Source organism: Episyrphus balteatus, chromosome 3 (genome assembly GCF_945859705.1).
Source record: "Episyrphus balteatus chromosome 3, idEpiBalt1.1, whole genome shotgun sequence".
Classification (NCBI taxonomy): domain Eukaryota; kingdom Metazoa; phylum Arthropoda; class Insecta; order Diptera; family Syrphidae; genus Episyrphus; species Episyrphus balteatus.
Window position 1 is genome coordinate 33,115,289 of NC_079136.1, and position 61,811 is coordinate 33,177,099.

Here is a 61,811-nt window from a genome sequence, read left to right on the forward strand (position 1 = left end):
TTCATTTACTAAAAAAAATTATCAAAAAAATATATTTTTTTTTCGTTTTTAACAGTATTTTTCTACAATAGCAGGTACATTTTTATTTAAGAGTTACAGTTTCCTTTAAGAAAACGCTATATAGGTATGTTTATGTATGTATTCAAATTTCGAAACTCAAAATTTGTTTAACAACTTATTTGATTGGAAATCAAGAAATTATTTAAAATAAAACTAATAAAATCGAAAAACAAGTTAGTTACTCAAATTTATTTTAAGCAAACGTAAATTTTCAGAAAATTTATAAATATCCAACTTTTTTGTTAAAGATAAAAATTTATAAAAAAAAAATAACTTTTTAAATTTTTTACTTGCTCAATAGGGCAAGTATTGGTTTCGTGTAGAAAAAAAAATTTGAGGTTTTAATCAAAACCAACATTACGATGATGGAGGATTCCGAAAAAGGGAGTCTCGCAATTCCGTCCGTGCGTCTGTACGTCCATCTGTACACATTTCCACAGCCTAAACGCGTGGACTGATTTTCTTCAAATTTGGTACAGATGATTTTTATAGAATTTTGAATGTTGGTTTTTTTGTGTTTTTTTTATATCTCACTTAGAAAGTGTACCTCCCATACAAATTTTTCAAGTTACACCAAATAACTCAAAAACGGCTCTAACGATTTTGATAAAAAATTTTGCATTTAATTTTACAAACAAGACACAACTTTTAATTTAAAAAAAATATTTTTTTGGAAAGTTACTAACGGTACCTGCTATAGAACTGGTTTTTTGGTTTTAAAATATCTCTTACAAGACTAACCTGATTTTTATACAAAAGCGTTTAGTTAACCGTTATATTAAAATTTTTGAAAATTTTCAAAAAACACATTTTTGGATTTTTATAAAATATTTCAAAATTTTTTTTTGATAAATCAATTTTTTGAAAACGGATTTTTGAAATGTTTCGAAAATCTGTTTTTAAGCGTAAATTAATTATTTATTCAAAACCTTTAAAAACGGTGTTTTATTAATTAAAAAAACAGATTTTATGTACTTTCTTACACTATGGGAAATGGTTTAACTAAATTGAATTATAATTTTGCCTCATTTTCTTATAAAAAGCTTTAAGATAAGATCTACTTTTACCATAAGAGCAAGTACGTGCGACCCCAGTCGTGCATTTTATTTCAAATACTTTTGTGATCCAAATAAAAGCTGTCGATATTTTATGATCCCTTTTATTTTATTTGCCCTTTTCCTTATTATTCTTATTATTCGAAAATAAACAATATCTCTAATATCAATCATTCTTTTTTAACAGTGTACAAATAAACTTTGTATAATCATTTTCAATAAATTAAACCCACATAGAACACACTTCTCTCGATCTAATCGAATGAGATAACACAAAGTCGAGTTGATAAGTGAAGTACCCACCTAACCTACTCGTATTTTGTTAGTAAATTTTCATTAAATTAGAAATTTGATTCAATTTGTTATGCATTCACTGATTTGAGATTGCTGCCACCGCCGCCGCTGCTGCTCCATTCCGACTCTTATACTCCCTGCACCAACCTCTTCGTTCTAAGATTTTCTTTTCAGATGAAGATAATTTCTCATACGTGGGCTCGTTTATTTTGTTTGCGATGAATCGATAGATAGATCAGTTCACTTCAAACGTTCGAACAAGCAAGTCGATATAGTGCGTTTATTAGCGTATTATTACTAAGAAAAGAAAAACAAATTTGTGTTGTTAATATTTTTTAAAAGTCAAATTTTGTATCATTATAACTATTTATAATTTTTTATTTAAAATAATCTTCGTTGGGATAAAGTTTATAAAGTGGTAAATAAACTTAAGCATTATTATTATTCAATTTAATTTCATAAATTGTGAAATAAATTTAAATAAATTTTAAAATTGGTCTCGGGTTTCTCAAATTAAATTTGTATTGCAATGCATTTTTGTACACAATTAGGTTTGCTTGCGTCAGAAGAAAAGTGAAAGGAACTAGTGCAAACAGGTATTGCAAAAAAAGGCGGTGATTATAGCCAAAATGATAAGAAGACATGCAAGAATGGTGATTATGGCACTTTTTTTATTTCTTGAAGATACAAGTTTTCATCAGATATATAATTCTTCTAACGATCAGTTTTAATTATATTTTCTGGTTATCTATTATCTCATTCCCAAATTATATTAAAACTTTTAATGAAAGTTGATTTGTTTAAAAACAAATTTTTAAAGGGAAGAAGTACTGGTAGCACCAAATTATGTTTGCTATTATAATATCGGAAAAGCTTATTTTTCTTTAAACCAAGGATAGTAATGATTTTGGTCATCTTTGACAGTACATGTGTATGATTGTATTTTAAAAAGACTTAAAAACATTTTGGAAAATTGTCGCATAGGGGAGCGTTTTATAAATTTCTGTCACCAAAGTTATTTCCTTAGCCAATTTTTTTAAAATAACTATTGAACTACCAAAACACTGAAGTCCTTATTCAAAATTACTGGCAACTTTAATTAACAAAGTAAGGAAGTCAAATACCTAAGTGGCGATGGTTTCGAAATAAACCACAGTTTAAAAGTTATAATATGTATCTAAAAAACTTGCAACAAATTTCATAAATTTTTGTGAACGTCGAAATTTTCAGTCCTTCGAAGGAAAAGAATTTTTTCGTTTTTCTGGCGCAATGACCAAATGCATTTCAACACAAATTGAACACGTAAGATATAAAAAAAAAATTCAAAAATCATTTAGGTATTTAGAAAAAAAACTGCATAGATTCTGTTGTTTTCGGAACAGTTAAAACGGTTAACGGTTTGGAAAATCTGTATTCAAAAACGCAGAACTTTCCTTCATATCATATCATATGCGTTTACTGTACCAAAATACACCTCATTAATGATTTTTTAGGGTTGGTATTTTCTTAACTGGTTGCTATTTAACTTAGAGTACTGACTTTCTTATAACTGACATTATTATTTTTCGAAGGCATTTATCATTAAAAACTTTTTCTCAATATTTTTAAATTTATTGATTTATCAAAAAAAAATATGAACATTACAAAAAATTGACAAAGTAGGTACTGTAAGTAAGTAATCTCAAATAGGCTGAAAAAGGGTTTGGAAAATGGCAGAATTTTGACCCCAATCCTAGAAAGATTAATTCTTATAACTTAGTAAGACACATTTATCAAAGGATAAAAACTCTAACACAAAATCATCTGTCTAAGATAAGAGAGCAACTTTTCGTATTTACATTCCACATAACCAAGAGAAATATTATTATTTTATTTTAGAACTAATTATGCAAATTATAAAAAGAAATGGTTGGAAAATCTTAAAAATCAAGATCGTTTTTAATTTTTTTTTGCCTTGTTTTGTGATACAAAATTGTAAAACCAGAATTTTCAAAATAAATAAAATTGGGCCACATGGACTTGTATTGCTCTGTAATGTGATTTGTAAAATCAACTTTTCAAATCACAAACAATATTCGAAAAATTGACAATGTCATTTCATCATAAACTCGAAACTTCATAAATAGCTACAAACAAAATTAGAAATACTTTTACATTTTACTTTAAACATAAAGCAATTTCATTATTAAGGTCACTCTAATTTGTTATAATGAAAGTAATTCGTCACGGTAATTTGCAAAAATAAAGTAATCAAATTTCTCACCCCTAAAAGTATTATTAAAGACCACTTGAAAAAAAAACTCACATTATAGCATTGGTGTAAATAGTGTACCTACAATAATTTGGTAACCTCGAAAACGTGTTATTTTAAATTCATCCTGTTGACTAGAATTTCTTAACTAAAAAATAAGTAGATAATGTTCTGATTTAATATGTAATGATGCAACAGCATTGAAGCATTGCATTTCTTTATTGTTCAATATTCTTATGCGTTTGCATAATGCGCAATTTAAATGCACTATGTGTGCTGTATGTCTGATGTACCTATAACTAGTAATCTTTAAATTATATGACATTATAGTATATTTAATCAACAAACTGCATAATGGAATCATCTTTGGTATGTCTAACAAATAAGAATTGGGTCAAGGTTGCTAATTTGAAAAAAAAAAAATAATTTAAATTTTAACAGTTTCTTAACCAAATTTGAAAATGAAGATGTCAAATTCTAACACCTCCCTTGTTTTCCAACCTCCGGGACCTCCGCTAATCTTGTTTTGTTGAAGACATCAATCATCCATGTTTTTGTTTTTAAATAAGGTTAGATTAAGATTTAGATTATAATCTTATTGTGCATAACTAACTACTTATTCGAAAAAAACAAGGGAATTTTCCCATCCTTTAAATTTGTGTTTGTTTTGTTAGAAATATTTTTTTTCGTAAGAAAATTTTCATCTTATCATCCAATAGAAACTATCTTAAAAAGCACTTAAAAGCAGGGTTCTAAAAAATTATTTTATTATAAATCCATTTGCTCTATATTACAAATTTTTAAAAATATTTATTGCAAATAAAAAATATATTTATTGCAACTGAAAAATATTTGCATTAAAAAAAAAATGTTTAATTGCAACTGAAAAATATTTGCATTGAACACAAAATTTGTATTGCAAACAAAAATATTTTGTATTAAAAAAAAAAAACTTATTTCAAATAAAAAATTTTCACTTCCGCATTTTATATCCTTAGAATTTCCTTAAATCTTTCTTAAAGAAGAATGTCAGAAGTGCTTTAGAGTTTATAACTTTTTATTTATGTAATTCATTGCTTCTTGTGATATCACCTAGTTTTTTCTATATGTACCGCCTTTCGATTTAATCTGAGATAATTTTTTAAACCTCATAGCCCTTTGGAAATAGGCTCGGCAGAGAATTTTTTAAGCTCTACATTTTTGACAATGGTGACGTATTTTTGATATTTTTTTTAATTCATTCAATCTTCATTAGAATGAAAACAATACGTCAACAAAGTACGAAAATAAAAGTTAAATTCAGAATTATTACTGTGAAAGCAAAAACATTAATATAGATTGAGGTCAATGAAATTTTAAAGGAGACCAAATACATAAATATTATTTAAAATAAACCTAATTTTCTCCACTGATTATAATAATATGTTTGTATGTTTTCTGACGTGGAAAATTTACAAATTTTCGTTATGATGAGAGTGAAAATCAAAATAAAAACAAAAAAAAACAAACAACACTTTTCGCATGTCATCAAAACTGCGTCATGTAAACAAAAACAAAAATTTAATCGAGTTATAATAATAATCATAGCTAGTTTGCTGGTGGTCTGTCAATATTATATTTTGAATATTGATAAGTAGTATATTAATTATATTATGATCAGTAATTATTTATTGATAAGCTTAACAAAAAAGAATATATAATATGACCTAGCAACAAACAGTGTTATCAGCAATATATTTTCATTGACCCTTAAAATGTTGTTTTATCGTTTGATTAATGGGCAGAAAATACCTATTAAACGTCGGTCGGTCGGGCAATGAATTTGACTTTTTGGTCTGGGTTTAAATAGAAATTTTTGTTTATTTCTATCATTATGCAACAAAGTTATCACTTTTTAACGTCAAGCTTATGTAACCATTTTTTTTTTTTTTTTTATAATTCTGATTTTAAGTTTTTTTAATTCGAAATATAGTTCAATTTTTTGTTTGTTTCTTTAGCTCCATACTTGAAACTGTAGTTACAGAGTTCTGACAACTTGATATTATTTTTTAGTTGTTATAGTGCATTTGTTATACCTACATAAATAATATAGATGATAATATTGTGTAGCTAATTCGTTATATGCATATGAAATTTTCATCCTAAAAAACCGATTTCGAAAATGCGTTTTTTGTTTATTTCCTGTTTTATCGCTTGATATTTGTCCACAATATTAGCAAAATTTTTTTTTTAATCAAGCAGGAATTTCAACCAAAATGTATTACAATTTTCAAAACTCGACATTTTTTCACATTAAACATTACAGCTCATCTTTTTAAAAAATAAAAAATTTTATACAATTTTCTCCAGTACGAATTGCTTTGTATGGCATTTTTCACACTTTTTTTTACGTTTATGTTGTCAATGCTTAAATTATCTCCAGCAAATTTTACGATCAAATTGTTAAAATCAGCGGTCTTTTTTCACCCACTGGTTAGAGGTCACTGTGGTGTATGTGTAACATTTTGATGAACAATTTTTATCAGGTATTTTATAGCATATAAAATAAAGGTCGGGATCAAAAATCCTACCAGGATCAAAATATTGTTTTTCAAAATATTTGTGATGAACAAAAAACATTAAATAATGTCAAACTATTCCGTATACTAAAAGTTTAGTGGTACCCATTTGTTGAAGACTGTTTATTTTTCATTTTCAAAAATTAATACTCGTCTTTATTATACACTCTTGCTCAAATTTAACGCTCACTTTTTTCTTCTTTAGTTATACCTCTGTATTCCATTTGTGTTTGCTTAGGTATTGTTTAGCAAGTCGAATAAATGCTAAACTGCAACAGTATTATCAACCAAAAAAAAATTGGAGAGGTAGTTCAAAAATGTTCAGGTAGCACTACGTCATCATTCTAAAAAAAAAATCCACCACCTTTTAGAGTTTGAGCGTTTTTGCTTTAGCTTGGCAAAAATAGCTCTAAAAGAATTCCATTTGAAATTTGTTGGACTTTTTATTATTGGGAGCATTCGTATGAACCTACCCACCAAGTTTAAGCTTCTTAAACAATTTTTTTTTCGAAACCAGACATTAAAAACAAATTGCTCAAATTTCGAGCTCAAAAAGCAGATTTGAACTAAATTCCAGTTTTCGACTACTGATTTGGATAAAAAAAGCAAAATAATTCAGAAAATTATATATTTTAGACCAAATATCAAAAAGAATTGAATTCAAAACTAGTTTTTGAGACTCTATAGTGAAAAAAAAGATGAGTAGAGTTTAAAAACTAGACATGATGGAATAAATCTGTAAACAGTTTTGAACTCAGAACACTCAAGTTAATTAAAATCACCTAACAGAGTTCTTACTCCCCAATTTTTTTTTTTGTCGACCAGTGTTGATTAGGTAAATTAGGTAAAACAAAATATAGTTATCAGTGAAAAAATGTACAAGTACTGAAAAAGCTTAAACAAAATTTACGTTTTTAACTTTTTATTAAAAAACAGGAAAATGTATCAAAATTTGTAGTCAACTAATGATATGAACTCAAAATACGTTTAAATGTTTAATCTGAAATGAAGTAATGTAAGAAAAAACGTAGAGAACATTTACCTTTTTATCATTTTATTTTTAAAAAAATTGGTTCTCTTGACACAAACTAACTCTTATTTTTTTTCTCATTTTCAGTAAAAAAAAAAACTAATTCAAGATGCAGCAAAAACACCATGTTGTTGACATTCGTTCAGATACCATAAGTCAACCAACAGCTGAAATGCGTAAAGCCATGTTTGAAGCTATTGTTGGTGATGATGTTTATCATGAAGATCCAACAGTTAAAGAACTTGAAAATAAAGGAGCACAGCTATTTAAGAAAGAAGCTGGTCTATTTGTACCAAGTGGTACAATGGGGAATTTATTGGCAGGTAAGTTTTTAAATTGAAGAAATTATAACGGTCTAGTTTAATAGTGCATATTTACTCAGTCTATCAAACTCAAAATTTAGCCTAAAAATTACTATCATATATCTTTACTAAGACTATCCAAAAAGTTTACAGAATAATAATGAAGATCACCAAACATCACTATTTTTTATTTTATTGCATACTCTCCGGCAGTTAATAAAAGAGGAAAAAATCATTTTTTTATATTGCCTACTTCTAGGCAGTCATTCAAAATTATGTTCCATAAATATAATAACCACACACACACCTTTATAGCCTACTCAAAGACCCAGATTACGAATTTTTCATAGCAAACATTTCTGCCATAAGCCAAAAAAAAAAAAAATCTAAATCCTTTTGGCAATGCAATTATATACGTACACCTTTCTACATTCAATTTACAAAAATAAAAAATAAATAAAAAATAAAAAAAAACCTTCAAGCTAATGCTACTTTTGCCTGCTACCATACCCTCACACTCACATACTCGTCTATATGTACCTAGGCATTCAGTAAGGGAAAAATAAACAAAAAAAAAAAAAAAACACAACCACCCTCATCATCCCCCTGCAGGGTTGAAAAATCATCAAAGCAAGAAATGAACAATTTTAACATCAGCCAAAGCTCCGGTTTATTCCTGTAAATCGAACGCAATAAAACCACCTGAAATCCATTACAATTTATATGACTTACGATTCGGTATCTCGTCGGGCGATATAGAAGCACCTCCAATGTCAATACACAACACCACCTCGATAAAATCTGCCGCCGCCGCCGGCTGTTGGCTGGGTGGTGGTGGAGGGTTGTAATGGAAGAGGGGCTGCTGCTATATGTGGCACCCAGAAGGTCTCTACCTTATTGAAGGTAAAAGGCTGGAAAGGCGCGCACGCTGCGGTTCTCATATTAAATTCATAGTTACGAATATAAATTCCAATCGGATCTTGATGCCTGCCATTCAAATAAAGTATCGTCAGGGCTGTGCTGCGTATAAAGGGTGGGAATGGCAGTGATGGTTGTTGTAGATATTTCGAAGAAGGAAATTCGCGGAAAGGGTTTGCTAAGTAGATAAAAGGAATATACCTTGAATCTTTCTCTCTGACGTCTTCGTCATCATCATCTCAAGCTGTGATATCTCTTTCAATAGAATCCAGCCTGAAGGGCAATAAAAACGGTGAACATTATAGTAAATCTATCGGTTGCATATGTGCGGTCCTTTTACGCCCAGCTTCATGGTCGGCCTACATTTGAGCCTTTTTCCAAAATGCCAAACCATTGCTATTACACACACACACACACACACACACTGGATTAGGTACACCAAAACCAAAATAATACCACGTTGATTCGAATGAAGGCAGCCAGCATATCCAAAAAACCGTGCTTTCCATTTTATGACAGACTTTATGTTTACTATCACATAACACCGCAAAATTGCTTTACAAACATCATATTCGAGCGGTCGAAAGTTTGAACGTGCATCCCGCACAGCCTCAACCATTCCCGCACAATATCATGATATCTTTCAAAATCGCTCACTCCCACTCTCCCAGCTTTTCTGATATGTCGTCATTTTCATGCTGAAATATCCCATTGGGATTGCATGTTATTGAAGTAAAATTAAATGACGAAAACAAACAAACTTTATAACGGATGCAAAAGCTATCAAAGTATTGTACCGTAACACATTTAAACACACACACATTTTGCCATTTTGTGTGTTTAGATATATTTAGATTTGTCGTGGTAAAATGTTTAACTGCTGAAATGGAGCCTTCACTTTCAGGATATTATAATGCGAGAGTGGAGGGAATTCGGTGTATATAAGTGTGTTGGATGGAAAGTAAACCATATATAACAGATAAGGATGTTGTTAGGTTCTGAGCTGTGTGGGAGTTTTATTAAACTTAAAACCCCAAATGAATTGGATTTTGGGCAGAATATTGAAATTTAATGAAATATTTATTACCACACTGATGATTATGATGTATAAATTGATAAAAGCCGATTATATTATTGAAGATTATCAAGAATATCTTCTTAATGGTTTAAGAATACACATAAAATGTATGTAATGTATGTTTAATTTTTGGACACGTCATTAAAACGTTAAAGGGTTTTGGGAATATCAATACAACACAAACTATCTTTGATAATTTTAGTCTTGTAACTTAACGTCAACCTATAGCAGCTTATCCTCCTCGGATGCGTCTTAAAATCGAAATTTCGAAAAATTTTATCGCTATCAGAAAATTCGTAACTGGGTATAGGGGTCCGAAAATGTAAGTTTTGAAAAATTATTGCTGCAAATAAATTTTTCCAAAAATTTCGCTCAATTTCAATAACATTAATCGGTTGACCTTCTTTTTTGCACAATTTTGGGTAAACAATTCTTCAAAACTTAAATTTTCGGAATTAAAAATAATCTCCAAAAATTAATTTCCCATTGAATGAATTGGACCCTTAAAAGTTAACGATGTTGAATTAAATTTGGCTTACAATTTTATTTTATGCATAGAACAGTATCAAGTGGTGCCCTATACAATTTTCAACAATTTGAATTTAAAGACGCATTCTACCTAACAGGTTCACTATCATTAATGGGAAAATTGATATTATTTTAATTTCTGTCTGTACAGTTCACATCTTGTTATGCCAAACGATTTCATGTGGCAATTGGAAAACACACGCTCAGCATACAAGGTGATAGTATAAACATCAAGCAGCAGAGGAGTAGGGAAGTTAATTGGGAGCAACTTTACAACTTCTCCCCAATCTTTGGCATAAGGCATTTCATTGAAAATTTCCCTTCGTTATAGTGGGTAAATGTCGTTGCTTGAATACAAGGGATAGCAAGGGATACAAGGCCTTGTAAGGGACTTTGTATCTAATTGAACTTTTATCCAAGTAACCTAGTATCCAACTTACATTATATCCAATGACCATGGGACCTTGTCACCTTGATAACTTTTATCTAAGTGACCTTCTATCCAAGAGACCTTGTTTGAATCTAATGGAACTTCTTCTAGAAAGGTCTTTTGTACCCAAGGTACCTTTTATTCCTGTGACTTTGTATATTTAAAATACCTTTTATCCATGAGCTTAAATCCAAGGGAACATCTTTTCAAAAGGCTTTCTTGGGTATGGGGTCTTTAACGAAAAACATTTTGTATACAAGCAACCTTGTGTACAATGGACCTTATTTTCAAGGCATTGTTTTCACGGGAACATGTATCCAAGGGATTTTGTATCGAAAGAACCTTGAATCGAAGGGATCTTGTATGGTAACCTTATATCCAACAGACCTTGTATCCTACAGACTTTGTATGTAAGGGACCTTTAACCAATTGATCTTGTTTCGATGAGATGTAGCTTAAATCCAAGGAATTTGTTTTCAAAAAGTTTTGCGTGAGTGGGATCTTATACCTAAAGGGTTTTGAATTTTATAACTTGTATCCAAAAGACTTTGGGCCTTACTGATAAATCAAACGCTAATGTCGACTAGTAGTTAACCAGAAGGTTAAAACAAAATGCTGAGATTTTACAAAATGCTACCAATAAAAAATTTCACTAACTTAGGCTCCATTTTCCATATAACCTATTACAAAATTTACTACAAATGTGAAAAAAAAAATCAATAAACTGTCAGAATTTCCATCAAAGAATCTATTAAATTTCGATTTTTGTTTTACGAAAGAGAAAAAAATATTTAACAGTGGGTTATGTTTAGTGATGGGAACTATCGAATGATTTGAACTATCGATAGTTAGTAACTGAATGATTTGAACTATCGAATAGTTCATTCATTCATTTATTCGAATAAAAACTATCGAATAAAACTATCGAATAAAAACTATCGAATAAACTATCGAATAAAAACTATCGAATAAACTATCGAATAAAAACTATCAAATATTCAGTTATTTTTTACTCACAATTTTTTCATCCGATTTATATTTTCCAGTTTTTAGTAATATATTGACCTTGTAAAGGACATACTTTATTTCACTGTTTGCAGTTTTTTAACTAGAATTTAAATAATATTTCTCAACTGAGGTTTCATTAAATAATAAATAACAAGTACCTACTGAATCAGAAAGGAAGATGGTTGTTGCTAAATTTTTACTATGTTGAGAAAAGATAGCCCAATTTTTGCTAAAATATGATATGATTTAAATTAAAACGAAAACAGTGGAAAACCCACACTGAGGCAAAACATTTGCACACAAAAAGAAAAAAAATATTATTATGTCTCGTAAAACCAAAAAAACACAAAATTTTCATTTTTTTCATACATGAGAACTGCATATATATATTTAAGGAGAAATAACAAAAATATTAAATAGTAAAAAAGAACAAGAAATTTGTATAAACTTTAGAACTATAAAAACTAACAAAACAAAAATTAATAAAAAAAAAAAACATATTAATTAAAATGAATATCAATTAATGTATCGAATAAAAAAAAAAACATTTAGATATCAAAATTGCTATTTAAAAATAATATTTTATCAAGTTTTTCACTTTTCATCCGATTTCATCTTAAAGAAGCATCCATCATACATTGAAGCACATAATATAAAAATCATTAAAAAAAAAGGAAAACAAATAGTCGAAAAATGACCACTGCAAAGGATTTGTTTCCTTTTCTTACACTTTCTATTTTTGCTCGTCCACATGCAAAATTGCAAATATCAAAAGTATATACCTACAATAATCCAAACCAACCACACAGTGGCATCATATTTTTGTCTAACCCATTAACAACCCTTTACAAAATCCACTTGTTGTGCGTGCGCGAATGTTTTGCTTCTTCCGGCGCCATGTCTCGTCAAGTGATTGAAAAGATGGGTTTCCCACTAAATAGGATCATAAACTATACACTGGATGAAGAATGAACATGTTCCGCTTTCCAGGTCAAAGAGTTATTTTTTTTCTCTTTTGCCACTTTTTTGACACCGCACTGACCGACAGATAACTTCTATTCTTTTCAAGCACCGTCTTTCTTTTTCTTCTTTACCGCCTTTGTTTTGAAAATATGGGCACTCCAACATAAAACACATAAATTCAGTCCTGAAAAACTTTCAAAATATCATTTGGAAGATCACACAATATGTGTATCATCATTCATCTTCCTTCAGTCCTTCCTTCAAATGCAGATAAAATCATTTACAATTAAATTTTGAAATCAAGAGAAAAAGCAAATAGGAGAGAAATAAAATTATGACTGAATAAAAAAAAAAAAACAATCTAAAAGACTGAAAGAAAACAGTAACTGAATATAAAAAAATGCAAATGAAAAAACTATTGAAATGAAAAAACTATCGAATAAAAAAATACTATTCAAATGAAAAAACTATCGTTTGAAAAAACTATTCGAATGAAAAAACTATCGTTTGAAAAAACTATTCGAATGAAAAAACTATCGAATGAATGATTTTAAACTATCGAATGAATGAATATTTTACAACTATCGATAGTTTGATAGTTTTTATTCGATAGTTCCCATCACTATCTTTATATTCGTTCAATAAACTTATCAGAATTCATTTAAGACATTTATCTAATATGTGCAAAATATTAACATTTTAATGCAACCATGTCGAACAATTTTTCATTTATTTTTTCAATTGAGAGTGATTTTCAAAACTCTTTTTCTCGCCTTTTTTTGTTGTGTTGAATATTTTTTGGACTGAAAGTAAACAGTTTTTTTTGAAAAACAAAAAACTTTCGTTCTTTGTATATGTTATCTAATTTCGTGTCCATAAATGAATATGCAAACCATCAACAAATTCACTTTTTATTTAGTGCTCAACTTTAAACATGGATTTCCATGTATTAAATTTTGATGTATCTATTGCATAAAACTGAAGATTAAATTCAATATTGGTATGCGGATTTTCTAGAATCTTTAGGTTTTCCTTTAATTTTACAAAACACTAAATTTGATTATTAATATGGCAAATTGTATCCAAAAAGCCTTGTATAATATACATATAACCTTGTTTTAATTATTTCAATCAACTTTTGCAAGAGGTCTTATTATTTGCATTTTAAAAATGACCTTACAAAAATGCGAAAGAGGTTCATGGCACTGTTCATTGACTGTTTCGATTGCTTTTTTAGGAATTTTTACTTGCTCTATAGGGCAAGCATTGGTTTCGTGTCGAAAAAAAAATTGAGGTTTTAATCAAAACCAACATTACGATAATGGAGAATTCCAAAAAAGTGGGTCTCGCAATTCCGTCCGTGCGTCTGTACGTCTGTGCGGTTGTGCGTCCATCTGTACACATTTCCACAGCCTAAACGGGTGGATGGATTTTCTTCAAATTTGGTACAGATGATTTTTACGGAATTCTGAAAGTTGATTTTTTTTTTTGTTTTTTTATATCTCATTTAGAACGTATACCTCCCATACAAAAAAATACGGTATTACGAATTTCTCGAAAACGGCTCTAACGATTTTGATTAAACTTTGTATACGTAATATTTAAAGCAGTGGCAATAAAACTGCATTTTTATTTTTTCTCAAAAAAGTCAAATAACAAAAAATTTTTTTTTTCATTTAACATAATTTTGCCCTAAATGTCGGCTCTTCCCCAATATCAATTTTTTTTTTACATTTAGATCCAGCTTTTAAAATCTACAAGTAGACTAACATAAAAGTGCTTTGAGCTGCAAGAGCAAGTACGTGCGACCCCAGTAGTGCATTTTATTTTTTTAGGAATTTAGTAGGAAGTTTTTACTTCGCAATTTTATCACTTTGTTAAACTTCATATTGCACAATATTTTTCATTTTGCCATTGCTTTGCTTTGCGACTTACTTTAAGTTGTTTTCTTTTGCATAATTTACTCATGTAACAAATGCAAGATATTTTAAATTTAAAACTGAATAACACCTTGTATTTATGTTAACAAAAAATATAGACTTTCTTTAAGACCTTATCAAGAAAAGAAGAAATTTATTAATTTATCTTTTCCAACTTTTCACATTTCTTTTGCATCAAACCGGAATTTTGTAAATCATTTCCGTGGTTTTAAGTCTGTGTACCAAAAGTATAAACGCAGTAATAATGTGAAGAAAAATAATTTTCCTGCAACAAAACAAATTCTTCGCATAGGGTTTTTCATCTTAGTTTATAAGGTTTCTTTTTCATATCAAATAGTTAAGACTGTATATGAAAGCATATTTATACCAGATGCAAAGAAATATCCTTGAAATTTCCTTCCCTTAAAATATTTCTTTCTTGATATTTAAATATTTTTATATCTTTTCTATACAAAAATAAAATAATAAAAAAAATGTTTTCTCTTTTCTAGTAATGGTGCATTGCAGTCGACGTGGAACGGAAGCAATTGTTGGTGATTTATCTCATATTTTTCTATATGAACAAGGTAAGGTAACAAGCGAAAGAAAAAGGAAAAAAAATAATTGTGAAAAGAGATAAACAAAATATATCTTTATATATTCACAAAACTTTATTTTCTGTTTGAAAAAAAGTAATGTTTTATTATGGATAACGGTACCTGGTAGATAAAAGTTGCCGAAAAAAAAACACAGTATGTGTGGGAAAAAAAGTTACGAAAAACAACAAAACAATCTGAAGCTACTTTAATTCAAACTTTGTTTAAAAACATGCATTTCAATTTTGATTTTTTTGTAAAAATGTAAATTCAATGAATGTTAATTAAGCTTTTTGAATTAAAATTATATTTTCAAACAAACAAAATAACTTAAGGTGCTTAAGTATGAAAATGTAATGAAATCCACCTACTCATATCTACGGGTTGATTTTTTATTGTTAAAATGTATAATATTACAGAAAAGTTAGTACAAATAAATATTTTTAAGGTTCATTTAAAAAACAGGGTTTTAGAAAAGCTAGAGTCTGGTTTATCGTCACTGGCAGTGGCAATGTTCTTGTTTGTGAATTCACTTTATTGCATTTATAGGCTGATTCTCAGTATGTCACTGTACCAGGGTTGTAAAAATATCAATTAAAAAAAAATGCATTTGAAATTAAAAAAAAAATAATTATTACAAATAAAAAAAAATTCATGAAAAATATTTGCATTGAAAACAAAATTTATACTTTAGGTAAATAAAAATATTTTGAATAAAAAAAAAATTTCTGCAATGAAAAAAAAATTCATTGCAAAATGTGTACATTAAACTTTTTTTTTAATATTCTTCGAATTTCTTACAATAGCCAAAATTGTAAGATATTCGACGAAAATTTAAAAAAAATATTTAATGCATGCATTTTGCATTGAATTTGTTTCAATGCAAAACATTTTTACTTATAATGCAATATATTTTAATTTGCAAATATATTTTTTAATGCAAAATTTTTTGTTTGCAATACATTTTTTTTTTATGCAAATATTTTTCGATTTTATTTTTTTGTATTTGTATTTTTTTTATTTGTAAATTAATTAAAAAATGATTTTTCACAATCCCTCACTACTAACCCTCACAAGTCACAAGAATATTTTGATTTTTTCGTGTCCTCCCCAAAGTTGTGACCTCGTGAGAGTGTCAAAGGCAATCGAAATTGAAATGTCCTCAAAAATCATAATCTTATGAAAATATTAGCAATTTTTTTATGATTGATTTTGACATCAAGAAATTTATTAACCGGACTTTCTTTGAATTTTATTGTTTCTTAACCCATTTTCATGAAGAAATAAACTAGATATAAACACACTAAGTATTGAATAATTGTTGAAAACAAAATGACAAATTGCGTTCAAAAAATCTACCTCAAATTTTTCAGGAGCTCGAATTTTAAAAGTCCTAAAAAAGCACAAAAAATTTTTTTCACAAAAAAATCCAAAAACAGGTCAATTAGATAATTGAACTATCTTTCAAAATCTATTTTTAGTTTATTTTATAATCAGTTAGGTTCCAGAAGTCTTCAAACATGACGTTGCGAAAACGCAAAGTTAGCCGGAAATGGGTTAAAGTCTAAAGTATGAAAATACAAAGTGGTGCATTGCCTCTCCCTGCCTTTATTCTTTTCTTTCGAAAATGTTTATCAACTGGCAAGAACCGTTTTCTTTTTAAATTTTAGAATTTTAATTTCAGCGAATTTTTTTATTCAAAGGCTCTATATAGTTTTCTTATAAATTATAAATAAGATTTTGACAAAAAATAATTTAGATAAAAAAAAACGATTTAATTTGTTTACTTTAAAAATGCATCTAAATGAAAGAAATTAAATACTTACTCATTTTGGAGCTCAATTTCATTAAAGGTATTGACTTTTTCTATTTTCAATTTTTTCATATGCCAAAAAGTCTATTAAAAATTTTAAAAATCTAAGCAACTTGAATCTAGTTAGGGGAATCAGTAGTGCGTTTTATTTCAAAACGATTTATTTCATTCCTTAATAAAGATGATGTGTGAGAGGAAAAAATACCTTAAATATTATTTGAATTAAATTTAAATTAAATGAACATTTTATGTCAATTATTTGATGCTCTGATTGCTGAATAGCTATATTTGTTGCCAACAGTCTACAGACCTTCACTCTATTAAGATAAAAAATGAAAATCCATTCTAAAAGGTAAAAAGTAAAGTAGTAAGATTAATAATTGTTTTGATCTGATCTACATCTTTAATAGACCGAGAGCCCACAACAGATTTTTGGAGTTTATGGATAACCGAAAATGGGTCATATGTACATATGTATATTTTTTAAGAGTTACAACCAGACCAGGTTATACATCTTGCAAAAAATAATATTCTTTTGTATGAAAATTGCTATTTCGCGACTCTTCAAGGACGTCTGGCAAGGGTAATGCCCCCAAAACGGAAATTTTGCTGCCCTCCTTTTTCTAAAGCAGTAACTACGGATTATACCTGTAACTGAAACTTCAAGGAACCTTGGACTGTGACGCCAAAGGTCTGGGTTCGTATCTTGATCTCCAAAACCTAAAAATATTTTTTTTTTTGTGGTACTACTACGAAAAATAGCCAAAGCCTTCAAGAGTAACATTTTCACAATAAAGTGCATCTCTGTTAAGCCGTTTGAAAAATGAATTGGGTAAATTTTAGGACCCGTTTATTCTTGTAAATTAACTTAAAGCACAAAAGAATAATTAAGGGTTGTAAGTCACAAACTAGCTTCGGATTCAAAATTTCTAGTTTTTCGGTTTAAACCACATTATCATCCTAAATTAAAGATCTGCCATTAGTGCTGACTGAATCAGTCAAAAATTTTGAAGATTGGCACAGTTCTTACTATTTTTTTTTTTAAATCATCCCATACAAAATTCACTACTTCCAATATTGATTGACTACGAAAAACTCTGAAATTATCTTGAATTTATACAAGATTTAAACTTTCTTTCATAACACACTGTTACATCAAGGGCTCCAAATGCATGTACAAGCAATGTGTGCATGTAGCATGTATATAACTGCCTGTACTGTACCCACTGTACCTATCATCATCGATTCCTTTGAATGCACCGTTGAACGGAATTCTTCTAAAAGGCATTTATTTAATTCCAGCAAGTTGCACTCCCGCTACCATTTCACTTCCGATTTCTTCAAATAATTGCATTCGGTTGTCTTTGATCTTTATATTGTAAGTCAGGCAGAATGCCGCCTTAAATGCAAGCTCTTGCTTTATAAACCTTTTACTTTTTCCGATTGTCCTAAAAAAAGTACAAAAGTCTATACACATACACACATATAAGCCTTATCGCCTTTTTCTAAACTTGTGTAAGTGCTTTCCTTATCCCGCTATCCGGGCCTAAAAGAAAGAAAACTTTGCCTGAAGTAATGGTGCTGAAATTTTTTGGATTCAACTCGACTCCACGTAATCGCCTAATTTACCTTTTAGACGTGATTATTTCAAGAGAAAAATTAGAGCAATTACTAAATACTGCTACTGCACGCTGCTTTCTGCTTTTTACTTTCTATACTACGTTAAGGCCCAACAACAGCAGCAGCAGCTGTGCATTCCAAATCGCCCTCGCAACTTTTGAGGCACTCGCATACTCCCAGTACAATTTCCCTCTGGGACTTGGTTTGGTTACTGCTTTACACTCACAATTCCGCTTCGCATCGCGCCACTACCACCACCACCACCGTGCACCGTTATAAAGTGCTTGTAATTATTTTTCGCACGCCTGTTTTTACCAACCCCGTGTTCCAATCTAAGCCCAATCCATGTTATAGTAGCTAGCACTCTCCTCAAAATATAAGTGCTTCCTTTTAGTCCTTAGAGTATATGTACCGCTTAACACGACATTACACACACACTCCATTCACAATGCCAGCTAATCTCATGCTCGTTGTTTCATTTTTTTTTCTGTTTTTTTCTTTCTTTTCTATGGGGACATTTTCCGCAGGTGGCGCTGCACACATAGCCGGTGTGCAATTAGCTACCATCAAAAATAAGCCAGATGGGACGTTCTGCCTGAACGAACTGAAACGGAAATTCCGCCCCGACGACTGCCATGAGCCTAGTACAGCGCTGGTAATTGTGGAGAACACCCACAACATGTGCGGCGGCCGAGTCCTGCCACTGGAATGGCTGGACCAACTTGCGGATATTTGTAAAAAACGCTCAACAAAAGCCAATGGAGGATGTTATGGAGGAAATGGCGGCGGTGGCGGTGAGGATGAGAATGACGTTGGCAATGGCAATGGCGTTGGTGGCAAGGGCGGCAGCATTGCTCTTCACATGGATGGAGCTAGAGTGTTTAATGCAGCCGAAGCAATGGGCACCACAGTGGATCGCATCGCCAGGGACATCGATTCGGTGTGTTTCTGTCTGAGCAAAGGACTCTCAGCGCCAGTGGGGTCGATGCTAGTTGGATCAAAGGATTTTATCAATGAGTAAGACAAAGACATTTTTTAAACAATCGTTTTTAATTTTTTTGTTTTTTTTTTTTCAACTTTTTTCAATTCTTATTGTAAAGTCTCTCTTTTTCTAAGAAAGTTTCTTTTGAGAAGATGTCTGCTATGTGTGTGTGTGGGCTTTGAGTGTCTTTGCAAGTGAAATGAAATTAGATTGAAACAAGCTGAGGGGTTTTATAATTTTTTTTTTTATCCTTGCCGTGTCTTTGAAAATGCCACCACCAAATGGTTTAACTGCTTAAATTGGCTTTTATATTAATTAAATGGTTCTTAACTTTTTTTTTGCTTAATTTTGTGCAAATGGCTGAGGACTTCTTTTTGGTTTTTTTTTTATGAAGCGAATATGTGAAGGAGCGAGGGATATTAAACCCCAGTCGTCCTTTTAGATTCTTAGGCGGTGACAGAAAAGAAATAAGCTAAAACAGTCTCATTGAAAGTATAAAATACTTGAAATGATTTTTAAGAGTAGATAAGTAGGTATAATTTTCCAACAAAATTGTCTGAGTGGCAAACTTGAAGTTACTTTAAAAGTTTACGTATACCAGTAAAAAAGGCACCTCAAAGTAACATACACTTGAATGAAAATTAGAGATTTTTAAAATGCTTATGAATATTGTGAAATTAACTTCAAAGAAAATTTTTGTTTGCTTATATTGTGACGCCTTTCAAGTAGGTAGGTACCTACTACCCATTCAAAAAATCACAGTTTAAGAACAAGAGACGGTAGGCAGCTACATAGGTACGTGTTACTTCCATGGTTCTATTAATTTTATACTTATTCAATCAATGGAATATGTGAAAAATCAAATAAAATGGAAAATCCATAATTGTAAAACTTTAGTGTTTTAAAATAAATTGATGAAGAAAGATGAAGGAACTTCAAAATATATTGCAATTTGTTTTGCAATCTTTGAAAAAATATTAAAAAAAATAAAAAAAGATACCTATTAATTCTTAAAAAATATTTTTTTTTCTTTTGACAAAAAAAAAAAAAAAAAAATACATAAATTTTGTAGAGTTTCTTTATTTCTCTTATTTCAATAAGGCTTCAGATTTTTGAAAAATTAATTTATTAAAAATAGACTGATGATTTATTTTTAAATTTTGTTTTATTTGTGGAATAATAAATTTTGAATGTATTTTTTTTTTAAGTTTGAAAATTTATATTTATACTAACTATATTTTTTAATACCCTGCTATAATTATACATAATATGTACATATATATATACATTAGGGTGGGTCAAAAAAAATCGAAATTCTTTTTTTTTTTGATTTGGTACTCCGAAAAATCGATTGCTAGACCCCTAAAGAATATACACACCAAATATGAGCTCTTTATATTAATGGGAAGGTCCTCCACTTTGCAATTTTCCATTTTTACATCACGCTTCTACTAAAATAAAATAATTCTTGTAGGGGCTTAAACGTTCTACAACAAATTCCTTGGAATCAAATTGATTGCTTTAACCGTTTAGAAGATATTCGTATCCAAACCAATGCTCACTGATTTCAATAGTTTTCTTATGACCCGTATGCATTGCGATTTGGATACGAATATCTTCTAAACGGTTAAAGCAATCAATTTCATTCCAAGGAATTTTTTGTAGAACGTTTAAGCCCCTACAAGAATATATCTTGCTAAATTGAAAATAATGAATTTTCAGTGAACTGGAAAATTTTTTAAATATATAATGTTTTTATATTTTTTTTTAACTTTGACCTCGAATATCTTTAGAATGGTTAGATTAATGAAAAAATTTAACAAGACATTTTTTGTGGAGCACTCAATTTCCAACAAGAATATGTCTTGCGCGTTTGATTATTATAATTTTTCAATTTGTTACAAAATTAAGAACAAAAAACGAATTTTTAAAGATTTTCTCGATTTTTGGACCTCAAATGTCTATTAAACGGTTAGATAAACGAAAAAAGTGCAGAAGGCCTTTTTTGTAGAGCGTTCAATTTCTTACAAGAATATGAAAAGAAATTTTCTAAAAAGTCAATTAATAAAAAAAATATTTTTTTTTAGTAGAAGCTTGATGTAAAAATGTAAAATTGCAAAGCGGAGGACCTTCCCATTATTATAAAGAGCTCATATTTGGTGTGTATATTCTAGAGGGGTCTAGCAATCGATTTTTCGGAGTACCAAATCAAAAAAAATAATTTCGATTTTTTTGACCCACCCTAATATACATATACAGGGTGTCCCAAAAGTAATGGATCAAAAGAAATATGCTGATAGGCCAACTTGAGGGCTCTCAGAATTTGGTAACTTGTTTATCCCAAATCCTTACGGTTTTCGATTTAATGCAGTTTTTGTGAAATTTCGAAAAATCCCGACTTCGCAACAGTATTTTGCTTCCTCCGCTCATAATTGATTTTTGTTTTTTACAATTCTTTCACTAAAACATTGCCAAATAATAAGAAATAGTAAATTAATCAAAATATTTTTTATTCCATACGCCATTTTGCTGCAAATTAATTAACAGTTAATTATTTTATAAAAACTCAATTTCTTACTTTTATTTCAGAGCAACACCCTGAAAAAAATTTGTATAGTGTGACTCTGGTTTATTATTTTGAAAACTTGCCGTGTTATTGCAGTTTTCAAAAATGTACAAAACTTTCCAAAGTTAAAGTTAGAACTAAAGATATTACAATTTAAAAGCACCAAAACAGGGCTTTTCAGAAAAAAATAACAAAGAAAAATAAACACATTTTCTGGACTGTTGTTTGCTTATTTCTTTTTGAATAAAAGCCTCGATTTTTGTTTGTTATTTTGCTCTGAAAATCTCTGTTTTTTTGCATTCAAATTGTAATATCTTTCGTTCTAATTTCAACTTTGGAAAGTTTTGTACATTTTTGAAAACTGCAATAACACGGCAAGTTTTCAAAATAATAAACCAGAGTCACACTATACAAATTTTTTTCAGGGTGTTGCTCTGAAATAAAAGTAAGAAATTGAGTTTTTATAAAATAATTAACTGTTAATTAATTTGCAGCAAAATGGCGTATGGAATAAAAAATATTTTGATTAATTTACTATTTCTTATTATTTGGCAATGTTTTAGTGAAAGAATTGTAAAAAACAAAAATCAATTATGAGCGGAGGAAGCAAAATACTGTTGCGAAGTCGGGATTTTTCGAAATTTCACAAAAACTGCATTAAATCGAAAACCGTAAGGATTTGGGATAAACAAGTTACCAAATTCTGAGAGCCCTCAAGTTGGCCTATCAGCATATTTCTTTTGATCCATTACTTTTGGGACACCCTGTATATTATATTCTCAAAAAAATCTTAAACATTCTGACACAAAGGAATTCAAATGGCATACTTTGTTCTTTAGATTAAAACCGTGCAAAAGATGTTTTTTGTAGTTTTAAAAGCAAGTTAATTTTTTTAATGTACAAAAAAATTTCTTATATTTAAAAATATATTTTTAATTTAATCGTTAAATTACTTTTCAAGTGCTCCAATGTGGCCATTTTGAGCAAAGACACGGCTGTATTTTTTTTTTAATTTACTAGCATAGTTTGTGGCCATGCTAAGGTTTCATATAATTTTTGTTTTTAAATGATACCGGCAGATAATAAATGCATTCATGAACATAATTGTGATTTTGCTATTCTGATTTTCTATTGTTCGGTTTTCCAAATTGTAAATTCTTTCTGTTTTCTTGATCTTAAAATTCTGTTTTTTTAAAAATCTTTAAATGGTAAAATAAAATAAATACAAAATTTTGGATAAGCTATTTCGAAATTTAAAAAAACATGAATTAATGAATTTTAAAATGCCGAATTTCAGAATTTCAAATAAATTCCAAATAATGGAAGACATAGCTAATTTTTGAAACATACATTTTGGAACCTAGTGGCCAATTCCCCATCTGCAAAACTGTGAAATGATAAAAAATTTGTATCTTATCAGTTTTTATATGAAACATTTTTGAAGTTTCACAGATTTTTCAAGTATTTTTTACGACGACGTCGTCAAGCATTTTGTTTGAATCATATTTTACCTTTTAGATTAAAAATGTTTGAATTTGGCAAAAATCTAGAATAATTCATAAATTCAAGAATTTCAAAACATACTGTATTTTGATTTACTTGAACAAAAAAAACTTATTTTTCTTTTATACTTTTAAAATGTATTTTTTTCCAAGCAGAACGAAAATTGAAAAAAAAGTAATAAAAAAATGATTGAATAAGAATCAAAGTTTGGCTATTTTTACGTGTGATGTAGGGGAAAGTGGCCTTAAATGGCACCACAAGGTAAAATGGCCCCCTTGCTAGAAATCGTAGAATCGAACATAATTAAAAAGTTTTATGAACACAAAAAAAAAGTATAAAAAACATTGTATTTTGGAAAAAGAAGTTAATGTATGTATGCATGCATGAAGTATTTCTTATTTATTCATTGAAATAAGTTGGCTTTAAACGTTTCTAGATTTTTCGGTATAAAGTTTAAATAAAAAAAAAAACCAAAATGGGCAAAATGGCCTACTTAGTACTGGGGTAAAATGGCATACCTACTCTCACATGCCATTTTATAGTTACTTTCACATATAAAAGATCTAAAGAGAGGAAGTCCTGAACTGAGAAAAGTCTTTGATTCCGCCCAAAATCTGGAAAAAAGCATCCAAAACTTTCGAAGTTGCAAAAACTACAGTAAGGAGACGAGCAAGCACCATGAACAGGATTTTAAATGACTCGTAGAAAGATCTGGGGGGATTAAGCACCACTTGTTCCAAGAAAATGGAAAAGGAGCCCTTTGAGTCGATTTTTCATTTAAAATCACGTATTTTTGGACAGTGTGCCATTTTACCCGGATAAATTTGATCAGTGAAATTAGTAGACAATTTGAAAATTAAAAAAATTAAGTACTTTTTGGAATTTTTTTAACTCGCAAAGCAAAAAAATGTGAGAGTAATATATTAAACTTTGAAAAGTATATATAGCATTTAAGTTTGAATGTTACCATTTTAGGCCACCTTCCCCTATAAGACCTAAGAATTAAAATTTGGCAATTCAAAGTTAGCCGTTTTTACCAATTACCAATAAGGCAAATATTGGTATACCAATCGCAACGTGCAAACTCATGCTGAAGCAAGAAGCTATAGAGGCAACAAACATACGATGGTCAAACATTATAACTTGCCAAACGACCAAGCAGATCTGGCCTAGGCTAGATCCTAAACGTTCAAAAAATTTGTTGTCTCTAAGCAGATTGCATATCAGCTCTGTAATAGGTGTCTTAACAGGACACTGTCTCATAGGTAGACACGCCATAAGACTTGGCGTAATCTCTAACGACTTCTGTAGAAGTTGCCTTGATGAGGAAGAAGAAGAAACAATCCAACATCTTCTCTGCTCATGTCCTGCCCTTTCCAGTAGACGTAAAAAATACCTGGAAAAATATTTCTTAGAAGATACCAGTGAACTAATCAATACTGACATCTTCAACCTTCACCGCTTTATTAAAAGCTCCAACTGGTTTAATTAGTGAGGAATTTCCTCACAAAATCATGGTATCACAACGGACCAATAAATGGTCTAAGTGTGTCAGTTGTTTTCCTGACAGCCATTTCTACCTAACCTAACCTAACCTAAGTTAGCCGTTTATTAACGAAATAAATAATCATTTTTATCAAAAAAAAAACAAAACCGACTTCCATGGATCAAAACATGGTTCAATGGTTTTTCTCATACTTTCTATAACCAGAACTGAACGAAATGGGACACTCCAGTCATCAGCTTTTCAATACAAAAAGAATTACCAAAATTGGTTCACTTAGTCCAAAGTTATGAGGTAACAAACATAAAAAAAAAAAAAAAAAATACTGACGAATTGAATACCACAGGCACTGCCTGTGTGAAGGCATCTTTTTCTTATTTATTAAATATATGTTAAAAAAAGAAATACGTAATTCGCCAATTTTAAATTGAATTTTTCGAAGCAAAAGTGTTAATCTAAAGGTCCAAAAGCAAAGCGGAAAAAAATTGCTCGAAATTTTTATTTTTAAACCACAAAATTTATTCTCCTCTCATTCCTATGTGAAGGAAGTTGTTCCCGTGAAGTTAGTCACCTGGCACCTAAAAAGCCACTTCCAATAGAAACACTCATAAAATAAACGATGAAACTTCAACAATTTGATATACTATTTATGTCAAAGAAACAAGTTAATCTAGTAAAAACAAATACAAAATTAAATATCAAATCAAAAGTTATACTTTTTTTAAATTTTCCTGTTGATTTCAAAACAAAAAATCGTATAAAATATAAAACTAATCAAAATCATGATAAATTTTTGGAATATCCATCGAAAATTTCGAAAAATCTTCGATATCTACTATCAACAAATTCTCGTTATTTCCCTAATTATTGCGGCAACACTTGGTTATTTTCATTTCGAAATGCAACAAAACAATCAACAATTAGAACATCAATGGAAGCAGTTCTTGCAACTTTATCACGAACAAGAAGTCTTTATTGTTATCTTTCCAATACTTCTTCTTTTGATAGCAGCAATGGTCGGTTTCATAATTGCCATTAATTTGGATTCATTGCGAAACTATGATCAGTTGACATATTTGGAAATTAAAAAACGTTATGCAGATTATCTTTTCATTCAACTTGTAACGCGTATTGAAAAAACTGAAAAGAAACTTTTATATGACAGAAATTTGATACCAATTGAAAGTTTCATACATGCTCATGAAGAAATGCGTAAGACGATTGATAAATTTCGAATGGATACAAAGGAATTGCTGTCACTGTCGGAATTTGATGAACTTGTTCCGTGGGAAATGTTTTTTGCCGATGATGAAATTCGACGGTCACGTTTTTTGCATTTATCGATGGAAGAAGATGTTGTAAGGGATTTGGCTTCTTCATGATTGAAAAAGGATCATTGTGCAATAAAATTTATATATATTTTTTAAATAATATTTATGTATAAATAAAATATTCAAATGTGTGTTGTGATTGAAATCTTTGCCTTTTGTTACATTTTATCAATCGTGTCACAACGGCTGGAAGGATTTTTCATATTCCTAAATGGTTAGGGTGGCCAAACCAATTTTTTTTTTTAATATGCTTAGAACGATTCTTATGAAACTTTTTTTTACAGATAGGTCTCAGAATCGGCCATTATCTATTTTTCATTTTCCAAATGATTAGGGTGGTCCAACCAATTTTTTTTTAAATTTTATTGGAACCAACTTTATAAAACTTTGGGTAGGTCTAAGAATCAGCCAGTAAATATTTTTCATACTTGAAATGGTTAGGGTGGTCTAAACAATATTTTTTTAAATTTGTTTATAACGATTTTTATGAAACTTCGTATTAACCTATATCGGGTAGGTCTTAGAATCGGCCAACATCTATTTTTCATACTATTAATAAATGGTTAGGGTGGTCCGATCAATTGCTTTTTATTTTTATTGAAACCAACTTTATAAAACTTTAAGTGTATATTGGGTAGGTCGAAGAATCAGCCAGTAAATATATTTCATACTTGAAATGGTTAGGGTGGTCCAACCAGTTTGTTTTTATTTTATTGAAACCAACTTTATAAAATTTTGGTTTATTGGGTAGGTCTAAGAATCGGCCACAATATATTTTTCATACTTCAAATGGTTAAGGTGGTCTAAACAATATTTTTTTTTTTTAATTTGTTCATAACGATTTTTATGAAACTTCGTTTTTATATCGGGTAGGTCTAAGAATCGACCAATATCTATGTATTTTGTATACTCCTAAAAGATTAGGGTGGTCCAACGATTTTTTTTATTTTATTGAAAATATAAAAAAAAACTAAATAAAAATTTGTGTGCATATCGGATAGGTCTAAGAATGGTTAGGGTGGTCTAACCAATATATTTTTTTAATTTTCTTTTTATAATTGAAGAAAGTTGAAACGAAAAAAAAAAAATAAAACAAAAACTAAAGCTTACCTATTTTGACTGCGCATTTCGTCAGTTTTATTATTGAAATTTTGTAAAGACCAATTTATTTGTTGTTGTGATCCTATTTTTGTTGAAAAAAAGAAGGTTCACACTCTAAAGAGTTAAAAATTTAAAATAAATACTAAATAGCTTTGAACGAACTCCGACGGGTTAGCAAGTAAGTTTATAGTTATTTGTAGGGCAGATAAAATGGGTAAAAAATTCCTGAAATAGTGACCGTTAATTTTTTTTATTTTGAAAAGTTGAAACCACTTTTTTTTAGTTCAAAATTAAATTGGTTGTAACTCTTACAATTTTTATGATTCCCAGAGGACTTCAAAATTGACATTACATTTTCTTTGTTTTCACAGAGCAAGACGTCTTCGTAAGGCTCTTGGAGGTGGTATGCGTCAAGCTGGTATTCTTGCTGCAGCCGGCTTAGTTGCATTGAGTTCCAGCGTAAAAGTCCTCAAAGAACATCATCGACGAACGTATCGTATTGCCGAAGGTAAGTCAACACAACTATACTGTCTCTATTTCTATTCTTTCATAAGCATGACTTCCTTCTATTCTTTCAACTTATTTTTTGGTTTCGATATTTTCATTAACATCCCTTCAAGCATTTGCAATTTCGATTTATTACTTTTAAAATAAATAAACTTTTCTTATTTTTATACTAAAGGTACCCCCCACTTCTTTTTTTTTGTTTCTATCTTTTTAGCCATCCACAAGTTGAAAAGTCCATTTATAACAGTTCATATTGACAATGTTCAAACAAATATCCTTTTGATACATATCAAGACTGATAAAATAACTGCCAGTGATTTTGCTGCCCGTCTAGGATGTGTGACAGATAAAGAATTGGCTGCCGGAGTTGTTGCGGACAAAACTAACCCCAATTGTGGAATAATCTTAAAAGTTAGTTCAAGAGACTGGGAATTTGCACGAGTGGTACTTTACCAACAAATAACTGACTTGGACATTGATTTGGCCATCAAAAAGTTAAACTATGTTATAAGGGAATATGACAGTCAATTGGCTCATTGACAAAAAGGATAAATACAATATACACATTTCTATACAGCTAACCAACAACATAAGAAGAAGAAGGAAGGAGAAAAATAAAAATAAATAACATATAAAATAGGAAAAGAAAAAAAAAAAAAAAGGGCACAAGAATGGTGTGAAATTGACCCTTCAATGGCAGAATATTGACATAAACTTTACAAAATAAACAAAAGAAAATTAGTTATCCTTTATTTTGTTTGAACGGCGTTTGAATGTAACAAGGACCGCATCAAGGATATAAAAGAGTAGGTAGTATGATGGTGGTGAGGGATGAACTGAACATGAAAACGAACATTTGCTTAATCCCCTTATTTCTATTTATGGCATGCGAAAAGTTTCCTTTTTAATGAGAAATATTGTCGATTGTGCTGTGTCTTGTTGTTTTTTTGGTTTGGTTTTGGAAGCGCAAGCAAGAGAACCCCCAAAGTCCCATTACAACAACTAGTTACACAGTCATTTAAACATGGAAGGCACTTGTTAAGGGGATTTTGGGAATTCTTTCAGAATAAGGGGGGTGGGGGGAGGTTTGTCGAAAGACTATAGGATATAAATATAAGGGTCTGATTTGTCTCGAAGGATAATGAAATAATTTAGAAAGTTTCTTGATTCTCGATGTCTTATGGAGCACCAAGGAAGCCTGTTTCGCCTCTATATATTATGGAAGAGGGGGTCCATGCTGTGAATGGGGTAGGTTAGTTAGTAAGTGTATTGTTTGGTTCGTTATGCCAACAAGTGGGTCTGGTGAAGTATATGTATAAATTTATGGCGAGGGCAACATAAATTTGATAAGGGTGTATACAAATTAAGCAAAATGTGGTTGTGCTTGAATATCATACAAAAAAAAAACAAACTTAGTTCGGTCAGAATTAAAGTGAATCACAAATTTAACGCAGTTAAAAAGGAAATTGTTTGGCGAATTTTGTTTATTTTTGCTGGGGAAGGAAATGATTTAACATTAAAAATCATGTTTTTTGCTATTGATTGGTCTACTCAGTTATGACACAGAAAAGAAAAAAAAAAAAAAATAACAAGTTTTTCTAACGCAAACAAAATGTTACGCATACACCACAGTGACTCACAAATCGTTCCAGTTATGATTTGAGCAACATGACTGATTTTCCAAGATATAGATAAATGCAATACAGAATGGAGACCTTTATATTAATTTTTTGAAGTGAAAACTTCTTTAGTATCGTAGTGATTTTAATCAAGATGAAACGAAAAAGCGACACGAAAAATCAATTGGTCATAACTTTTTTGTTTTAATAAATAGATGAATAAATTTTAAACAGTAGATAGGAAATTAAATAAATTATGATTGTGCAAAATTTCAATTAATTTCATAAATTTCATAAAATTCTGAGATAACGGTGAAAAGATGTTCTTTTTCTAAACACCTTATATCTTTTGATCTAGAGCACATAACATAACGGTACGTGCTCTACAAGTTATATAATCTTTTATTGAAAAACTTTAAAAATAACTATAAAAACCTGTGAAGATTTGTTTCCGATGACCAGCCAGCAGTAGAGGAAGAACCGTAATCTCAGTTTGAAATTTCGACATTGGTTGGCTTTAAAAAATTCTTACTTTTTTTGTAGGCATGGTAGAAATATGATTGAAGGTGAATACGATAAAAGGTGAAATAATAATGATATAAAATTTATTATAGGTTGTCTTTTAAAAAATGGATTTAATGGCGTTAGAAGAGAAAAGAGTTTGATTGTTTTGCTTGTTTTTATGAAATCTAATTGGGTTAAAAAAATTCTAGCTCTTTTTGTAAATGTTGTATAGACATGGTCGATATAAATATTTTGGGCTGAAACAATAAGCTTTCAGATGGTCTAAAATTTATTGTAGGTTGTCATATAAAAAAAGTGATGGAATAAAAAGAGTTATATTTTTTCGATTTTTTTTAAAATGATTTTTAAGGTTTCACTTCATTCCAACCACGTGTGAATTACACACATGATTTTTTTTATTATAGTTATCAAACCCTTAATTATTTGTCTCTACAAAGGCGTAATTACATTTTGGTTAAGCTTTCACTCGAGTGCACTCCCAAAATTTTCTCAGGGCCTTCGGTTTCGGAGTAACTAAAGCTCAACAAAATGGAAATACTAGGAAACCTGGCCGAAAGGCTCCAATTTTGATGACCTTTTTTTTCAAACGTCGGTAAATTTAACTTGGTACTTTAAACTCTTTAATGGCCTAAAAATTACCGCTCTTGCCGTATTGAAATTAACAATTTAAATTAAAATTTTTAATAACAAACAAAAATTAAATTTTCTTTTAATTTCATAGATTAAGGCCCAATTTATTTACACTCCAATAATTTTAAAGTCGCCATTTAAAATGGAAAATTTTAAAATTTGTATGGGATTTTACATATTTTTCATTTTTAATGGCAACTTTAAACATAATTGGGGCTAAGTGATATACATTTGGAAAAATAAGTAAGAAATGTTGTATCTTTAAATTTAAAATCAAGTTCATTGAATGAACAGTCTCATTTAAAAACTGTTCCTCAAATGCAGAATTTTGAAAATAAAAATAAATTAAAAAATGTTCTTCCAAACATTTTTGGTCAAATTTATTGTTAGTTGAATTCAGAATAGTAAAATGTCCTTTTATAATAGTTTATGAAGATTGAAAACGTTTTTCATTTTCAAAGAACTTTTTTCCTAGAATTGTTTCAAAAATATTAAAAAAATAAAATAAAATATTTCATCAAGAAAATTCCATAAAAATGAAATATTTTTTTTTAATTTCTTAACTGTAACATTTATGACATTTCCTTATTCTTAATTCAACTAACAGTAAAAATATATCAAACAAAAAAAATTGAAAGATAAATTTATATTGAATACGAAAAATTTTGAATATAAGAAAAGGATCTTTTAATTAATTAATTAATTCTTTAATTCAAGTTTCTATTTTTGAATATGTCGCAAACTTTATAGGTTATAGCAGATTTAAGAACGTTAAAGTGATCATAATATAAAAATTCTACAAAATTTTCAAAGAACACAGTTTTGAATGAAAATCGTAAGAATCGTTTTAAAAATAAAATGCACGACTGGGTCGCATGTTATTGCTCTTCCAGTTCAAAGCACTTTTATGTTATCTAATTTTCTTGTAAATTTTATAAGCTGGCTCTATATAAAATACAAAAAAAAAAAAAAATATTGGGAAAAGCCGACATTTAGGGAAAAATTTTGTTAAATGAAAACACATTTTTACATTTGCCTTTATTATTTATTGAATATTATACGTCTACAAAGTTTAATCAAAATCGTTAGAGCCGTTTTTGAATTATTAGGTTTAACATGAAAAATTTGTATGGGAGGTACAATTTCTAAGCGAGTTATACAAAAACAAAAACAAAAAAAAATTAACTTTCAGAATTCCATAAAAATCATCTGTACCAAATTTGAAGAAAATTCGTCCACCCGTTTGGGGTGGACGCACAGACGGACGGACGGAATTCTGTGACCCACTTTTTCGGACTTCTCAATTATCGTAATGTTGATTTTGATTAAAGCCTCATATTTTTTTCGACATGAATCCAATACTTGCCCTATAGAGCAAGTAAATTTTATAAATGTACATTGTGCAGTGTAGATATCTAGATATACCTTGTACATATAAAACTTTTTTTTTAAACGATTCTTACGATTTTCACTTTTTTTTAAATTCCTTTTTATACCTACAAGAATTCAAAGGGCATTCTTGGTTTCGGGGAAAAAAATCATTTAAGAAAGTGGTTAATTAATAATTTATTAAAACAGATTTTATAGTTTTTTACATAACTTCCTTAAAAAAGTTTGCTAGTGATCGATTTTGGTTTTGAAGTCATTTTCAAAATAGCAAACCACAGATCGAAATCTTAAGCGATTATTGTATCATAATTATTCTGGATTGATTTTTGGGGATATGATCTTTGACTGAAAAATTATTTAATGACTAAAATTATGTACAATGTAAGCCAAGGCACTCCATTTACCATTAACCTTACAAAAATAGTGGCTATTTGTTAATATTCCTAAAAATTATTTTCATCTAATTGAAACTGCATTAAACCTATTATATCTTAAGTACCGAACTATGTCTAGTCTTAGTCTATACATAATAATATGATAAAAGTTATGCGGTCACGAGTTGTTCTTTTTCGACTTCCGCCTTATTATTTCGGATACTTTGTTTATGTTTGCACCATCGTGTCTTATTTACCATTCACAATTATTACTATGCCACTTTGCTAATAGTATCGTAGAATATTTTTTATTCCTACTACGACGGTTTTCTGTCATGTCCACCACTATTTGAGTCCACCAAAAGACGTCGAGCAAAACTAATGGCAGTTGATTTTGTTTTGGAAAGCAATTTTTTTTGTTTTTTTTTTTTTTTTTTGTTTGCTTCGTTTGTCCTTTGACACTTCTACTTACTTTGACTGTGACATAAGCATCCAAAAGGAGTTCTTGAGTTTTTTTTGTTTCATATACACATAGGAAGGTACCTATACATATTTCTTAGTAGGTATAAGTATACAACAATGATATAGCTTAGACTTTTTCTTTGTTCAATTTAGCGACGATGAGTGTATGGGGAAGTAAGGTATATAGTTGATTGTTGACTGTTTTTGTTGACTTTGACAAAAGCAAAGTGCCAAGCCAGTCTGGCAGGAGAAGTAATCGTAATGAATAAAACATTAGACGACGAGTGTTAGGAGTTGATGTTTCCTCCTTTTCGTCTACACATTGTTTGTTTCTTTTGTACTTTTTCCCTTTTTGTTTTGTTTTTTTTTTTACTTTAATATTATTTTGTTTTGTTTTTCTACACCGGAAGTGATTTAACGATGTTTCAAGAATACATGAAATAGATGTGATTTGACTTTAAACTTAAATTCCATTTTTTTTTTTAAGATTAATTAAAAAACAAGTGGATGTAGCTTCTTCAATCTTTTTGTAATGAATTATAAAATTTTCACCCTATTGGGCGAACAAACAAAAATATGAAACCATAAACAATTTGTTTACTGTCAATAATTTCCCTGCAATCCAGATGTATCTACACTTATTAAAGTAAATGCACTATAGGAGTATTATCTAATAGATCTCTCATGCCATATTACTGATTATATTACTCTTAATTGGTTACCTACTTTCAAATAAACCATTGTCATATCAATTGTGAAATATTTGACATTTGAACACATTTATGGATATAATCTGTTTGATTTTGTAATTTATTTCAAATTTATTTACATAAGCTTCTGGCTATTTGAAGGCTTGTCAATTTTGATTGTTATTTGTTTTATTTATTTTTCTTTTTTTGTTTTGTTCAATTTCATTTAGTCATTTGTATGGTGCTGGTGTTTTCTATTTATGTCACTTTACGATAATAATTTTTCATTGGTCTATTATTTACATATTATATTATTGAATTAATATTGACACTTGTTGTGTCAATAAGGACATCTCTCACAGAATTAAAAGTGATATTTTTGAAAGAATATTAGAATGGTACTGGTTGCTTGCGGTCACTTGTTTATCCTTGAAGTTGTTCAATTTGTTCAATTATTTTTAAAGTATAAAATCCATTTTTCCATATTAATAGAAAGTAGGTAATCCTTCTAATGATTATACAAAGTAAGTATACATGAACATTGTAAAATTAATTGAACTATGGAATTGCCGTTAGCTCAGTTGGTAATAATGTGTTCACAATTTAAAATTTTGGTTTATGAAATTAACATAACAATTTTGTTTTAATCAAATTGAGTTATCAATAACTTTTGATAAGCACTTTATATAAATAAACAAAAAATTTTCCAATTTGGGCCATTAAGAAAATCCTTGCATATAAGAGATTTATTTGAAAAAGAAAATACCTAATAAGATTGCTTTTTTTCAGCTTTTCTGATATTTCTAGCTTCCAACTTGACGAATTCATTAAAGTCATTTAATTTTTTATTTGATTGGGTACACAATTTATTTATTGATATTTTTGAGAGTAAAGCTGTTTCGTTTAAAAAACGTCCCGCCATTTTCCCACAATTGTCTGATTTTTTTTTTTAATTTAAAATTAAAAAAGAAAAGAAAAGAAGTACCATACCGGCTTAGGGATTATGTTTGTCATGTACTTAATCCAAATTATCGAATAAGTCTTTGGCTGTACCCCCCTTTTTTAAGCTAACAACAGTTAGAGAATTCGCAACGGAATTGAAATGAAGTTATAATGTTAGGTTCATTAAGATAAGAACAAAAAAACTGAGAAAAAAAATTTTAATTTTGACTGAGGGATCTTTTTCCGATGAAGGGAAAGGTGGAGATTTTGAACAGAAAGAAATTTTACTTGCGATATAGGTTCTATAGGTAGATAAATCGAATTCGAGATAACAATTTTACATGACATTACGATGATGGAGAATGCCAAAAAAGTGGGTCCGGCAATTCTGTCTGTCTGCCTGTCTATATGTATATACCTAGAGCTACAGCCTGAACGAGTGAAGTGATTAACTTTTTTTTGAAAAATCAATTTTTTGAAAAAGCGTTGGTGAAAAATTTTGAAATTTCGTTTTTATGTGTAGATAAATTATTTTTTAAAAGGGCATATTAACATTTTTTTTTTAAATGTTAGATAAATTTTATTAAAAAATTTTTTTTTTTTTTAAACTGCCCTAAGGATTTTCGAAATTTTTTTTCTAAAAATAGTTTTTTTCTTATACAAAAAGTCAAATGGAATGCTCGGTTTTGTGTAAAAGATCATTTAAAACGGTCAGTTATAAAAACAGATTTAATTTTTTTTTTTCACTAATTTGAATCGTTTATTTCAGAAACAGCATAAGTCCATGAGCACTAACTTTTCAGGAGCAACAAAAAACTGTTTTTTATGTTAAAACTCCACAACACTTCAAATTTAGAGTATGCCGAGTTATAATCTAGCTAAACCTTTTTTCAAGTCTTTGCGGGTTTTCAATCCTTTAAAGTCGCTGGACTTATGTCGTTTCTGCTCAAAACGACTTTTTGTTGGTAAAACTTTTGTTTTCATCTAGCTATAGCTTTTGAACCCTGCTTCTGATTTTAATGAATAAAATAGCAGTAGATAGATTAAACCTTTACCTCTTCATTGATGTATAATTTTATAGCTTGCGTGTCATGATGGCTGGCAAAATAATTAAAAACTGGTAAAATGTCATATATTCAAGAGTAAAACACGCTGCCACAGCGAGGAAATCTGGCTATAACTTTTGGACCCTGAGTTCATTTTAATGAATTAAATAGATATAGATAGAGTAAAGATGTATAACAAAAGGATGTGCGTGTCAAGATTGCTGCCAAAATAACTTAAAACTGGTAAAATGTCAAGTATTTAGCAGTCAAAAACGTTGTCACCGGGTGAAATATTTCCATATATTTTGAACCCTTTTCTTTCAGTTTTCGTATTTGGGTCTGACATACCTAATTTTTTGCCAGAAGATGAATAACTATACATAAATGAGAAATCTCCAAAAAAAAAAAAATTTTGGGAAAAATGGACTTATGCTGTTTCTGAAATAAACGATTCAATTATGAAATTTCTTAAAAGTATCAAATTTTCCCTAACTTTGTTCAATAAAAAGCTTTAATATTAGATTAACTTAAACTTTTACCATAAGACCAAGTACATGCGACCCCATGTAAAAGAGTCAAATAGTGTAAATAAAATAGATCTTTAGTATACTATTAATAGATTTTTTAACTAACAATAAAAAGTTGATAACTGTAAAATAAAAAAACAAATTACAATGTTCAACAAAAATGTTCGTTGAACTAAAATATTTATACTTTTTTAATACAGCTTTCATACGAGTTCAAATTATACTCTTAGGACCATTCCAAAAACCGGCCCGGTACATGGTTAACACCCCTTTTAGATGGTGGCAAGGTACCCATTCTTTTACCTATAACAACTAGCCAATAGGGGCGTTTAACCGGTACCTACCGGTTAAATGGACCTTATTCTTATATTCTTCAATGTTCCTACATCACTTTTCCTTCACATTCGTAGTACCTAATAGGAGTTTTTTACCTTTCTATAGTACCTGTTCAAAAGGGCAAATTTACAATTTAAAAAAAAAAATTGAACTCGAGATAACAATAGAAAAATGTTCAAAAATTTTTTTTTTAGTTTTTAAAAAAAGTTTCATTTAATATATTTTTTGAAAATACATAGATTAATGAATTTGTAACTTTGATTCTTTATGTCAATTAATATTTTCATTTTAATGGCATAACAATTTTTTTTTTCTTTAAAAACCATATTTAATTAACGATTTTCAAAATAAAATTTTAAAAATTCTTTGTTATATTCTAAGTGACATTAAAAATAAGAGCAAGTACGTGAGGGTGTCTTGCATTTTATTTGAGTAACTATTAGATTTTACTTTTTCAAAAGAGTTTTTCAATAAAATGCCAATAGAAAAAAAAATAAATAAATACCTATTAGATGAAGAGGTATTGAATAACTGACAAGTCAATCAATACTTAAATGAAATGTTTTTTTCAAAAAAATATGAACTTAAATAAAGATTTTCTATTTCTTCTTTCCAAAAACATAAACATTGAAATGTATCACTATCAGCACCCTCTCTCTTGTGTTTTAAAAAAATTGACAAAATTTAATTTCTGTTGATAGGTCATTCACTTTTGTATGTTTTTACTTTGAATTTGAATTCGCTAACAGTAATGTTAAGTCAGGAGATATATATTTAAACAAAGTAGGCAGGTACACCATTTAACCCATTTTATGAGAATCGAAATCCTTAACGACTTGAATGAAAGCTATTAATGTAAGCAATAAATGATTACTGGTGTTGAAAATATCTAATAAAGCCTAGTCTTAAACTAAATTGTATGCTTTTGATGATTGATCTGTATTCACGGTCTATTTAAAAATTCTCTCTACCGAAAATACCTCGTAAAGAATTACTGTGACTTGGAATTTAATTTGAAACTTATTTCTCGAGCCAAAATAAAATACAAATCATTCCATATTATATACCTACCAATTTTAAACACACCTTTCTAGGCATAGCTTGACTTGTGCCAAAAATAAAAAAACTAGAATCACCCTTCCTTCATCGTGGTCACACCCAGCCTGCTTTTAAGGCTATCACAGTGAGGTAGAGATGTTGTATAAGTTCACAGCTAATCCAAATGCAAAGTCATCCTCAAAAAAAAAAAAAATAAGTAGAAAAAAACTCTTTCGAAAGTTATTTGCATATTTAATTTATTAAGATCCGATGTAATTACTCAACGTAGATAGGATGACGGCAATGAGAACGCAGAAATAGGCAACTTCTCCCAAAAACTCCTCTTCTCTATCGGGATCCAAAATGACTCCCATTATAAAGAAAACGACGATGATGGTGGTGGTGGCGGAGACGCTCGCAGAAACTTTTGCCCCGGAAAGATGATGATCCATAAAACATTTTCTTCCTGGCTGTCTCAAAGTATAAGCTGTATAAGGGGTTACTTTATTCGCTACGTTTGCTTGCCTCTGTATAGCTTTATATATCTATTAAGTTTTGGGTATTTCGCTAAGGCTTTATGCAATGCGGGTATATAGTATCCTTCCTTTCTATCTAAAGGTGCCTTATATTTTTCAGCTTCATTGCAGTTTATATTTACATTCTGTGGTATGTAGGTACTCATACCATTGCAAGGAAACAGGATGCACTTGTAGGTGTGTATACCTGTTTCGTAGTTGCTTCTATGTGAAGGTGGACTGGAATTGAGGCAATGTCCTGAGTTAAAAGGATTTGCAAAGCGTTTTTAAAAATATTCCAGTGCTCAGAACAAAATATATACCAACATAATAATTTAATCGGTTGCCTTAGAAATTAACGAAAACTCTTCCGGTATGGATCTAAGCATAGATTTTTAGCGGAAATCATTTTATTAAGTAAGAAAGCGTGTGGGGGCATCATTATATTTGAACTTTAAACCGTGATAACTTCTCAAATAAAAGTAGTAGGGAACTCAAATATGCAAAATTAAAAACTCTCCAAAAAGAAACAAATTATGGTTTAACTTTCATTACTTTAGATTTTTGTTTCAATCATTTTTAACAGCACTTAAAGTTAATATAATTTGATTGAATTTTTCTCATTTTCAAAATAATGAAATCCTTAAAAATCGGTAAAGCAAACGACAATATCCTTGAAATATTATCATCAAATCAATTCATTTTTTCCCTTTAAGTATAGGTAAGTAATGTAAAAGGAAATAGACGAACAAAAAAAAAAAAAATGAAAGAAAGAAAAAAAATTTCTTTCTAATAGGAGCACACAAATTCTCTAAAATGAAATTGCAAGAAATATTACAACGTACACATTTCACTATTAATCGTACCAAAGATACTTTGGAAAAGATAATATTTATTCTAATCGCGTGTCCCGCGCGAATCTACTGATTGAGCTCATTTCTTTAAATCGTGAAGCGAAAAGAATTTCCTTTTCAGATCGATTCGTTTTCCTCTTTTCTATATATAATATGTTTTTTTTTTTTTTTTTTAAGGATATTTTCTTCTTATTCTTTGCTTTTGGTATATTGCAGCAAGTCGTCCATGGATGTATAAATTTTTTTTTTTTTCTTTTCATTTTGGTATTTTCTTTTATTTTTCTTATCGCCTCTTTGCATTCAGTAAATTATGGGGAAGTCCTTTTTCTAGGAATCGATAGACTATACACTACTACATCCTTTAACAGAACAAACATTTAAATGTCTCAATTTCCTTTAGATTTAATCATTGTTCTTCTTCGCTTCGGCATCGTCGTCGTCGTCGTCCTTTCGATCGATCTATATAACATGAAATTGAAGAGGATGAGAAGAAAAATACTTGTACAATTTTAATACCCCATTTTTTGTATAGGGTATGTTGGCAGAGGTATGGTTTTTTTTTGTTTTTGAGATCTAAAACGCAACCTAAGACCTTGTTTTTGTAAAAGAGCTTTCAGAATTAATTTTTGAAGTGAAAACTTCTTTAGTATCGTAGTGATTTGAAACAAGATGAAACGAAAACGCGACACGACTTCAACTTGTTATAACTTTTTTGTTTTAATAGATAGATGAATGAAATTTGTACTGTAGATAGGAAATTAAATAAATTATGATTGTGCAAAATTTCAATTAATTTCATAATTCAAAATTCTGAGATAACGGTGACAAGATGTTCTTTTTCTAAACACCTTATATCTTTTGATCTAGAGCACATAACAAATTTATTTAACTTTAATACGCATGCTAATAACATAACCTTTTATTTGATATATCACACATAACGGTACGTGCTCTACAAGTTACACAATCTTAAATTGAAAAAATTGAAAAATAGCTCAAAACACCTGTGGAGATCTGTTAACGATGACCAGCTACCAGTGTAGGAAGTATCGTAATCTCAGTCTGGAAATTCGACATGGTTGACTTTAAAAAATTCTAACTTCTCTTGTAGACATCTTTGAAATAAGATTTTTACATCATTATACAAGGTGAAACAATAAGCTTTCACATGGTATAAAATTTTTTATAGGTTGTCAAACAAAAAAATTGAATTAATAGCATGAGAACATAAAAATAAATGTTTTTTTTTTGCTTTTTTTGATGAAATTTCATCGAGTTTAAGAAATTCTAGCTCTTTTTTTAGATGTCTCATAGACTTGATCGATATATATATTTGAGCTAAGACAATAAGCTTTCAGATGGTGTAAGTTGTTATAGGTTGTTAGGGAAGAAAATGGATTTAATAGCGTGAGAAGATACAAATACGTGTTTTTTCGCTTTTATTGATGGAAATTGATCGAGTTCAAAAAATTCTAGCTCTTTTTGTAGATGTCTCATAGACCTGATCGATATATATATTTTGAGCTTAGACAATAAGCTTTCAGATGATATAAAATTTATATAGGTTGTCATATAAAAAACATGGATTTGAAGGTGATAGAATAAAAATAGGTAGATTTTTTCTATTTTTTTTTTTTTTTTCAGGAAAAATGATTTTTTAAGGTTTCACTTCTACCACGTGTGAATTGCACACATGATTTTTTTTTTTTTTAAGCCTTTAAAACGAAAAAAAAAGACATAAGTTTAGTGTTGTCGTGTGGCTGGTGGCTATTTGTTTTTCGTTTGTTTGTAAAACAATTAATGTTTACATTTTAACATGCGCCGCAAAGGACTTTAAGGGAAAATCATTTGGCGGGCGTGTCACTTCGGGATGTTTCTTGAATAAGTAAATTGCAAAAAGTTACTCTATTACATCTTAGTGGTGTGGAAAAAGGTAAATCTATTTTTCTTTCTTTGAAATTCTACCAACAAAATAGTAAAGCTTATACTTTTTCGATCAAACTTGAAACAATTTTATGCAAAGTGCGGCATCGCTGTGTGAGGTTTTTGTCGTGATAGACATATGCGTTAAACATGATGCGGAGTGAGATCTTACCTGTACTGAAAATTTTTGTTGGAAAGAGTATATAGTCCTGTAACGAAAATGAAATCACCTCACACACCATTTTACACATATATTTTGTTACTTTTGAAAATGTTTGGATAGATTATACTAAGCAAGTAGCATGTTTTCTAGGTGATCATTATGGCAAACCAAAAAAATCAACTATTTTTACACTTAAAAAAAAATTTGTAAATATATCTATTTTGTGAGTTTTAAGATGAAATAAAATAAATCAACTTAAGCTTTTTAACAGGAATGTTATATGGACTACATTCAATCAAGCTAGAATTCTAAGTAAAAGAAATAACATTTGATTCGCAGTGCCCACAACGGTGGATTTACTTTATCCAAATTATAAATTTAAAAGAGGTCACTGTGGCGTATGTGTACTATTTTTTTTTTTTTTTTTTTTATGTGAAAAAATATTTTACTTATAATTTTAGAAGTAAGAGTGAGCTAAAGAGAAATTATCTTGAGCTAACCTTGAGCAATCGAACCAGGCAGGCTTGAAAAAAAATTTGCATTTGGAGGGTGCCAACATCACATAGCCCGTTTCTGGCATCACATGACCCAAGGTTTCTATGTTATTGATTTGGTTGGTGGATGCTCAAAAGAATCTAGTATACGTTTTTTCTGGATTAATTTTATCGCTTACACTTTTCCAAGATAGACAGGTATTTTGTCTTGACAACATAGTCCATTAACTTTATTTCATAATTAAAAAAAAAAAATCATGTGTGCAATTCACACGTGGTAGAAGTGAAACCTTAAAAAATCATTTTTCCTGCAAAAAAAAAAAAAAAATAGAAAAAATCTACCTATTTTTATTCTATCACCTTCAAATCCATGTTTTTTATATGACAACCTATATAAATTTTATATCATCTGAAAGCTTATTGTCTAAGCTCAAAATATATATATCGATCAGGTCTATGAGACATCTACAAAAAGAGCTAGAATTTTTTGAACTCGATCAATTTCCATCAAGAAAAGCGAAAAAACACGTATTTGTATCTTCTCACGCTATTAAATCCATTTTCTTCCCTAACAACCTATAACAACCTACACTATCTGAAAGTTTATTGTCTTAGCTCAAAATATATATATCGATCAAGTCTATGAGACATCTAAAAAAAGAGCTAGAATTTTTTAAACTCGATAAAATTTCATCAAAAAAAAACAAAAAAAAACATTTATTTTTATGTTCGCATGCTATTAATACAATTTTTTTGTTTGACAACCTATAAAAAATTTTATACCATGTGAAAGCTTATTGTTTCACCTTGTATAATGATGTATAAATCTTATTTCAAAGATGAATTTCCAGACTGAGATTACGGTACTTCCTACACTGGTAGCTGGTCATCGCCAACAGATCTCCACAGGTGTTTTGAGCTATTTTTCAATTTTTTCAATTTTTTCAATTTAAGATTGTGTAACTTGTAGAGCACGTACCGTTATGTGTGATATATCAAATAAAAGGTTATGTTATTAGCATGCGTATTAAAGTTAAATCAAATATGTATGTGCACTAGATCAAAAGATATAACGTGTGTTTTAAAAGAACATCTTTTTACCGTTTGAATATGAACTTAATTGAAATTTTGTACAATTATAATTTATTTAATTACCTATCTACAGTACAAATTTCATTCATTTATCTATTAAAACAAAAAAGTTATAACGCGTTTTCGTTTCATCTTGTTTCAAATCGCTACGATACTAAAGAAGTTTTCACTTCAAAAATTTTCTTATTTTTGAAAAGCTAAGTGAAATTTGTATACAAAAGTTGTTAATAACATTAATAAAAAGCAAAAATTTTACCTTCTAAAAATAAATGTATTAATTTTTCGAAAACCGGTAATTGAACTCTTTTGAAATTTTAGTTTTATGCGTTGATTAATGATTTCTGAAAAATAACAACACAAAGGAGATGGCACATTTTTGGGCCCAGTGTGTTCACTAACGAAATGGGTATCAAATGAAAGGTGACGGTAAGCACATTACGTGGGTAAAATATTTTCAAATTCGGTAGTGGGATTTTGGAGATATTTGAGTTTGAAGTTTCGGATTTCAAAATCAAGATTTCAGCTATTTTTTTGAACAATTAATCGTAGAATGTGTAGAAAGGACTTTTTATATTGGAAATTAGTTAATCTTTCTTTTTCTAGTACATCATTTTTATATAGGAGTTATACTTTCAGAGTAACAGAACCGCAAAGTATCCGCACTTAACTCTAAGGGTTGTTTAAAATATTTAAAATATCAAAAAACACACAATTTTTGGTAGTGTAACTCTGAAATAATAACTCCTAGAGAAAAATGATGTACTAGAAAAAGAAAGATTAACTAATTTCCAATCTAAACAGTCCTTTCTAGTTTTCTGTCCGACCAGTCGTTCTCGAGATATTGAGACATATGCGTTTTTCAAAATGGCGGTCGCCCCACAAGACCAAACAATACGCAATCTGAGATTTGTACTTGGGATAAACCCCTCTTCAATACTGCATTCAAACTTAGCTGACGTCATAGCTTTTTCCAGATTTTTCCCCATTGACTGAACTATAGTTTCTATTCTTATTATTTAATAGGCATATTTCAGCGCGTTTTTGTGTATTTTGCTTATTATAAGGTTTTTGTATGTTTTAAAGAACTATTTTATATATAGAATTAAAGGTAACACATTAAGCTATCGAAAAATTGCAAAAAAAAGTGGATGTCACCACTGAATATTTTGATATTTCGATGTGCCAAATGCCTCGCTTAAAAAAATCACCTTTTGAGAAGTAAATACCTTATATGTATTATTTTTTTTAGTAAAGAAAAAAACTTTTGATACAGATTTATAGGCAAGAGAAATACCTTTCATTTGATACTAATATTATTTCTTTACACCCATTATTACGCATTCTACGATTAATTGTTCGAAAAATTAGCTGAAATCTTGATTGTGAAATCCGAAACTTCAAACTCAAATATCTCCAAAACCCCACTAACGAATTTGAAAATATTTTACCCACGTAATGTGCTTACCGTCACCTTTCATTTGATACCCATTTCGTTAGTGAACACACTGGGCCCAAGCTCCATAGAAAAATGTGCCATCTCCTTTTGTGATCTATTTTCAAAAAATTGCAAGTTGTCTAAAGTAGTAGTTTAGTATTCAAAATTTGTATAAAAAAGTTTTAAAAATTTGATCTACTTGAATTTTAAAAGCAAGTGCTTGAGACCGTGTTGTACAATTTTTATTGCCTAGAATACATGGAAATTATTAAAATATTTACTCCAATTTACAGTTTTGTAAACACTTTTAAGAATTCTTTGTTTGACAAATTCATAGGGTGCTGCATATATCTGTCTCTCAGTAATAAGTTTAACTAAACTCTTTTACTTTTGATTCAATATCAATACGAAGTTCAGTTTTATATTTTAAACTAAAACTGAAACGACGATAAATGAGTGAGGGTGGATGCGGGCGGAAGTTTTTCCCAAAGTTGAACAAGACGACCGACAAGACGAAGAATTTGAAAACTGGTTCACTTTTTGTTATCACATAACCGTGCCTTCATAGCCGCATAGAGCATCACTTACTTTTAAACAGAAAGTAGGTTTAGTCCAAAAGAGTGAAGGAGTCGGTGGCTATTCGGTTTGCAAAAAGAGTGAAGAGAAGTCGGTATAGTAGATTCATCGAGGACGACACAAAAAGGGACATCTTTCCGATATTATTTTTTATCGTTTCTCGTTCCGGTCTTCTTCGATGAAGAAATTTTAATTGAATTTCGTGTTTTCCTTTTCGGTTGAGTGGATTTTTTTACCACTGTACTACTATTCTACAACCATACTACTATCACCCACCAACACTCTACTCCAACGAGTCCAACGCCACAGACTCTTTAGGTACTCACATTTTGCAATCATTGATGTACCCTTTTGAGATTCGTTCAGTCGTCCGAAAATCTCTTTTCTTGTCAGATATTTATTGCCGGGGTTTTAAACGATGCGATGATTTTTATTATTTTTTTTTGCTTTCTTTTTTTTTCGGTACTGTGGCTCTTAACTTTATTATTCCAGAAGCAGAAAAGATTCGTCCTTAAAAGTAAATTCGTAGTTATAACAATACTCTACGATGATGACAATATATATTTTTGGTCTTGAGTTGAAAAGCTGAACAAAAAAAAAAAAAATAGGGAATGTTTATTCTTTTCGGGTTAAACCAAGTTTCTTATTTATTTTGATGTTGTTTTTTTTTGTTTGTTTGTATTTTTTGTGTTAAAAGCCTCAAAGAAGTTAATTTTTTTAAGTGGAAAGGAATTGAAAGCTACCTCTCTGGGCTAACAAATATGTATGTATTTCTGGACCAAATAAAATAATACACTTTCATCAGATCAAATCAAATCGATTGCAAAAGTTTCATTTAGATAAAAAAATAAAGGGGTTTACCTATGATGAATTCTATTGCATAGAACCTTTTTAGAGAATGCTTGAGGAAGATACTCTTCTAAACACAAAATACGAAAATGGTCTTACATTGCAATTTGTATAGAAATGAAAACACTTTGTAATCGAGAAAATTAAACTAAATTTAAATGGAATGTCTCAAAATAGAAAAGAAGAAGAGGAAATATGTGCACTGGTCGTCGTTGGAAGGAAGTCTTTTGAATTTTGCTAAGCTTTGTAAAGGTATTTCACATTCAAGATATAGAATGTTTGATAAATTCTTTGGAGAGTGTGCGAATGCATTTTAAATGTTTAGTTTAAATATGATCTACTTCATCTAGTTTTATAGAATGAATAGGAAGGAAATGAAGGCAAATTACTTTTTTCTTACTTTTTTTTTGTGGTAAATACATCAACATTTAAAAGCAAGCAAAGATCGAAATGGAAAATGGAAATACTTTAAAGGTATTTTTTTTTTGACAAGTTTGATATTTGACAGGAATATAGACAAATTTTTCACAGTGCGGCAAAAATTTCAATTCAAAATTAAAAATCATATTAAATCATTTGAAAGATAACAACCTAAAGTTGAATACAGATAAAGGATTTTTAAAAATTCAGTCATTTAATAGGGTAAATAGGGGTACAAAACATTGCAAAAAATTAGCTTTTTTCTAAAAGCGACAATGTAAATAGTTGAATTTTTTTTAATCAATAGATAAATTCATTGTAAGACTGACAATAGTATTGAAAAAATTTTAAAAAAAATTTCAAAACTAAATTTATTAATGGTTTTCTAAAACTAAAACATGAAGTAGACTTTTGACAAAGTAGTGATTATAAGTAGGGGAAATTTTTTTTGACATTTTTAAAACCGTTATTCGAAAGATAATTTTAAAAAAATGTCAGGAGTCTATTACGGATTTTTTTTAAGACTCTGTTCGAAATATGAATTTTTTAAAAACACCTACTTATTTTGGGGTACTTTTGGGTGATTTTAAATTTTTTAAATTTTTCGTAGCGTTTCAAACTTATAGAACATATAGTCTATGACCGTGCGCATGCATGTGCAAAAAATTAGTATTTTAAAATGATTTTTGACCGAATAACGGAAAAAGCAAGTTTTTTTGTCCCAAGTTTTTTGGCTTTTTGGTTGAAAAATGACTAAAAACAGTGGGAAACTCTCAAAATAATTGAAAAAATTTTCAAAAAAAATTTTGTTCGAAGTCGTACCGATAAATCGAAAAACTAATGACGCCAATCGATTTCTCGGGTCCGAAATAGGGCGAAACAGTCAATCGCGCACCTGTCTCAAAAATTTTTTTCAAAAAACTTGCACAGTGTTATTAATCAAAATATTTTTTATTCCATACGCCCCATTTCGCTGCAAGCAAGTTTTTTTGTCCCAAGTTTTTTGGCCGTTTTTAACCGTTTTTTATTTTTATCTTTTTTTCTTCAAGAGATAAATTAATGAAATGTATATTTTAGATAGATAATAAGCAGGACAATATGTGCAATTTCAATATATTTTGTATTCACAATTTTAAAGTAACGGTAAAATAAAGTTCTATTTTTCAACACGTTCTTTCTTTTGATCTAGAGCAGATACAAATTTAATTTAACTTTATTGAGCATACCGATAATATTACTTTAAATTTGATATATCACGCCTAACGGTACATTTACTACAAGCTACACAATGTTAAATTAAAAAAAAACTTCAGAAATACCTCAAAACACCTGTGGAAATCTGTTGCCCATGACCAGCCACCAGTGTGGGAAGTACCGTATTCTCAGTTTGAAATTTTGACATGGTTGGCTTTAAAAAATTCTAACTTTTTTTTCTAGGCATCGCAGAAATATGATTGAAACGTCATATGAAAGATGATATAATGAGCTTACACATGATTTAGGTTGTCATTGAAAAAAATTAATATAATAGCGTGAGGAGATAAAATTATATGTTTTTTTTTTTGCTTTTTTGATGAAAATTGATCGAGTTCAAAAAATTCTAGCTCTTTTTGTAGATGTCTAATAGACATGATCGATATATAAATTTTGATTGAAGCAATAAGCTTTCAGGTGGTATACAATTTATTACAGGTTTTTATATCAAGAAAATGGATTTTTGGGTGATGGAAAAGATTTTTTCACTTTTTTCATTACAAATGACTGTTTTTAAAACCCTTTCGAACCCAAGCTATGAAAATCAATATTAAAAAATACTTTTTCGGTAGTATCTGGTCAAAATAATCACAACTAAGAAATATGAATAGCAAAAAGTTATTTTCCAAAATAATAAATAGCAAAACTAATGTGTTTTTCTCATGTTACCTGTAACTAACATGCACTGCCTATGACTACCAAAAAAGTCGGAGAGCTGAGAAAATAACTTTTTATGAAACTATAATGTATGCTACTTCTTCTAAGCAAACAAAACAAAACACTTTCTGCATTAACATTTTTTATATCTTTTTTCAAAATTATGACCATATATAAAAAAAAATTTCTTTGCAAAAAAAAAAAAATGTGAATTTCAGTCTCTTTCTCGATAAAAAAAATTAAAGGTATCATATTTGAATAATTTTTTGTAATAATCCAGTAACAAGGCATTATTATCTTTCAATTAAGCCATCGTAACCTAAAAAATTGTTTAATTTAATATTTTTTACGAATTTTTAAAAAAATGTTACATGAGAGTAATGCTGGGTCCGAAAGGGTTAATAAATTATTTCAATACTTTTTGTGCATTGTAAAAATTAAAAAAATGGTTTTATTTTTTAAAAGAACAAATGGTATAATTTTTTTTGTAAGCTTTTCAATTAAAAAATTTAATATAATGAGAAAAGAAAAAAAAATTTAATTTCTTTTAGCTTTTTCTTGTAAATAATGATTGTTTGAAATAAATAAATGTTTAAATTGACTCATTTTAAACAAAAGCACACAACCTTTTTTCTTACGACGTTATCACGTAAAATCATCGTCCGTAAACCGTTTTTACAGATAACCACTTTTTTTAAATAATTTTTTACATAATTTCGTATTTATAGAATTTTAATATACAGAATTTTGGAATCCAAATTTGACCTCTCTTGGTCATATCGGTGATTTGATATTCATTTCAATTCACACGCCTTCTTAAAATAAATTAACCCAAGTTATGCCATACATAGCCAAAAGCCAAAAGAATTGTAAGAATTTATTTTTTTGTTGAAGGATTTTTTCGTCTCCCCAAACCCAACTAAATCATCGAACAGTAAACTCCTATTTTATGCAGTAGTTGCGCTCCCAGTTTTTATTTGTGTCTTTGCTAAAAGAACGCGTTCAGCCACACCTTTAGCTATAAAACAGAAAATTAAATTCTTCACCAGCCCTTTTCGATAACGTTTTTTTTTTTTCATTTCAGCTTTTAAGGGCGGAATATTGGGTTTTTAAATAAATCAGTACTGTCTTTGTATCTGTTGTTCATACCTCCGCTTAAAATTGGTCTTCATTTAAACTTATACTTGGTGTAAGAAACTTATGATGAAGGAAAATAAGGCTCCCTACTCTGAATTAGTTTTGTCAAAATTTATATCAGCCAATACGCAAACCCTTCACCATTACCCTTGCATTTAATTTGGTTGTCCTTCAGTGGTAACATTTGGCATTGTTATTATATAGAACAACGGCATATAGTTGTATGTGTAGTGTTTGTGAATGTGAGTGTTTGAGTAAGAAGAAAACCCGTATGAAATGGATTCACCCAATGAATTGGATCACGTTAAAAATGTAAATGTAACTCATTCAGTAAATTAAAAAATTCCGAAAATAATTTCGTCATGGTAATAAATCCTGACGATGCACCATTAACATGAAAGGACACTAATGCGATGCGATATAGAGTAAAATGAGAATGTTGAGATGGGGTGACTAAGATAATGATTGCGAGGCTTTCAGTTTTATACAGATATTTTAATGCCCTCAAACCATAGGTGGATAAAGGGTAGGTATGGTATAGGTACTATATTCAGAGTTAAAAGTTTCGTGAGGACTATCTTCCTGATATAAAAAGTCCGCTACATACATATGAACCTACTCTACACTTCTCGTCGTCGTACAGTGCAAAAGATCCAATCAAAAAAAAAAAAAAGAATTTAAAAAAGCTTTCAGGAGAATGAACAAATGATATTGGATTGGACTTAAGACTGCAAAATTGGGAGTGTGTATATGGACTTCATTACTATAAGTTTTCAACAAAGATTTTTTCTGTTTTTATCCATTTGGACACATTTGGAAAAACACATATTGTTACTTAAAATGTAGATCAGTTTTTGCTTTTTTTTTGCATTCCATTTTAAATTGAGTTAAGCCTTAAAAATTAAAGTTCTTTTGGTAAGTTTAAATAATGTTAAGCCAAATGTAAGGGCAAATCTCGTCTTGATTAAACTAGGTGGTTAAAAAATGCTTAATTTGACTATTTTATTTTAGGAAAACAGTGAAACAAAAATTATTATTTTACATTTCATTTGCAGCAAATAAACAGGAAATTTATGGATATTTCTCAATCATGTTATTCTAATTTTTCGGAGTACTTTCAAACACATTATATGCCAATAATACAATACAAACACATAATATGCCGTATAACCTTAAAAAAAAAATTAAGTTCACTGTGGCGTATACTTGTTTTTTTTTTTTTGTATTATTAAATAGTTTGATTAACATAAGAGTTATGCACTAGGTTAGTATAGAAGATAGAAGTATTGTCATAACCAAAGGTGAAATTAAAGAACACATCAGTCTCCTCAGTCCAATCGGAAAGGCAAAGACATGCGTTCGGAATACGGTTAAACAATTCCTTAATTTTGTTCGATATGGAGCACAAACAGTTCAACTTGATATATTAAAATTTCTATGAAGAACATAATCGGATAAAAAAAAACTTAATAGACAAAACGTAAAAAAAAAATCTAAAATAAAGCTCAAACTCTTTAGATTTTTGTCAAAAAAAAAAAAAATGAATACAATCATAATTTTTTAAGATTTATGGGATAAAAACCTACACTTTATTTGTTTAAACAATGGACTTATGTACATCATTCAAAAGGTCTGAGAACGTTCTTTCCAAAAACATATAACATATTGAGAATTGTTTAAAAAATGACTGAGATATTCATAGATTACCTCGTAAGGTCGGTAAAAAAAATGGAGGGTTCCAAAAATATATCAAAAATATTTGTATGCATTATTCGACCATATAAACAGCCTACACTATGTAATTTGTCGGGTGTATTTAATTTTTTTTATTTTGTAGCACAGTGTAATTGGTTTCAACATTCTTGCGGTGTGCTCATCTGCTAGTTTGTTAAGCAAATTAAACGCTGAACTAGGATGGTTGAAATGTCATTTGTTAATGAGTTGTTTTGCTTTCGGTCGATGCAGGTATGCTTGTACTACTGTAACTCGTTGGTGGAGTGGTTTGTTGTCCTAAAACCTTTCACAAAAAAAATCATACAAGTCTTATAGTATCTGTATCTTTAGATGATCGAGATTATTCTTTACACTACCTGATCTTCTTGAATCCGAAAAACCATTTCTCCCATCATCGTCCGCCTTATCTGTCAAATCATTAACTTACACACAATTCATAATTATTGTATGGATGTACCCACGCAAAACTTGAGTCATTTGGAGCTTAATTAATTTGCAGAGCCTCTGAATTAATTTGGAATTGAATTCGAGCTCAGCGGATTATATTTCCTCAAACTGGGATCTTTGAAGTTCAGTATGAGAAGCTTAAAATTCTTCCATCGGTCTTTATAAGTTTTCAAAAAAAAAAAAACACGAAATACAATCCCTTAGGAAATATAAATGGATTACTATTCAATTTTGGGCTTGATTGAACTAAAGTACTTTTCAACTCAATAGCAAAAAATTATGTTTCCTTACCTCTCAAACCTTTTCCACAAAATTGTTTCTTTTTTTTTCTACCTGAAGCCTGTTCAAAAAAAGGGTTAACATTGCCTTTGGCAGTCCTCATAAACATACACCTCCTCATACATATCTGATGAAAAGGAAAAATTAAAAAAAAAGAGAAAAAAAAACAGAAAATGTGGAATAAATGTCAAACCAATTGTCCAATTGTAAACCCACTCAATACGCTCGAATAAACTTATGACTCGCACCAAGGTTATCACATATCAAACAACAAAGAAACCCGAGACCAACCATTATTTTACCCCGAGTTACTTCCCACGTCGTTGTTGTAATGTTCACCCTTAGGAAATTATGTATATGGTTAAGGCAAAACAATTTCTCTTTCCTTGTATATTTATACCCTCACTCGTCGTTCTGCAACATACTACAAGGACTACTGGTTCATTCATGATGAAAAAATTGTTATTAGTCTCCAATCCCTTAGACCTTAGAGGATTTATATTTTCTATTTTTTCTCTTCTTCTTATTTTTTTTTTTTTTTTTTTACTAAACCACCCTTTCAATAAAGAAACCGATATTCGACTCAAGGAGTGCCTATCGGATCGCCACCATCACAACCTCCATTTCCATCGACAACCTCAAAGGATTTACTCAACCATTATTATACGGAATGGTTGGTAATAGGCCAAGCGACAACCCAACAATATTTTTATTATAACGTTTGAATCTATGTTACTTTATATAGAGTGGGTTAGGGGAGTATAGTAAAGAAATACCCTAACATCATTCCCCATATTCATCCACCCATCAGAACGATTCAAAGTTATCCTTGTACCTATAGTTCATGTACCCCATTTTGGTTGCAGTCATGTGTATGAATTTTGAAGTTTAAGAAATAATAAATGGGATACAAAAAAAAAAAAAAAAAAAAAACCAGGAACCAGGATCGTTCTATAATTCCCACAAAATAGTATAATACGCACATATACAGTTATATAAATATATTCTTGGCTCTGCTATACGTTTGAAAAAGGTGACCATATTTTCAACAGAGTTTGAGGACTTAATAAAAATACTGAATTCTTCTGTCTGTGACCGAAATATGTTTCTCTTTTTTGATGAAATAAAAAAAAAAAAATTGGTATTCGAGTTTTTGAAATGAAACTTATTTACCAAAGTCAATTGAAACTTTGAAAAGTTTCTCTTTTTGTGGTCCAAAATTGATATTTTTGGTACCTTTATGGATATTTTTTTACTATTATTACCAATATGAAAGGATATAAATATAAATACGTCTATTTTATATTCCTTAGATTTCAAAACGACAGATTTTATAGTTAAAAAAAAAAAAAAAAAATAAATAAAAAAATGTATTGTTCTGGCTTAGCAAGGTCATTCAATTTCGTAAAAGACCGATCTGGAATAAGTAGGGGGTCCTTGAAAATCAAAATTCTTTGATTTATTAGTTTAAAAAAATATAGAGGCAATTATGGCAATTAGACAGAAGGTTCCAAAATAGATACTTCCAAATTTGGATTCTTCTTTAGAACCACCTTATTCAGACGTTCTCATTAGAACAGTTCTGAAACATGGCAAAATCGCAAGCGATCTATGAGTTGTCAAAGAGAATTTTTCTGCTTTCAAAATTATAACAAAACTTCATTAAACCCTATACCTTAAAGTCATAAATTATGGAATTAAAGAAACAACTAGACTTTATACAAGCTAAATTATCTAATACATACTTGGGTATGATTTAGGGCAAAAGACTTCCGTACTGTTAAAGTGGTCTTGATTTTGGTCTTAATTTGCATTAAATCTTCAAGCAGACAATTTAATTTTACATATAGATTTGTTAACTTGTACATTAGAGCTTGGTCGATTTTATTAAGGAACGCAATTTAAAGATTGTTAGTCACGATATTTAAAAAACTTTTAGGTACCTACCTTATTTCTGAGTCTAAATCAAATTTTGACAGGACTATAGCAGTATTGGAAAAGAAATGAAAAAAAATATACATTTTTATAAAAAAATTTCCAAAAACACATTTTTGGATTTTTAAAAAATATTTCAAAATTTTGTTTTGATAAATCAATTTTTCGAAAAAGATTTGTGTGTAAGATTTTTAAGTGTTTTCAAAATCCCATTCCAACTTCCTGTTTTGTTGAATTCAAATTTTAATATTTTACGATCTAACTTCAACTTTAAAAACTTGTATACCTACTTTTTTGAAAACTATAATAAGAGGGCAATTTTATAAAATAATAAAACATTCTCACACCGTACAAATATTTTTGCGGTCTTGCTCTCAAATAAAAGTTAGAAATTGATTTTTTATAAAACTTAAAACTGTTAGTTAATTTGCAGCGAAATGGGGATGTAATAAAAAATATTTTGATTAATTAATTGTTTCTAATTATATTTGGCAATGTTTTTGTAAAAGAATTAAAAAAAAAAAAAAAAAAATGGGAGCAGTGAGCAAAATACTGTTGCAAAGTAGGGATTTTTCGAAATTTCAGTTAGGATTTGAAATGAACAAGTTACCAAATTCTGAAAGCCCTTAAGTGTCCCAATCAGTATATTTCGTTTGATCCATTACTTTTGAGACACCCTGTATATAAAAAATGCATCTTTATAAAAAAACGTCTCTAACGATTTTCAAATTGTTTTTTACTAAAAATTCCTTCTTATACAAGAATTCAGATGCAATACTTTGTTTTGTGATCGAAATTCGAAACTTAAACCATGTTTTATTACCTAATCATTATAAAAACAGATTTTATGTGATTTTTTACATTATCAGAAATATGCATTTGTCATAAAAAACTCTTAAGATAAGAGCTACTTTTACCATAAGAGCATGTACGTGCTATGGTCAGTCGTGCATTTTATTTTATAAAGGTTTTTCTTAATTTTTTATGTAGGTACCTTTCGTGAAAATTAAAATGCTCCATAATAGAATCGAAATAACATTCAGACTTAACATTACGATGACAGTTTTCGGGTTTATTTAAAAAACCGATTAAATGATATTTTTGATTTCTTTTTTTGGTTTTGAAAAATCAGATTTTCGAAAACGTGCGAGATTAAATTGTTTTTTTTTTTTCTGTTTTGGTTTTATGTAGACTTTATTAATTTATGTATTTTCTATGACATGACATACATACTATATCTACCTCCCTACCCACGCATATTTAAATTTTTTTCTTTTTTTTCAAAAATTTATTTGTAAAATATTAGTTTTTTTAACGATATACTTTTTTTCAAATCTATTAAAGATGTAATTTTTATCTTTTGAAGTACAACCAAATTTTCAAACAAAAAGTTTAAGAAAATTGAAACAACTCAAAATCAAGATCTATCCTATCCAGTTACACTACTGGATAGGATATTATTGTTTTGTTTAAATGTTTTAAACAACTTTTACTCATAATGTAAGTGCTAAAATTCGGTTTTTAGAATTCTTTAAAATCATAATTCTTTATTCTAGAAAAAATATTTTTTTTTTGTTTGGTGTTAAAAGTGTTAAATTTTAATTACTAAATGGGAATGGTTTGTTATTCTGAATTTAAAAATACGTTATATAAATCAAAAATTCTGTACTTCATTATTTTTCAATATACCTAAGATTTTTTATTCTGTTTTGCAAATATTCTGTAAACGCGTTCAAATTTGAAGCTGAATTTCACACATTTAATTTTTTCTGGACCTCAAAATTCTGTATTTCTTTGTTTTGAAACATACAATTTTGATAGATACCTAAAATTTTGCAAAGAAAGAGTTTGGAATCTACTGACTTGGAAAACATAATTTTAGAAACATAATTTTGGCACTCTCAGAATTATGACCCCTTCCCAATTCTAATTCATTTGCTGCATGATCAGTATTAGAGATAAACTGATTTTGGAAAAACAGAATTTTATACTCAATTTTAAAATCGAGGATTTTTGGAGCAAAATTATGGTTTTTTGACTATCAACTATCGACTATCACGGAATCATTTTAATTAAAAATAATAGTACCATTCATTATGGTTATGTACTGAGATTTTGAGATATCATAAATTTCTTTTTTAAATATTTTTATCGACGTTAAAAATATCAATATAACCTATTAATATTCAAGTATTTTCAAAACAAACGTAACGTACTAGTGTTCAATATTCTGTTTTATATATCTTTTCTTCAAGAATGAACCAGATTTCTATCGGCTGTTTAAACACAATTATATTCGTTTTTTAAACTACATGGTCACCATATAGTATGTACTTCACAAAATATTGAGACAAATGAAATGGGTCAGTGAGTTTTATCCATATAATGGCCAAATTCCCGTGTCTTTATTAAATTTGAATAAATTGCAGGGAAAGTAACCGAAGAAAGGATACACTCTCATGTGAAGGCAACCATGCGAACCAAAGTGAAAGTGCTGAGTGCCTAACTATACACAGCCTAGCCCATTCAAAGCGCTCGTCGCAGAAGCATTTTTTTTTTTAAATTTTTTTTCATGGGAATATTATCCTTTTGAGGTTTTTGAAGGATTTCCATATCTATTTATTATTATCTTAACCTGCAGCCTCTGTGTGTGTGTTCAAAAGATATACAAAGCAGGTACAACTTGTGAGAAAAAAAAACTTCATTTCGTTTTTTTTTCAATCTCCTGTGGGAGGATTGAGATATGCGACCCTGAAGTTTAGATCAAGGATGAGTGTATTCCCGTTAATATTAACCGCTTTCCCATAACTATTTCCTCCATACAGTTATTTTTTTTTCTGTCATGAATGTATGTATATCCTGTGTGTGTATAATTTCCCCCCTTCCTTTTGGAATAAAAATTGATATCCTTTTGCGAATAAGGAAAAAGGATAATAATATTTTTGAAAATATACATATAATATGCCAATAGGAGAGGGAGAGAGATAGAAAAAGTTAAGGCTGTGAACTTTAGGGATTACTATCAAAGTGAAACGAAGCTAATGGCTTTTTATTTTAGTTTTATTTTCTATTAAATATTTTTTTTTATTTATTTTTATTTTTTTTTTTTCAGAGAGAAGAAAAAGGAACTACCTAAATAGCTGATATACGTAGCTACTACCAAGTTTTTTTTTGACTTAAAAATGTATATATGAAAATAATAGGAGCCTAAAGGATTTAACAAGAATGTTATAGAAAAATTGATCCAATATTAACTTGAACATATTGAAATGAAAAGGGTTTAAGTTTATTTAAAGAATAAAAAGGATCAAAGAAATGGATTTTTGTGTATATGTATAAATGAACGTGCTGTGCTGACCCTTATGTCAGATATAAGTTGTGTTTATTTAATTTGGACAAAGGAAATTTGTTATATATCACTTTAAATCAATTTAATTTTCTAAGGCGTACCTACTTATATATTGCTATTTTGAAATTTTAAAAATTCCAGCTAATTAAATGTTAGTTTGTGACGCAAATCAAAATTTATAGGCAGAATGTTTTTTGAGTTGTTGAATTTGAAATTATTAAAAAACAATAAACTTTGGCTTGCATTAAAATTTATTTAGCTTTTTAGAATTTTTTGTTTAAACAGCAAAAAATTTTTTTATAATCAGTTTTCTGCTGAAATTAGACTAAAATAAGCTAGCGAAAGAAAAAAAGAAAATTACACTGGTCTTCAAGGAAATCCTCCTTTAAATAAAACTATGCTTTTCTTTTTTTGTATGCTGATTCCGAATCTGTGGTCAGAATTGACCTAGCACGTCACGTTTTTTAGATATTCCCGTTAGAAGATGTCAAAAACCCATTTTTTTCCCTGTTTTCGAAGAAATATTTTGGCGAAATGTAATATTTTTCAATTAAAATTGATACGGTTTATAAGAGAACTTATTTTTTTCTTTCAAATTCAGTTTCAATCTTCTCAATATCTCTTTTCTTCCCCGAGATATCTTAATTTAAGTAAGTTTAGTAGGTTTGGCATATCTTACCATAAAGGAACTGATCTCTAAAAATTAATATATCTTTCTCCCTAGAACAAAAGTATACTTTTCTAATGGACTTTAGTGTGCTGATTTTGAATCCGAACTCAAAAGATTTTGGTCAGCTCTGGTTTTTGAGATATAGTAGTTTTTTGGAGATTTTCTAAGAAAAAACTTGATTTTGTGATACTTTAATGCGAATATCTCAAAATCCTCACGTGATAGAATTTTTTTGACTTCGGATTCTAACTCAGCACATCAAAAACTATAAGAAAGTATACTTTTGTTTCTAGCAGAAACAAATCTGAAGCTTTACAAGGCAGTTTATCGAATGGTTTATTACAAATAAGAAATTTCTAAATAGAAAAATAGTATATAAAATTACAAGATACGTAAAAATTTTGTTTAATGTATTTTATTTTGGTTTTCTTTACATATTTGACTTTTTAAATATAATGGGCATTGATATTTTACATTTTCCTTAATTAAGGTGCTTTTGTTCATGTAGGATTTACTAAAAAGTGAAAAATTTCAAACTGTCTGCTTTTTTTGCCAATCAGTATTTTAAAAAATGAGTAAACATGAATGTAAAAGAACATATTTGGAAAGTCTAATCTTTTATAATATCAAAAAATTATTTGAAGGAGAAAAAAAAAGTAAAATTTTGCAGACCAGTGTTATTATAAGAAAGCTTTTTTGAAAAATATTACAGTAAAAAAAAATTGTTTAAATAAAATAAGAGCTGGCTTCAGTTAAGTGCAGTTAATTATAGTTAGATTTTTTAAAAGAATTTCATAAAAAAAAAAAAATTAAAATAGGAGATTTACTGTTATTAATTCCAAAACATCTTTCGAAATGGTTTTGAGCCGTAAACGAATTATTTCATTTGGTTTCATGTAAAACAAAGAATCTTAAGCAAAAACAGTTCATAATTGCCAAAAGAAATAATGAACACTTAAAAATAAATTAAAATTAAAAGAGTTTAAAAAAAAAATGTTTTATAGTAAATCTTTTTTGAGAAAATTTAACTCATTTTTACACTTGTTTACTATTTACTTACACTTTGAAATCGTTTAAATCGTTTACGAGTAAGCCTAGAATGAAAAAGACGGATCTATAACTGGAACCATATTTTATAATGGTTACATAAAATGATGATTGTTCCTTACAAAAAACGTCATTTAAAAGCCTGTTAAATGTTTATGAAATCGATAATTACTCAAATAAAAGTCTTTTCAGTCTTCGAAGTTTCAATTTTGTTAAGCATAGTTTGATTGCTGGCAATTTAAACAAAATACCTACCTTTCTTATAAAAATTACCGTTTTTTAAAGATAAACAACTTCGACTCTTTATATTATTTTTCGTGTTTTTGACTTTTACTTGAGAAGCAAGACGAATTTGAAAATTTTAAATATGAAACTTTTTTCTGGAAAATTTTATCGATTATAAAATTAAAAAAAAAACATATTAACCCTCTGTGTGGGGCGAATTTGGCAGGACAAAAATGAAAAGTGGTCACAGAAAAGTGTCTTTATAAGGGTGAAAATACATTTTTTTTTGGAATAGTGAATACAGTTTTCGAATTCCTCGGAAAATTCTACATCAATTTCATATATGATTCTCCATAAGATAGTGAGAGCGAAAAAAGTTCTAGCGCCATGAAAAAGTATAAACCAAATTCGCTAAAAAGAGGTGTGCCTACAGAGGGTTAAACACGTATTGTAAGAAAATTAAAATAAACTACATAGTTACCTTTTCGAAAAGATTAAAAACATTGAAAATTGATCTTTCAAATTGAATAAGACTTAAAAATGTGTAGTTTTAAAGTAAATTTTTAAAAAAAAGTTAACACATCTTTTAACAATTGGTGATTGGGAGTTTAAAATTTTGTTGATAATATTTTGCAATTTAATCAAAGCACTTAATGGTTCCAAACAGACCTAGGATTCAGTCTATTTTCTAAATTTAATACTTTAAGGATGGAATTCTCTAAAAATCGGGTTCCTGACTAAACAAAATTTTAAACTGTCATGACCTTGTGACCCCCCTCCCCCCTTTCCGCTGCAAGTATCCGCTGCAAAATGTTAGATTTTCACTAGGAACCAAGAAATCAATATACCCCGATTTGTTTAAAATTGTTTCCTTTCTTTTTAAAACAAATTAAATGAAAAATGTTTACCAAATTTTTAGATAAAAAGAAATTAAAACGTTCTCAAACGCAAAACTCAATTTTGTAAAATAAGAAGTGACTTTTTCAAAATTTCTATCAAAGTGCATTCGTATGCAAGCTCCACTATTCGATTTTGAAATGTCAAAAATTTTCTTCTGAACTAATTGCTTCCAGCCAAACAATATTCCCACTCCCCAACACATTAAATTGAATTGAAAGAATAGATTGCTACCAACTCGGGGTAGTGCCTTTAGTGTAATATTGAAAATTCTTTTTGATCCGCCTTTAGCCATACCATCAGAATCATTTATATATCTACTCTTGACTCTCTCTCTTGAATGAAAAATTGTATTTTTGCAAATTGCAATGTCCAAAGAATATATACGCACTTGAATATTTCTCTTCTCTCTCTATCTGGACAATGTCAACCGCTACCAGGCCCATTACCAGGCCAAACAAAACTATCCTCTGGAAAGCAATCAACACCTTCTGCTTGTTATCTTTGAATCCCATATAAACGTTGTTACTTTTATTCCACTATTTCCTCTCTTTTTTTTTCCAAAAAAATTTTTCCAAAAAAAAAAAAATTCCATAGGACTACAAGAGATACAGAAGCCCAATACCACGTTTGAGAGCGAGACAGTCCAGCTTCACAGAAAGGAAATAAAAATAAAAAATAAAAAAAAAAAACTTGTCATGTAACTGGATTTTGTGGGGAACTGGACAGCTTTAGAAAAAATGCTTTTAAATCGATTTCGGATTTTATTTTTTGAGCAAGTAGTTTTTCGCCTCAGTGTGTTATTTTTTTTTTTGTCCTGCAATTTCACTGGTTCGCTACTGCTACTGTGTATATACCCACCACACCACCATTCTACCAACAACCTTTAGCAACGAATCATCGTCATGTCATGTCAATCAGGAAAAGGTCTTAATGCTTTCGTTTCGAAAGAGTGGACAAGTGAGGGACACGTGATAGGATTGAAAAGCAGAAAAACTGATGGTTTATTTATAAGTTGTTGTTCTCTGTTTGGCCTTTGCTGGCTGCTCCTGTTAACCTTTTTATATTTTTGTTGATAACACAAGAAAAAAAAGGATTGAAGAAACAACTTTTCATCGGAAGGATGTTTTGTTATTGTTAAGTATAGGTTAGAAAAGATTAAATCCTTCACCTCTATATACCTCTACTCTATTTGACGAAGGACAATGGAAGAAGTTGTTAAAGAAGATGGGTATATCTTCTTTTCTGGTTCGTCTTATTTATTTAAGTTTTTTTTTTCTTCTGTTACTGCCATGAAATCAGGTGCGAAAAAGAAATGAAAATCACTCTAAAGCCTCCTAGTAGACCCAAAAAAAACATAGAAAGAACAAAAAAAAAACTGAAGAAGATTAAATAAAGTAATAAATTTACTAATACTATTAAAGGCACCAGCATCAAGCACTTCAAAAGGATTATTTATAAGAAAGCCAACACAATAAGAATGGAAGCGATGATGGCTGAAGGTAAATTGGATTTGTTGAATTAGGAAATTGGAAAAAAATGGTCAGCAAAAAGTGATTAGAATGTTGAGAAAACGAATTTAGACAAAAATATTTTTTGAAGTCTATATATAGCATGATGATCACATCAAATTGATGATGATATAAGGAGATCAAATAAATTGATAAAAAGGCTCAATAAGTACAACAAAATGAAAAAAAAAAAAAAACTTGAAGAGGGTTTTTTTTATTGTTCTTTGATAAACACTTAAAAATTGAGTTGAAAGTTTCAACTAAATTTTATATGATTGAAAGCTTTGATTGATATGAAACGAATATAATACATTTTTTTTCTTGAAGTTCAAGTCAATTGTTGGAAATACAATAAGTATTGAACTTGATATCTCTGAAACTCAATTTAATTTGTAAGGATTTAAGTTCTGAGATCTCGAAGGATGTGTTTCTTATAAAACCTTTAAAATTTTATATTAGTGGAAAACCAGAAAATTTTTTCGGTCAACCCATAAGTGGTTATTGATTTCATTTTTGACGAGATAAATTCTTATAAATCGATGAACAATGGCAGCATCCACGAAAAAGAGACGCCATTTTCTCCCGTTCCGATTAACAGTGTATCATAAAATTCAATTAAAAATTAAAAATAAACTACAAAAATTTTCTATACCTACCTTATTTAAAAAATATGATGGATTTTTAAAAATTCAATCATTAAATAGAGTAGCTAAATACCAGTAAAACGGAATTGCAAAAAAGTGGCTATTTTCTAAACTCAATGTTGTAGAAATTTGACTTTTTATTTAACATAGATCAATTTATTATTAAGCTGACAAATGTATTCTAGAAAATTTCAATCCAAGCCATGAACG

At 29.2% G+C, this 61,811-nt stretch overlaps 2 protein-coding genes across 2 annotated transcripts; both read left to right on the top strand.

The window, feature by feature from the left end:
• Window positions 1-1,635: 1,635 nt before the first annotated feature.
• Window positions 1,636-28,669, top strand: LOC129913968 (uncharacterized). The gene is made up of 6 exons (XM_055992982.1): window positions 1,636-1,827; window positions 7,336-7,571; window positions 14,907-14,981; window positions 18,951-19,440; window positions 27,782-27,918; window positions 28,132-28,669. Exons 2-6 carry the CDS (start codon window positions 7,358-7,360, stop codon window positions 28,455-28,457), a joined length of 1,242 nt encoding a protein of 413 aa, XP_055848957.1. The 5' UTR covers window positions 1,636-1,827; window positions 7,336-7,357; the 3' UTR covers window positions 28,458-28,669.
• LOC129913969 (uncharacterized) lies at window positions 25,719-26,454 on the top strand. The gene has a single exon (XM_055992983.1). The coding sequence runs from the start codon at window positions 25,761-25,763 to the stop codon at window positions 26,358-26,360; it is 600 nt and encodes a 199-aa protein (XP_055848958.1). The 5' UTR covers window positions 25,719-25,760; the 3' UTR covers window positions 26,361-26,454.
• Window positions 28,670-61,811: the final 33,142 nt, after the last annotated feature.

What these genes read in the sequence shown, in the direction of transcription:
- LOC129913969 (XM_055992983.1), top strand. Translation starts at nt 25,761, where the DNA reads ATGATAAATTTTTGGAATATCCATCGAAAATTTCGAAAAATCTTCGAT.
- LOC129913968 (XM_055992982.1), top strand. Translation starts at nt 7,358, where the DNA reads ATGCAGCAAAAACACCATGTTGTTGACATTCGTTCAGATACCATAAGT. An exon ending in AATGGGGAATTTATTGGCAG is followed by an intron (nt 7,572 to 14,906) that starts GTAAGTTTTTAA and finishes TCTCTTTTCTAG; the next exon opens with TAATGGTGCATTGCAGTCGA. An exon ending in AACGTATCGTATTGCCGAAG is followed by an intron (nt 27,919 to 28,131) that starts GTAAGTCAACAC and finishes CTATCTTTTTAG; the next exon opens with CCATCCACAAGTTGAAAAGT.